The 69059-nt window shown below is 40.6% G+C and overlaps 1 protein-coding gene across 6 annotated transcripts; it reads right to left on the reverse strand.

Moving 5' to 3' along the window:
- Window positions 1–2733: 2733 nt before the first annotated feature.
- Capsl (calcyphosine like) lies at window positions 2734–35682 on the reverse strand. 6 transcript variants are annotated; one of them, XM_005325637.3, is made up of 5 exons: window positions 35561–35682; window positions 18976–19112; window positions 14837–15014; window positions 14361–14570; window positions 10467–10751 (listed from the first exon to the last, which is right to left on the reverse strand). In XM_005325637.3, the coding sequence occupies exons 2-5, from the start codon at window positions 19110–19112 to the stop codon at window positions 10650–10652; spliced, it is 627 nt and encodes a 208-aa protein (XP_005325694.1). In that variant the 5' UTR covers window positions 35561–35682; the 3' UTR covers window positions 10467–10649. The 6 variants fall into 6 exon arrangements, with proteins under 6 accessions (XP_040128646.1, XP_005325694.1, XP_077873547.1 ...); XM_078017421.1 differs by lacking the exon at window positions 35561–35682 and adding an exon at window positions 34932–34953; XM_040272712.2 differs by lacking the exons at window positions 10467–10751; window positions 35561–35682 and adding an exon at window positions 2734–3291 and having other exon boundaries at window positions 18976–19282.
- Between the last annotated feature and the right edge of the window lie 33377 nt (window positions 35683–69059).

Below are 69059 nucleotides of genomic sequence, written 5' to 3' on the forward strand. Positions count from 1 at the left end.
TCTCTCTCTCTCTCTCTCTCTCTCTCTCTCTGCCTTTTGATCACTAGGTGAGTTGCTTTCCTCTGACACACTCTTCCATCATGATGTTCTGCCTTACCTTGAGCCCCAAGGGATGGAGCCAGCTTTCTATGGACCAAGATCTCTGAAACTGTGAGCCTTCAAATAAACTTTTCTTCTTCTACAATTGTTCTAGTCAGATCTTTTAGTCACAGCAGCACAAAAGCTAACTAAGACAGAAGTTGGTATTGAGCAGTGGGGTCATTGCTATAACTAATTTGACCATGGGGTTCAGAATATTTTTGGAGCTTTTGGAATTGGTTGGAGGAATTTTGAGATATATAGCAGCTCAGGCCGGAAGTGCTTTAGATTGTTGTAAGCAGAGATTAATGGCAGATTCTGGTGGGAGCTCAGAAGACCAGAATGCCAATAGGACTGTGGACGATAAGGGGCTCAAGAGTTTTCAGAAAAGGAGGACTGTATTGGAATTTGGAGTAGAGCCCATTCGTATTATGTTCTGGCTGAGAAGTTGTCTGCATTCTGCCCATGTCCTGAGACCTTCTGTGAGGCTGATTTTAAAAGCAATGGACTTCTTAATCTGGTGAAAGAAATGTCTAGGCGGTATAGCATTCAGGTAGTGGCATGGATATTGCTGTGACTTTTAGACAAATTTATTGTGATAATAAGGAGTAGAAAGCAGAGCAGAAAGATTTGAAAAGCTTGGATTTGAAAGTTGGGAGTAAAACTGGACTAAGAAAGTTGCAGTTGTTAAAGACATTACCTCCACTAAAGAAATATTAAAGACTTTGCCAAGAGATAATAAGAAAGATGATTTGAGAGCATCTCAGGCGCTGGCAAGACCACACCCATCTCAAGCTCATGGGAGTAAAAGTAAAAATTCTCTTGATAGGAGACCAGTGGGACACCCTTCTTGCACAAGGGGGCCTGGGAAGTTTTTCAACATGCTCAACTACCCAAGTACTCAGAGGGTGCTGCAACCCAGGGTCCCTGGAGGCTTGGCTACTGTTCAAGATGGCAGCAGACCTCAGCATCAACCCCATGCTGCTGGTTTTACAGGAATGCAGGATGCTGAAGTGAGGAGGCTTATGGAGACTTCCACCAAGATGAAGGCCTTCGAGGCCAGGCAATGTGCAGTGGGGTCAGAGTCCCTGCTGTCACCCCCTGAGAAGGCAAAGTGTGGAAATTTGTGGAGGAAGTTGAAGTTGCAGTGGAGACCCCTGAGATTAAGAGATTTCAGTAACCTGGGACAGCATCCCAGGGAAGCTGCAGCAATGGAGCAGCATCAAGGCAACAGGAAGGCCACTTGGGCTGCACCCAACAATGCCACAGGGGAACAGTGACACAAGCCCTTTGGTGAGAACATCATGATACCATGGGCCCCAGACACCAGACACAGAGCTCCAGGACTTGTTTGCCCAGCTGGACTTCGGTCTTGCTTTGGTCCTGTCCCTTCTTTCTATGCCTCTAGCTTTGTGAATGGAAATACTTACTCTGTGCCATTATATATTGGATACTTGTGAATTGCTTTTAATTTTACAAGATCTCACAATGCGAGATTGCCTTGAGTTTTGGAGTTGAACTCAGAACAATCTTGAAACTGTTGAGACTATGGGGACTTTAGGGAATGGACTGTGTATCTTGCATTGTCAAATGAGTGTGAACTTTGGGGGCCAGGGGCAGAATGATACGGTTTGGGTCTGAGGTGTCTCCCAAAAGCTCACATGAGACAATGCAAGAAGGCTTGGAGAAGAAATGATTGGGTCTTAACCCAACTGGTGAATTAATTCCCTGACAGGGATTATATGGGTGGTAACTGAAGTGGCAGGGTGTGACTGGAGGAGATGGAAATTTGGGGACAGGGCTTTGGGGTATATATTTGTATCTGGCAGGTGGAGACTTCTCTCTCTACTTTCCTATCATCGTGTGAGCTGCTTTCCTCTGACACACTCTTCCACCATGATGTTCTGCCTCACCTTGAGCCCTGAGGAATGGAGCCAGCCCTCTGTGGACCAAGACTCCAAAACTATGATCCCTCAAATAAACTTTTCTTCCTCTATGATTGTTCTGGTCAGATCTTTAGTCACAACAGTGAAAAAATCTGACTAAACCTATCTCCGTCGTTGACATCTAGATCCGAACGAGTATGTTAACTGCATCCCCAGGTGATCTGTGTGCTCAGTAAAGTTTGAGAAGCCAGCTGCAGTCTTCTATCTCCTCTCCCACCTTCACTTATACCCCTTCTCCAAGGTGAAGGGCCTAGGGGTATGTGCAGTCGACTGACAGCTGTTCTAGAGGTCTGATATCAGCAGCTATTAGAGAAAGAGAAATCACTCAGGAACCTGACAGCACATTGTAATATAAAGGAGCTTGAAAGTACCTTCAAAAAATCCCCCAAGTAGGTCCCAAACCCATGTCTCCAGGTCACCCCAAAGCTCCAGAAAGCCTCCATGGCTAACAATCGTCATTTCCTCTCTCCCTTGCCCTCTCCATCACCCTAATAGTCTGACCCAGTAAGTAGCCCTCTCCCTGAAAGCCCAGCCTTCAACCCAGTGAGGCCGCTGGTCTCGCCTTCCTGTCCTCACCAGAAGAACTTATGTCCCCTGCTCATGCAAGTGTGGGTGTTTGCTGAGTTTACATCCCTGTGTTGAAATCCGAACATAGAAAATAAAATCACACATTTCAGGAAAAAAAAAGTGAATTTTCTTTTATTTGTCTTTATGAAGAGAAACATCAAAATAAGTTCAGGAAATGTTACACACTTATATGTTCCTCCTATTCTTTTATTATGCCCCTCTGCTACAGAGTCCCAAGAAAGAAAATGAAGTGAAGGTCTGGAGAAATGTCCACAATTTTCCCTACAGGAGGAACAACTATAAAAAAATGCATCGTTTTTATCTAGGAACCACTTCCCCATCTCAGTTTGTGGTCTCCTTCTTTCCTTCCCTCCCTCCTTCCTTCCTTTGTTTCTGATTTAATCATATCTATCCTCATGTATTTATGGAAATGAACACATTCCAGGTAATTAAGATTACTGAAGATGTATTGCCTCTAAAATCTCAGATCTTTCAGACTTAGTTTGCCTCCCATCAAAATCCATAGAGTTGGACTTCTTTCAAACTCAATCCTCTCTATGAAAGTCCCAGGTTTCCAAAAAGAGTTAGTAGAACAAAGTCATAATCTCCAGGATTTTGTCATCATCAAAATGAAATAGGCATCAGTGTCAATAGAAGCACTAACCCCTGCATAATAGTTCAGAAATTCTTCTTTTGAAACCTGAAGGGAGAAGAAGGCAAGGTGGAAAAGGAAGAAATTTGTATCAGAACACACAAGCTACAGTAGAGCATGTCACGTTCCCCCTGAGATGCTTCCTACTGTGCGTGACTTGCCACTGGTCATCAGGCAGAATGGGGGCAGGCAGGGCTTGGCTTGCCTTCCCCTCTGAGGTGGTGTATCTGAGCTGAAGCAGCCAGAGGCTCACTTGCACAAGGGCAGCCAGAGGCTCACTGGCACCCAGCCCAGCTATGGTTCCCCATAGCCATCATTTTTTTGTGGTAAACTAGGACCTCTAGATCCCTACAATACTATCCAATCAAGTAGTCCTTAGATTTAAATTAACACTAATTAAAATTAAGTATAATAAAAAAAATTTTTTTTCAATGTTTGTACTAAGTGTAACTGCTCATTAACCACCTGGAGCTAGTTGCTGCCATTCTGGAAAGCACAGATAGAGAACATTTCCATCATCACAGCAAGTTCTTCTGGACAGCAATTCCCTAGAGCTTACACTGTTTAACACCCTGAGGCTACTAATTCAGCCATCCTCTGTATCCATGGGTTCCGCATCTGTGCATCTAAGCTCCAATCAAAGATATTCAGAAAAACAAAACTGTCTGTACTGAACATGCACAGATGTTTCTCTTGTCATTATCCCCTAAATAATACAGAATAAAAAGTATTTACACAGCATTTACATTTTTCAAGTACTATATGTATTCTAGAGATAATTAAAATATATGGGAGGATATGCATAGATTATACACAAAAACTATGCCACTTTATACAAAGGACTTGAGCATTAGAGAATTTCATGAATTTTCTTTGGCATCCTCGAACCAATCCTCTGTGGATAAAAAGGGAGCACTATACTTCAGAGTAAAGAAATCATAGCATAAATGAACAGAACTTTAGTTAAAAAGAGCCCAGATCAAACCCGAAGGTAGAGATAGAACTAGAGAAGGGAACATTTCCCAGGATCCTTAGCTTTCTAGGAATACATGATGCCTGATATTCAATGGCAGAGTGTAGAGATTCTAGCCACATGGGGTGGTAGGGGTACTATATCATGGTTAGACCTAGGTTTGCTGTGCTAAGCAATGAAGTCAAGAGCAAAGATGCAAAGAGCAGGAATCAGCCCCTAGGTTTCTCTCTCCTCCCTATTAAACTCCCCTAATTCTTAATGTCAGCAACATTAGTTATACTCCCCCCTCCATGGTCCTAGAAACACCATTTGGAGATGGGCACACTGGAATCTTGGCTGACCTGGTAGGTGGAGGTAGTCCATCCCTGCAGGAAAAGGAATATTAGTATCACATTTTCAAGCTCTTGTTCTCAGCTGTCAAAATAATAGTAATTATACTGTGTCCGTTTGAAAGTATGTGAGCCATATGAACAGGGCTTTATCATTTTCAAAGTAGAAATTCTCCACCTATAACTGAAACATCATACCCATAACATTTTTAAATGATCCAAAAGCACCACTAGGGAAGGAAACTTTCAAAGAAGCAAGATCTATAACATGATAGCTAATAAAAAGAAATGCAAAAGCTAGATATACTCTTTTATTATAAGAGTTGCTCTTTGGAACCTTAAATTGAAGAAATTCTATTAAACCAGAACCATGCTGATGGCAAAGCGCAGTCTGGGAATGTGACAAATGACAAGGTTGGTGTTATAAGTTAAACCATATCTAATTTGATGGCTCCAAAACTTCTCAGTTTCTGATTCCTAAAAAATGATGCCCCAACTCTTCCATTAAGACAAGTTCTTGCTTTCAATGCCTCCATAGCTACCACTAGACATACAGATAACTTTTGAAGTAAAATACTAACTTTGAGATCATATCTATTGTGGAGATTGTTTTTTATCAAGCAGAATGTTACTTAGAAATTGATTTCTCTTCAATTTCTATTTTAAAATACTATCCAGAGCCAGGTACAGTGGAGCACACCTGAAATCCCAGTGACTCGGGAAGCTGAGGCAGGAGGATTGTGAGTTCAAAGCAGCCTCACAAAAGCAAGGCACTAAGCAACTCAGTGAGACTCCGTCTCTAAATAAAATACAAAACAGGGCTGGGGATGTGGCTCAGTAAGCAAGTGCCCCTGAGTTCAATCCTTGGTGGCAAAAAAATACACAAACACACACACACACACACACACACACACACTATCAATATAGGATTTACATATAGGAACACCTCTCTTTGTAGAAAATAGTTCAGCTTAAGCAATGTTATACAATAAAGTATGGTTGACTATTGACCTGTGACTGTTTCAAGATATGCAGGAATTTTTTTTTTGGAGGGGGGTGCTGGCATACTAATTACATTTATATGCAAATAGCATACAGGTCTCCCAGGACCTGTAAAACATATATTATACAAATATAGACAGGAACAGTCTTTTTAATCGTATTTACATTATTGACTTACTTAACAATCTTCCTTTTTGTTTTTAGTTTAGATAAAATAAAAGCACATTTTCACTCAACCCATTTCTAAATGACTTCAATGAGTGGAGCTTGAATTTTTGGTGAGTTATTACACACTCTGCTGCTTCAACAATAATATTAAGTAAACAAACTTTGAACACTAATGCTAAATGAGATTTCAGACATGACTGAGGATGAAACTGGTGGACTGGACCTTATTTCCCAGTTCCCTGGGAATTGAGAGGTATGATCTGAGTTTAGTAGGGTAATGCCTGGCATTTGATAATGCCCTGTGTTTGTGGAGCATCTTCGCCCAACAAGGGGAAGCACTGAGACTCAGAGCCCCGGTAGGAAAATGTCACTCTACCCTCTGTCATTTTCTCTATTTCATGTCCCCATTCTAAGACTCTCTCGGGGTGCTGATTGTCTTCCTTTCCACACATGGCCTGAGCATTTCCAGGAGACCAGGAGTCTGAAAAGATCAAGATCAAGATGTTCCCAAATCAATACCAGTCTCAGAGTACCAAATGTTAAGGCAGTGAATTCTATTATGAAGAATCAGGAAAAGAATCTAATACAAAAGAAAAAGGGCCATTACATTTTCAGAAATTTTCCCCTAAATACGCTATACCTTTCTGAGAGTTGCAAGGTTCCTAGGAAGACCCCAGCTAGAGGTCAGTGACTTGTATTTTTTGTGGGTCTCACTCCTAAGGAACATCTTCCACTACCTTTTGTAAATGGGGGAAAAAATACAAACAAACCTGGCTTTGGTGAAGTAGGTGTGAGAATTGAACAAGAAGGTCATGCTATTCTCAGAGAGGAAGGGCTGTTTCACCACAGCCTCACCACACCAACCGAGACAGCAAAAAGAATTCTTCTCACACAGCAGTATTCTCAGAAGCACTATCAATCATTTGTTTATATTTCTTCTAACAGATTTTACCCATCATCAGTTTTAGAAGAAGTACTTTTAGGCCTTAATAGTGGACTTTTTTTTCTATTAGAATAAAATAACTATTTCTATCAAGAGTATGTAGTTTTCATATAAGTAAGTTGGAGGAGTAAAACCAGGCTGAGAAACACTGACTGTCAAAAGAATCAATTATATGAAAATCAATCACATGATGTGACAATCTCTCTGACCCTTGACAACTTTGATTCTACTCTGAGTCAAGCATTTCTAAGAGTTAAAATTTTGTTGCTTCATTCAACCAGTTCTTAATTCAAAATAACAGTCAACAAGTTTGTTGACCAATTTGGAAAATTGGAAGATGTAAGATTTTGCATTCTACACCCAAAGAGATATACATGAATCCAGAGTGTATACTACTCAGAGGGTGTTAGCAGAATTTCATAAAGCAGGAGTAGAAGGGCACTCACAAACACCACCCAAAAATACATTTGATTAAACTCTCCACTTGATTAAAAATCAACATATCTAACTGCCTCTGTGGGGCAGCTTCGTGAGCGTGGAACTCCTGCTTACCTGTACTGTCTTGGTTCTGTGAGGCAATCTATATTGGCCAAGAGAATTAAGGGGATTAGACAATTATCTGCCTCCAAGAATAGGAGGGGATTATGCCTGCATCATCTTGATAAACTGTGTTCATCAAACTTACTACATAGTTCCCCAACCCAGTACCATGTGAAGAGCCCCAACTTTCCTGGTTTTAGAGGCTGGATGGGACTGTGCAAGGGGCACTTCGGGGCCCATGCTTCATCTTCTCTCTCCTTTCTTTAATCTCTTAGCAACAGTAGGTTGTTAGTTTGGTGTGGAACCATTGGTTTTGCTTGTATTTACTGTAGTCCACTACTCTGTTCTCACAACCTAGGAATGATCACGTGGTACCATAAAATATTTATTGATGGAATATATTTCCGCCCTTAAATCAGGATACATGCCAAGTCAATCTGCAACCTACGTGGAAGGCACCCAACTCTTAGGGTATGAAATATGACTTCATGCCTCTTCAAAACCACACACAGCAAGCGCATCATCCTGTGGAGCGCCATCAGGCCTGGAAGACCCTGTCAAAGTTAATATGGTGGTGAAAACCAGCCCCCCAGAGTCCTGCCTCAGTCTGAAATTCAACACATCTTGGGTTTCTCATCTGCACTTGATATAATGTTCCCCAACTCTTGTGAGGGGCTGGGCCTCTTGCTCTTCTGACATAGGTCAGCCTCTGGAGTTGAATTCCCAGATGCAATTTTATGCTGGGTGGCTTATTTGAGAAATCCAGACTTGAAGAATGATTACGTATCTCAGTCCTGTGTCATAAAAATCTGCTTACCCCATCTTCTAGTCTTTGCTTATTTGTTTAATTCCCTATGTGGGGGTCCTGGCCCAAAAAATGAGGTGCTTCTGAGGGATGTTTTAGAGATATTTTGTGGTGTTTAATCTTCTCACTCAAGCAGTTACTTTTCAATTGCAAATGAAAGAAGTTTTCAAATGTGGAAGTTAAACAGAAAATATATTCAGAAAAATGTTAATAAATATTTTTTAAATAACTCTTTCTCTAGTCCTTGAATGGAATAGAGTAGAGGCTACTGGAATGAGTACAGGTAAACAATGCACTATCCCTGCCTATGCCGGAAATCACAGACTGGATTAAGCATAAGAGTGGGGTGATCCCTGGCCTGATAGGTTCTTAGGAGATGTTGCTTCCAGAGGGAAAGAGAGACTTGGTGGCCCCAGAACCCAAATGACTAGAAGAAAGGCAACTGAATATGGCCAAATACACTGTGAGGCACAAGTTATCTGAAATCAGATAGCTGTGTCCTGTGCCCCCATTAGACAGGAAGCAAAATACCACTGTTGGAGACGAAGCTGATACTACAACCCAAGCCCTGCTCACTCCAGAGCCCCAGTTAAACCTGATGTGACTCATACCCAGAATCAAAACACAAATCTATCTAGAACAGTAGACTTGAAACCCATCATGCCCAGGAAACAGGGGACCTCTCCTTAGCCACATCGGCAGGTACAGGCTACGAGAAACATGGATATATTCTTTCTGTACATGTCTTCACAATTTCTTTTGGATTCCTACATGATTTCTACATATCTCTTCATAACTCTTGGTATTTTTGGCCACCTACCTCTAAATAAATCTAGACAAATACATCCATCGAAAAGTCAGACTTGTGTATTTAATTAATAAAGAAAGCTTCCTACATTTTACCCAACCTCAACACAAAGGTTCTTCTTCTGGTCTGCCAATAGAACAAAGTTGAGCTTTCCAGCGAGAAACAAAGGTGCTCTATTAAATGACTGCTATAGTTCTCATCTAGCAGCACCTGTTTTCACAATTCTCAAATCAACATGTATCCTGAACTCAGCTTCCAAGTCTGTGAAATAAAAAGTAAATATATGAATTAGAACATGGAAAGTGTCCAGACCCTCAACCCAGAGCCACTAAAATACATAAAATATTTTTTTTAATTTTACTTATTTATTACGTGGTGCTGAGGATCCAACCCAGTGCCTCATATATGCGAGGCAAGCACTCTGCCACTGAGCTATATCCCCAGCTCGAAAATATATAAGATCTTAAAGGAGACCATTAACCCAATCTATGTCCCCAGACCAGGAGACGAGTACAGCCAGGCACAGAGGTGGCAAGTTGAGAGGCTCTCCTGAGCAAAAAAGGTAAGGGGTCATTACCTCCAGGACCATGACCTGAGGTCACTTGCTGTTTTATCCCCAGACACAGAACATGCAGAGAAAGAGCTGTGATTTCCATTGTATTTTCCAGCAGCTGGCACTGCCCTTCATGGGAAGATCTCACACATCCACACTATGAAACCAAAGCTCAGAGCTGGGAGGAGGAGGCTCTGAGCAAAGAAGTGCCGTGATGAAAAATCTGCTCTGGATTATGCCAATGATCCCAGACCATGTCACACCCAACCTCTTAGTGTTCAAGGAAGCTTCAACATTAAGCGCCAAGAGCAGGGAGGGGAAAGATAAAGATTGCACCAGGTGAAGGTCAACTGGTATCTCAAGGAAAGATGTTCCACATAAAATCTGAGAGCACAGCCCAGCCTTAAAACAATCACAGTGCCAAATGCACTCACGCACACCTGTAGTCCCAGTAATTTGGGAGGCTGAGGCAGGAGGATCACAAGTTTAAAGCCAGCTTCAGCAATTTGGCAAGTTCAATATAAAAAATAAAAAAGGGCTGGAGATGTGGTCCAGTGGTTAAGCACCCCTGGGTTTAAACCCTGATTACAAAAAAAAAAAAAAAAGAAAGAAAAGAAAAGAAAAAAGAAAGAAAGAAAAGGAAAGAAAGAAAAGAAAAACAACCACAAGAGTATGTTGAACAGTCGTTGTGGGCCTACTGCTCAAAGAAATGGCCTCTGCTCTCACAAAAGTCTTTAAAATGATGGGAAGAAAAGCTGTTTCAATCTATTTGACAAACCAAGTCTCCTCTAAGCCCTGAGTAGGAAACTCAAGATTCAGTTGCAGAACTTGAGGCTAACATGTGGTCAATCTTTCTGGTCCCCAATTGAGACTGAAGCACTGAAGATTTACAGGTCATAAAAATACAAGTATTTCCCCACCTAGAAGTGGTCTATGTAAAAGGAGGTGAAGAAAGAGAGTGGGTAGGAGGTGTGGTTATAGTTAAAGTATTCAAACTTTCATTAATAGCCAAGAAAGAAAAGCAATGTTAATTAGTTGCACACGTTGTGATTCTATTTGATCCCTATTTTAGAGCTAAGGAAATAGATTCAGAGGAGGCAAGTTCACAGTTAACTACTGAGACTCTTTATTTCTGCCCTTTTCTTACTCCTAGGAAATGCAGTGTGTTGACAAGGAAGAAGCACTGGAAGGAACATGAAATCAAAAATGATCCACATTTTTGAGCTGAGGTTAATCATTTAGAGTCACGTGGCTGTCCCCAAGGCCTGGTCCCCAAATCATGCACTTAGAGCTTCCAGGCGGTTCTCATCATGACGATGAAGTACACATCAGTGTCAATGGATGCGCTCACACCTGCATAATAATTCATGAACTCCTCTGGGGTCACCTGTAGTGAAAAAGTTAAACACCAAAACAAACTTTGTTTCCGTCCCTTTTAATGAAGGTCCATCTTCTGTCCCTGCGAAAAGAAGGAAAACTTAGGTCAAGGAGGCTGTGTGTGTATGTGTGTGTGTGTGTGTGTGTGTGTGTGTGTGTGTGTGTATGAGTGATCACCACCAAATAACAGATCTAAAGCAAAAGTGAAGGCAAAGCCAAGCTGGGGGTGACTGCAAGAGAGGCTCAGGGCAGGAGAGGAAGGAAGTCTAGAAAATGTCCAGATCAGCCTAAATGGAAAGTGAGACACGGCGTCATCTTTTCTTTATGAGCAGCAGCCCAGGGGTTTGAATACATAAGACTGAAATTCCCAATAAGAAACAAGTGGTCTTTAATACTGTCTTCCTGTGGCCCATCCAAAACATGCCAGGTCCTGTGTCAAGATAAGGCAAGTTTCATCTTTCAGAACCTGGAGTCGTCCTGTGGGCAAAGAAACAGATGTCTAGTCAACTGGCCTGGCTTTCATGCATTTCCAAGATAAAAACTACTCATCCAAGGCACAGAGTGAGCAAACCATTGCTTCTTGTCCCCACTGCCCACCCTACCAGGTTCTCTCTCCATTCTATGCCTAGGACTGTCTCTCTGGAATCCCCCAGTGATGATGGTGAACTCTGGGTTGGCTATGACTACAAGGTCTGTGATATTCAGGTGGCATCAAATGCTGTAACTGCAAAAAAAAAAAAAAAAAAAAAAAAAAAAAACCAATAACCTTTGAGAGTATTTGAGAGATTAATGTGGCTGATTAAGATAATGTCATAGTGTATTTATCCATACTAGGATTTTATAGTACTTTCTTTTTGGAAAGAAAGAAAAACACCTGTCAGTCTTTTGTGCTCATGAGAGTGGGTAATGTGTGCACTCCAATCGTGTTGGCTGATATGATGTGCTGAGTCAGGAAAGATGTGTCCTGCTGGACCTTGAAGGTGCTCATTTATCCCAAAACACAGATCTTCATATATTCCAAATGCAGGCACAATATTGATGGCTGATTGGGAAATTCATTGTTCTCTAATTAACCCGCAATTTTCAGCACTCATTAGGAACTGAAAACATCACAAAGAGGGAAATCCATAAAGAACCAAAAACCTCTGTCCATAACAGCACGCTCTTCCCGAGCCACATTTTTGGTAGCATGCCTATCTCTTCCAAGGATCATAGGAGTTCATTGACCCACTTGCCTTTTTTTTTCTTTTTTTGCCAAAATTTTAAATAAACAGAAAGAAAAAAAAAGTCACAGAACCCACAGTTTATCTTCCTTGTCTTACCCTCTACCCTCACCCCTAATCCCACAAAAAAAAAGGGGGGCTTAGGACAAAAGGCTGAACCAATAGTGGAACTGTGGTCTACAAATACAAATAAATAGTATATGCACAAAAGCAACTTATTTTCTTTATTAAAAAAAAATTCACTATAAAGTTTCTCTGTATCAACAATTCCTATGCATTTAAAATATGATTCAAAGTACAAAAGTTTGAATCATTTCTCCTGAACATTTTTATCATGCCTATTAAATGAGAAACCCCTGTAAGCCCTTTAGGGGTTAAGCCCCTGTAAGCATAATGCCCAGTTAATAAGTGCTCAATAAATGTTGCCCAGATTTATCATTATGCTAATTGAGGTTCATGTGCATATTGATGGGCATTTACTAATTAAAAACAGGAATGTCTGATTTGTGAGAGCTAAGGATCTCAAATTTGAATGTACATAGGAGACAACTGGCACATTTATTAAATATGTAAATCCTAGGGCTTCACCAAAAAAAAAAAAAGAAAAAAGTTGGGCTCTGTTGTTCTGCAGGGCAGCCAGCAGCATACATTCTTAATAAAACATCCCCCAGTGATGATGGGGAACTCTGGGTTGGCTATGACTACAAGGTCTGTGATATTCAGGTGGCATCAAATGCTGTAACTGCAAAAAAAAAAAAAAAAACCAATAACCTTTGAGAGTATTTGAGAGATTAATGTGGCTGATTAAGATAAATGTCAAAAGGGGCAGGAGGAAGGACTTTAAATCATCTGAATCACAACAACTGGCTCTTCTGTGTGAGTTGGAGAAAAGGGCAGCTGAGGTTTCCCCTGGCAGTGAGGAGGAACCACCTGCAGAAGGAGGCAAGAGGCACCCGGGGTCTGCCCGGAGTTGGGCCAATGAGGGGAAATGGCAGTTGGCTATTTTTCCACTGACATCTCCGAGATCAAAAGCCAGTCGTACTGGAAGAAAACGCACGGTTCCGTTGTTTCTGTCCTAAGCATCGGGCTGCTCTGCAAAATCTAGACCCCTTTTTTATGTACCTCTACAATCCCTTGACCTAGAATAGAGGGAACTTCTCTATCCTTGACAAGAAAACATCAGTATTTCCTGTCCCCCACCCCTTGACACTACAACTCACGATAAAGTTTCATGGCAAAAGCTTGGGGAAATTCCCTTCAGAGGCCAAGGCTTATTTCTTTCCTCCCGTAAACACCACCTCTTCTTCCTGTCCAGTGCCCCACTTACCTTTTCTGGTGTTGCAAGGGGTTAAGAGGCAACCTTAGGTTCTACTGCTGTTGACCGAGGCCAATGAGAGAATCCCCTTTCCACAACCACGACCCTTAGGTCACCCAAGAAAACTGGCTTTGGGTTTTGCCATTGTTGTTGCTTTTAAGTTCATTTGCTGGGCACACACCTATACTCCTGCAGCTAAGGAGGCTGAGGCACAAGGACCACAAGTTCAAAGCCAACCTCATCAACTCAGCGAGGCCCTAAGCAACTTAGTGAGACCCTGTCACTAAATAAAAAGTACAAAAGGGCTGGGGATGTGGCTCAGTGGTTCAGCATTTGGGGTTCAATCCCCAGTGCAAATAGATAAATAAATAATCAATCTATTTATGGCTATTGATAAAACACAGATGACATCTTCCTCTCATCTCAGATACAATGATTTGAATATAATCCCTTACCCTAGTATGCTGTGCTTTTGTAACTTAAAGATAACAGCTAATGGAGACGAGGTGGTTGCTTTGTTTTCAAGTTCATTTTAATTTAGAAATGCAAGTAAATCTCAAAGCATGCAAAAGAGAAGAACCAGGGGAAATTCTCTTATCTGAAATTCCCTTTATCAAAAGTTGCTTTTTGATAAGCCATTTCCACGTAGCAAAGGGTGATGACTAGTGATGCCCATAAGGATAAATGTAAAAGCCACCAAAACGTCATGAAAAGCCTTGTGAATTTGTAGCAGAAAACTGAATCGTGGTCTCATTTTGAAGTTATATATGTTTTATTGCAGCCTATCTCATAGGAATGTGCCTAGCTACATATGAAGAGTACAGTAGGATCCCCTACTGGTGTGTGTGTGTGTGTGTGTGTCTATGTGTGTGTGTGTGTGTGTGACAGAGAGAGAGAGAGAGAGAGAGAGAGAGAGAGAGAGAGAGATCTATTTTATTACTTTGTTTTTCAACTTTCCAGATGACCTCTATACACACAGTACCAATGTGTTAAAATTTCTAAGCCTTTGGGCCTATTTCCTATTAAAATTTTTCAAATCAAATAGGAGAAATTTCATTTAGATCAAAATTTTTTTACTTACCAGTCCATCTTTGTCATAGGGTGAGTCAAAGTTATCCAGAAATTTCCGGAAGACCTGTTCCTCTGTCCACTCTCCATTTTGGTACTTGGGATGGTGTTTTGCATTGTACAACTCGCGAAGGTCTTCGATTGTGATGACGCCATCTCCAGTCTTGTCTAACTTTCTGAAAGCTTGCATGATTACCTCTTTTCTGGCTCTGGACATGGGAGGCTAGATGAACAGACACGTATACACATATGCCAATGAGCCTTTCCTGTATTACACATGATGAAATATCTTACTCCCTCCATAACGTGGACCAGCTTGTGTACCGCTACACGAGATGCACTATGATTGCCCACAACAGGCTCTCAGCCCATTTGCAGTCTCCTGCCCACAGTGTACAAACAACTTGTGAAAACCAAACCTCAAAGTAGCCAAACCAAACCACGTGAAAGCCAAACTTGGCAGATCACCCTGATTCACAGCCTACTTACTCTTAAAGTGAGAAGAAATTCATTGAAGTCTATTGTTCCATTTCCATCTTTATCAAATCTCCGGAAAAGCTCTTCAGCCTCTTCCTTTTCCATGACCACAGCATAATCATTTAACCCCTTTACAAATTCTTTGAAATCAAGGGTTCGGTTGTTATTGTCATCCATAATTCGAAACACTCTGAAGAAAACACACGCACACATCAAGTAAAAAACAAAAGCAAAAAAATCCCCACAAAGAACAAGGTATAAGTGTAAAGATTTAAAAAAGAAAATGACTCAAGGTTTTTCAAAGTGAAATACAGAAGTCTGAGATTCTTCTCTGTGCCCTGCCAAAATTGGAAAGCCTCTTCTCAGCTTCTCAAAAAGAAAAATAAACCCTAAACCACACACATGCACATTATCACACACACACACACACACACACACACACACACACGCACACACACTCACACACACACATACACATACACATGCACAATTGCACTGTGGGATTCTAATTATATGACATGTTCCAGAAAGGCCCATGTTAAAGGCTTAGTCAAGAGCCGATGGCACTATTAGGAGATGGAGAAACTTCTAGGAGGTATGTCCCATTGGAAGGAAGTTAGCTTATCAGGGGTGCCCTTTAAGGGGACATTGGGATCACAGCCTCTTCCAGTTTTTTTTTTTCTCTTTGCTTCCCAGCTGCCATGAGGTGACTAGCTTTGCTCCACGATGCACTCCTCACCAGGATGTGCCACCTCACCATAGGCCCAAAAGCAACAGAGTGGTCATGGAAATAACGAGCCAAGATAAACCTTTCCTTCCTGGTAACTTGTTTCTCCCAGGTATTTTGTTACAGTAATGGAGAACTCCCACCATATGTAACATTTTTTTAGGCATCCGAACTTTGCTTATTGACTCAAAAAGACCCAAACCCTTTCCATCTTTCAATTAAAGGAAAGCAAAAAAATATAAGTAAGTACATCAAAAATCCTATTTTAAGCTATGTTTCTTGATAAGGTCCCCAGAACCTATCATAGAGTATAAATGTTGGTTTTCATTTCCCCAACATAATCCACTGACCATTTAAAACATATAAATACTGTGTTAGTTACAGAAAGACTGCACCTAGAAACATGCCTCATTATATCCAGCTATGTTGGATCACCTCCACCCACAAGGTACTCACGTCCTTCTCATGAAAGAAATAACATAGCTTCTAATTTTGTTTAATTATAATGCTTCAGGTCTTCCATCCATCTCATCACACCCTATTACATGATCTTCCTCCTTCACACATTCCCCTTTCTCCTCTATCATCTGCCACTACCTTCAGAACAGCTCTGGGCATTTTCTGTCTTGCTAGTATTCTGACAGGTAGAGAGAGTTCTCTGTTAGGATCTCAAAAACCTGAGCTTGATTTTCAGTTCTACTGGTTAACTGGCTTTGTGACTTTAGGCATACCTTGTAACTTTTCTGGGTCTCACTTTGCTGTAAGAGACTCAGTCAGTTAATCTTTAGTTCCACATGAATGCTAAAATATTGTACAATTTTCAAGTCACAACTTACGCTTTTGTCTATGTTATTTGTAACAATAATATAGATTCTTACTCCTCTGAAGTTCACACTTTATGTAAAAATCAAAAAGAACACTTTGCATGAGAGCATCACATAGATTCCAGAGGGAGGAGACCTGACTATTTTTATTTACTTATTTATTTTACTGTTACATGTTTACAATGTTATGATCATTCTGTCAAAATTCACTTTCTGGATGAACAAATGATAAATTAACAAACAAATCACACGGATACAGGAAATGGATTGATCTATTTTCTTTGTAAAATATATGTAAACTTATAAAATATAGGTAAATTCAAAATAAATAATGTGTCATTTAAGCATCTTATGTTATTCAATAAAATTTAATATTGATTAGGTACATATAAGGTACCAAACTTTGCACTAAGCCCTGTGAGGAGGAATACAAAGATAATGAGACTTCCATCTCTGTCCTTTTAAGGAGTTTATTGAGAGAGAGAAAAACTCAGAAGAACAGTCATTATTCAGTAGTTTTCATGAGAAGTGACATCATAAAAATAAAAGTTAAGAGAACTCTAACAATAGCGATTGAATGATTGGAAGACAAAAGCCTGAGAGCAAAGAAAGCCGTAAGAAAATCTTAGGAAAGATGCTCAGTGCCTGCACATAGGCAATTGAGATAAAGATAAGAAAAGAGATCACAAGATGTTGTAGAAGTAGAGTCATCAATGTGGTGGTCAATGAAGGTACTTCCTGAGTTTCCAACCCAAGGAACTGATAGAGTGCCTTGAAAGGGTCAGAGCTGCACGGGAAGCTCTGTTTGCAAGAAGGGATGATTAATTTCATTTTATTTTGGACAGTAAGACAACTATTAAAGATACTCAGTAGGTAACTGGCTAGTGAACAAGTCACCAGGTATTGAAGAAGGAGGAGGAGGAGGAGGAGGAGGAGGAGGAGGAGGAGGAGGAGGAGGAGGAGGAGGAGGAGGAGGAGAAGGGGATATAAATTACGTGATGAGTTTGGAGCCCAGGAGAAGACTTGATGCTGAGAATGTGGAAGGAGCCAGAGTAAAGATGAGCTCAACTCCGGAGTGGGTGAGATGTATAGTGAATTAAAGATGCTGGCAAAAGAATCTTGGGAAACATCTACATTTGTGCCATAATTGGGAATGACTGAGAAGGAAAACTGTTGGAAACCATCAGACTTTGAAGTCAAAAAAGCAAAGGTGCCAAAGTCATGATAGACTCATTCTGGTCTTAGTCAGAAGAAAGACTCCAGACCGAGTGGAAAGACTGTTCCAGGAGCCAACCCTTCACAGAAGAACGTGTCCTGGAGTTGGCAAATAGTAGAGCTTACCCTGAGGACATGCCCTTCAAAGGCAGGCTGGGGGGTGGGGGTGGGGAAATGAGCCAAGGGAGGGAATATTTCCTGGGATCTGGGATCAGAGTGAAGGAGGGTGTCTACCTGTCAATAGACCCTAGTGCAGGGTGGAGGGAAGGAGCTGCCTCCATTGAGTTGAGGAGAGACTTAGAGAAGGCAGAGGCCAGTAAGAGAGGCCAGGGATGAGGTAACATCTGCTCACAGTGAGGGCTGAAGAAAGTGCAGGGTGTAATGGCACCAACAAGTGGAGAGGGCACCATCGGCAGGAAGGAGTAGACTGAACGGACCAGGAAGTAAAGGGAAAAGCAGGGTCCCTAAGGGGACTGCTCTGAGAAAGAGGAAGAGGTTGAAGAGACACGGTACTGAAGGAAGAGGACTTGCCTTTGGACTGTGACCCTGTGGTCACCAGGCTTCACATACCTGTAGCCTGGGCCTCTGACAGAGCTCCAAGTCTGAGACTTGGGATGGTTTAAGGTGATACCAGATGGACCTAAAGCCTTCCACAACCTCTGGATGCAGAGCTGGGTGTCTCTCCCACTGACTTTCTGTACTTCTCCAACATACAACTGCTCCCACCAAGGGCCCCATTTACATGCCTCCATGGGAACTGGAGAAGCCTAGTTCACCGGGAATCCTCCAAGGTGTGCTCCACGTCTGGCCCACAGCAGACCCTCAGTGTAGTTTGTTATAATGCACAGGGTCTGCCCTGAGGGGCTCACAGTCTCCTTTTGCCCTTGGGTTTCTCAGCCCTGAGGGTGACACACTACCAGAGAGTGTGAGGACTGGCTTTGTCAAGACAGAGACACCCCTGGCAGTGACCTGTCAGTTATCCCACAGGCAATCCCAGTGCCACTAGAGCTGAGAAAGACAAGACTGCCTGAGAACAGAACCCCAAATTCTATAATCACTGCCAAGCCACTGTCCTTTCCTCCCCCTTCCAACCCAGCCGGTACTATCCCAGCTTCGGGGAGCTCCTGTCTCATTGTCCTGCTGGGAGTCTGTGCTACCTGGCTGTGCCTCTCCCCTCACCTCGGCAGCCCTGCCGCAGCTCTTTCAGCCGCACCTGGGCCTTGCTGAATCTGGGATTAAGAACTAAAAAATGGTCACAAGAGACCTGAGAGATCAACTCTTCCAAACTCTGCATTTCACAAGTAAGGGAATGACTCGGCCCAAGATCACGAAGCCACTTCTAGCCTCACCTGGATCCCCCCAGCCTCTCTACTCCTGCATCCTACCTGCCAAGTCCTTTGATACCTGCAGAGCCCCTGGCCAGGCACTGCAGTCGGAGTCTCTCAATGGGATCCGTGGCCGTGGTGAGTTTCTTCTTGGACTGGATGGCCATCTCTCGGTCATGGCGTGCTGTCCCTGCCATCTGAGAGGAGAGTTCACAGCACATTAGCAGAGCTCCGGCCGCACCCCCTGCCTCTGGCTGAACAGGAGATAGCAATCTTGCTGAGAAGGAAATTTACAGCTCAGTTTGCCATCCGATCTCCCAGGAATAGTCTCAAACCTCCTCCCAGAATTTCCAATTTTTAACCAAGCTGACTGTGTGCCTGGCATATTTATTACTTACTGACCGTGTCCCGAGGCCATCTGCTTTCCCCCAGCTCAACAATGAATACAAAGCCATTTTCTCATTCTGAAGCCCTCCTCCCTCCATTGAAAGTCCAAGTTCTCCACCCTCTTTTAGAAACAACCACGAATCCTACGTCGTTTAATTTAGATTTCTCCATATTCCCTCACTCCACGTTTAATTAAGAGTCTCCTCTTTGGTCTAAACACTGATTTCCATTGCTTCTGTCTTCCCTGAGATTCTCGAAACTAGGGTCCTGATGATTCTTACCAGCAATCAGTGTGTTCTCCTTGATTGGCAGGTATGTGTCCATTAACAAGGTTCTTTTGTGGGGGGAGGGGGTCCCAGGGAGTAAACTCAGGGCCACATCCCCAGCCCTATTTTTGTATTTTATTTAGAGACAGGGTCTCACTAAGCTGCTTAGCATCTTGCTTTTGTTGAGGATGGCTTTGAACTCACAATCGTCCTTTCTCAGCCTCCCAAGCTGCTGGGATTACGGGGCAGGCACCACCACACCCAGCAACAGGGTTCTTAAGACAGAAATATTTTAAACAGGGTTGGGGCTGGGGCTCAGAGGTAGCGCACTTGCCTGGCATGTGTGAAGCACTGAGTTTAATTCTCAACACCGCATATAAATAAATAAATAAAAGGTCTATCAACAACTAAAAAAAAAAAATCTATATTTACTGTCTCTCAGCTGACACACATACAAAAAGATATCGTTTTCTCCAGCTTGGCTTTTGGGATTTGAGTTTTCAGAATTGGAGAGAAGGGTGGTGTGGTGAACTGATTCCTGCTTCAGTTCTCAGAACTTCCACAGTGGTGGAAAGAGCACTGGGCACCGGGAGCCTGGGGACTCAGGTTCCAGTCCCACCTCTTCACTGCCATCCCGACCCACCCCATGACATCAGAGCCCGTCTCAAAGCTCCCACTGTCTCCTTCTCTGTTGGCTTAGACGATCTTTAAATTTCATTCCGACTCCCAAAACCAGTAATCTCCATGAGTCCACTAACCCAGTGGATGCAAGATTCTAGAAGCTACCTTACGTTGAGCTCCAAATAAAAAGAGCAAGAGGGTAGGAAGAATGGCATTCAGTGCACACCAGACAATAAATGGTGCTCGATGGGTTCTACCCTTGACTTAAGGGCTCCCTGGCTGTCCAAATTCTGGCACTTCCCTTGAGGACCGCGTAAGGACAGAATTATTTTTATCAAAGATGGCCGCCCTGGGAATTGTGCCCTCCCCTGTACCAACTGTTTTCCTATCACACCCTGAAAGGTTTCCCTATAAAGTATTCAGTATTTAACTTTCAGGAAAGGGAATCTCAAACCGAAAACTGAGGCTCGACTAGACAACACAGAGGAGCACACTCTGAACTCACCCCAGCTCCAGGAGCCTCCTTCCAGCTGATGAACAGGATCCCTTCTTCTTGCCCTCCCTCCTGATTTCCATCATGTAGCTCAAGATGGGAGTGCTCCGCTCAGTTTTCTTGGACTCTGGGCCAACCCACAGGAGTTCCAGCTGCTTTACTCCATATTTGTAAGAAATTGTTCCCCCTAAGGCTATGCAGGGTCTCCCTTTGCTTGGTGCCACACGGAAGCAGAGATTCCCCGGAATTCCAGATGGTGGCACCCACTGCCCCCACAGACCCCATCGCCATCCACTGCAGGTGAACGTTCCTGTCCCACCTGGACACCTGCTGCCCCTTCACCTTGTCCCACGGGCTGCCCCAGCCCCTACTCCCCTCCTCCTGTCCTCCGACCTCTCCTCCCCCTTCTCCACTCTCCTTGCTGTCCTACTTCCACACCGTCCATGACAGCAAGCGAGGAACAAAGAGAGACCTCAACTGAAAGCCACAGTGGGGAGACAGGAAGATCTGGTGTTTAAGGGATTTTGCAAGTGGAGTGCTCCTTGCAAACCTTTGGGAAAATATTAAAAGCATCAAATTCTAACAGTTCTTGTGCCTCCATTGGATGATAAGCATGTATTCATTCCTCACACAAAACCCATGAACTGATCTGAAAACAGGGATACCCAAGTCTGTGGCAACATTATTCGCAAGAGCCAGAAGGTAAAAACAATCCAAGTGTCCACCTATGGATGGACAAACTGTGGCATATCCACACAATCGAATATCATTCAGCCATTGAAAAGGAATGAGGTCTTGATATATACCACAATGTGTATGAGTCTTGACTACATTACACCAACTGAAAAAAGCTGTACCAAAAAAAGTGTCACATATTATATGATTCCACTTATGTGAAATATCCAGAAAAGGCAAATTCAGAAGACAGAAAGCAAATTAGTGATTACCAGGAGCTGATACCGGGAGGGCAATGGGAAGTGCCTGCTTAATAAGCATGGGATTTCCTTTGGGGTGATGCAGATATTTGGGAACTTCATATAGGTGGGTGATTACACAACACTAGGATGCTGCTGAATATTTTAAGATGGCTAACTTTATGTTAAGTGAATTTCATATCAACTTTAAAAACCCATGATCATTTGTTAATTAGCTAGATTTAGTCATTTCACAATCTATACATACTTCAATACACGATGCTGTACCTGGTAAACACATACAGCTGCATCCGTCAATTTAGAAGTAAGTAAATAAAAAGTGTGCCTGGTACATACACATCTTGGCAAAAGAGCAGAGAAATCAGGCACTTGCACAGGGCAGATAGCACTATGGATCACAGTGATTCATATAGTGTCAGGATTGTAAGATTTTACAGATTATCTACGGCCACCTCCTTATTTTACAAAGTTGGAAGGTATGTTAAGAGCATTTTCTGTTGTTTTGCCAAAAGATCTGAAACCAGATCATTTATTTAAAAAAAAATTGAGGTTTATTTGGCTCACAGTTCTGAGGCTGGGAATTCCAGGGGACGGAACTGCTGACATCTAGTGAGGGCCCTCCTGCTGCATCATAACATGGCTGAGGGCATCAGGAGCAGCCACAGAGCAAGTTCCTCTTCTTACAAAGCCACACTTGCCATCATGGAGGTCCCGCCCCATGACCTCATCTAATCTTATATAGCAACAGCCCCATCTGCAAATTCCATTAACAACATATGAAATTGAGGGGACACATTGAAACCAAGGTTGGAACCACATTGGAACCAAGAATTGGATTGGTAAATTGACTTGCCCCAAAGTCCTGGCCAACATCAAAATACCGAGCTTGATTCTCAAGCAGTGCTCTTTCTACTGCACCATGTTTGTGAAATAATATATACGAGGGTCAGAGTACAAGCAGATGGCCCTCTCTCAGAGCAAAGCAAGAACATCCAAGATCACCAGCCTCTCAGAGTCCAAACTGTCCTGTCATCGGAGGCTGATCCTACCCGGTGACGACACAGGCTTTCACCTCTGGAATCCAATTTGGCAAGCTCAGGGAAAAAACTGCGTGTTTGGTACTTGATGGTGCTTGAACTACCCACATCAGCTACCCCCGTTAATCACTTAGTCACCCAGTCCATCAACAAACAGCTAATATTTATTGTCTACTCTCTTCAAGGCACAGTACGGGGCCAGAAGGTAGGAGGTAAGGAATTACTCAAAGCTCTAAAATAGCTTAGACTCTTAATAAGTTGGAATTCTGAAGTCCTTATATTTACACAGAAAAAAAAAAAAAAGTTTGTAAGAAGTGGATCTTTAAAGGAAGGCAGGATTGGGTAAGGTCCTGGGCAACACTCAACAACTTTCAAAGTTTGTATGAACGCACCAGGTGACAGGGCAAAAATCTGTCCTCAAACATAATATCAAGATGTCCCTGATTTCCCAGTGCTGCTCAAAGTGTTCCTGACTCCTGGAGGCTCTTTCTGACTCACGTGGTGAGTTCCCCAGCCAGGCCCCAGCAAAGTGGAGAAGGAGGTACACGTGGCCACAGCGCCACCGCGTGTTGGCTCATGGTCTGCGCAGCTCCCCCACCAGAAGCAGGTTTCAGCCTATTTCAACAAATGTCTACCGTGCGCACTGTGCGGGGAGAAAAGGGAATACACAGTATTGAAGGCCTTAGGGGGAAGGGTGCAACCCCACTTCTAAGCTATAACAAATCACAAGAAGGTGGCTAACCCAGCTTTGGAGCAGAGCTTTATGAAGACATTTCAAAGTGGATAATGCCTAAGTATTATGGGAGGGGATGGTTATGGGAGCTGTGAGGGTTAATATGGGTATCTCAGGTACCACAGCAGGAACACCACGTGCTTAGGTCAGAGTGAAGGAGAAAATGGTGTAACTTGAGAAATGTGGTTTAGTGTGGTTTGGAAAGAGGGTCGTGGGGGAGGGAGATGAGAGTTGTAGAGGCTGAGAGGGGCTGTTGGCAGGGAAATGTCGGGGAGGATGAAAGTGAGCAAGGAAGCAGGAACCAGATCACAAGAGTGGGGCGGGGTGGAGTGGGGGTGCTGGGTGCACAAAGGATTCTAAAAAACAGGAATGGCTTGCATTGTAAGAGCCCCCTCCACTGGCTAGGAGGCGACTGATGTATCGAATATGCTGCCTGGACGGTGTGCACTGAGAGGGCTGGCACCTTGGGCTCTTGCTTGTGACTCCCCGTCCCCACCCACAATAGCACGTGGGGGGGTGACATTCATGCAGCCACAAAATGCACAGGCCTGGAGGTTTGGGGCGGAGGCTAGTGGAGCCACCAGCAGCACAGGCAAAGGAGACTGGCAGGGATCCCCACCAAGTCTGTCTCCTTCCACCGTCCTGGTGCTCAGCTGATGCCACTGTCAAAGCTCTCTATCTGGAATTCCAGTGTCCTTGTGGAAGGGGATGTGGAGAAAGCTGAAAATCTATGGAGGTCTGTCTCTTCATGGTTCTCACGAGGGTTCTGAAACAGATTTTTTAAACCCTTAGGAGAAGAAAAGGGAACTGGTCAGCCCAGCCTGCACTTTATTGGGTTGTCTTTGGTGCCCCCTGATGGCAGTAAAATGAATTACATCTCTGTTGAATTACACCCCCTACTCTCTTTTTCTCTCTCTCTCTCTCTCTCTCTCTCTCTCTCTCTCTCTCTCTCTCTTTCTCTCTCTTCTTCTTTCTCTCTTTCTCATGTAAGACTCTACAGCCAACAACCTATGAACACAAAAGTGAATCTTGTTGCCACAGAGGCCACCTGGGAATCACTGATCCACATATCCCAGAGTACCAAAATCTTCCACGTCCTTTTTATTGAAAAATCCCAAGGAAAAGGCTCGCCCCCACTCCTTGTCTCAAAACCCTGCCCCTTTGGTTTCTCTGAGTTTATACGACTGATTTTCCTCTTTCAGGAAAAGGACAGTCGCTTGAAAGAGTTGAGGGAACTAAAACAAGTTTAGTCCACCCAGACAAACTCCAGAGAAAAGAACTAACCTGAGATGAGGTGGAGAAGGAAGGACAGAACCAGCCAAACAGGAGGCGGTGCAGAGGCCATGCAGGGGACAGAGGGAGCTGTGCTGAGGGAGGAGGGCAACATGGCCAGCTGTCAAGGCTGTGCACCACGATAGCTGGACCAGGTTCAGGGGTTGCCTGTCCATGTTTTTGCTTTTGTCTTTGCACCCCCTCTGCTTGGGCTGCTGAGTTGCAGGAACAGCATGTACTGTGAGGAAACAATCCTATTCAGAAAGCCACCCGAGCCCTGCCCCAGGAGCACTGCAAGTACCTGCAGAGCCCTGCGATTTTTCCAAAGGCCCATCCCACCTCCCGAGGCCATCAAGCCCATTTCCTGGAGCTAGAAAGTGCAATGATTTTTGCCTTCAGAACATTCTTAGGCATATCTGTAATGCTAATAATACCTGTGACATGACAGTGGCCACTGTCAATAACTAGGGGTTGCTATAACGGCCCCTCATGATTTTAAAACATTCTGCTATAAGAAAAAAAAAAAAGAACAAAAGAGAAAGGCAGTGTGGATAGAAGGAAGCTATAGATGAAACTAGGAGGGCTTCAAGCTGGTTCTGAGGAGATAAAAAACACTTTCCCCTCCAAGTCGTACCTGTGCTAGCTCAGGCTGGAAGGTGAGCACTGTGGCTACCCCCACGGGGATGGAGGATGACAACCAACTCTCAGCATTTGACGTTACCTCAGCCTCCATTCAGAACGCAAGTTTAACTTTTTCATACTAGAATTAAGGCTAGGTCACCCCTGCCACGCTGTCCAGCTGTATATCACACTCAAATGACTCAGGCAGGGCCCAGAGTTAAGAACTTGCAGGCATCGTCCCTCTAGAAGACTGCACTTCCACTGCTGCTTCCTTTAAGGGGGCCATCTGCCTGTGGACTTAAGGTGACCCACACCTATTCCCTTAGCGCCTTGTATATATTGCCAACTTGCTCTATTCCCCCACCCCAACCTCTCTCTCGGCTCCCTGATTCTTCCTTTCTGCTTCTTATGACTCTCTGGAGATTGCTCTCCTGGCTCATTATGCTCCCTTGCCCAGGATCTGTAAATAATAGACTGTTGAACCTGTTCCCTAGTGTGGTGGTGATGTGTTGAGTTGGTCCCTTCCATCCCTGGGAAGAACCAGGGGCTGCTCTGACCCAGGCTTGACTCTTCCCAGGATGCAGAGTGGTGGCCAGGCAGACATAAACAGGACACAGGTCAGACAGGAACCCAAGGGCATCGGCCACTATAAACATGTTTCCCGCGTGAGAGAGCCCCTGGCCGTGCGTCAGACGACCAGGCATCAGGCCACCCACCAGGTAAAGGATGCATTCCATGAAAGGCACACTGTGCACACCCACGTCCAGACGCCCTTCATCTCCTACTGGAGCAGGGTGGCCTGCATGGTCTGGTACTAAGACCCAAATTTGGCTCTTAAAGCAGGAACATAATGTGGTTTTAACTATTTCTGTTTCCGGGAACTGAACGTAAAACTGCAGGGAAATGTCATCCACAGAGGGGAGAAGGATACAACAGACCATTTTTGAAGGCAGTGACTAGAAAAAAAAATTAAACTCTGCACTAACTCATGTCCAATTAATAAGCTAGCTCTTATCACTAGTAAATGGCAAAAACCTGTGGCTCCTCCAGTAGTGTCCCCTTAGAAAGTATCCCTCTGGAACACATACTGGATTCTACTCATGCTGCCAGAACAAAGTACCACACGCTGGGTAACTTGTAAAGAGGAGAAACTTGTTTCTCACATGCTGGAGGCTGGAAATCCAAGACTAAGGCACTAGGAGGTTCTCAGTCTGAAAGCTTCTCTCTCTGCTGCCAGGATGGTGCTTTGAGAGTCGTGTCCTCCAGAGGGGACAAATACTGTGTCCTCATGTGACCATGTGTCCTCATGCAGTGGGAGAGACAGGAGGTCAACAGGGCTGAACTCTTATTGACGCGCCTGTCATAGGTGCCCCAATTTCATTATTGGGGGAGGAGCCCTCATCACCTATCTAATCACCTTGTAAAGGCTCCATTTCTTAAATATGTTTCATTAGGGATTCAGTCTCCACATGAATTTTGGAGGGACACAGACATTCATAGCACCCGATGTTGAGAACAGCCCAGCCGGTAGCTAGGAAGTGAATAATTACTATGACTAAAATTAAAGACCCAACTCAGAAACCCCAGCAAAGCTGTGTGTCCGTGCGGGGTTGATCGGGTGAGAATCACTTCTCCAAACCCATTGGAGCTCGATGCAATTAAACATGCCCTGAACGCCACCTCTAGTTATGCAAAATACTGCTAATTCTTCAGGTGAGGGTATAGTGCGGTGGCTCCCCCCACCCCCTACTGTGATTTTACCCCTAGGAGATATTCAAAGATGTCTGGAGATATTTGGGGGTGTTACAGTGGAGGTGGAAGAGAGTGTTATGGGCATCTGGTGGGTTAGAGTGACGAATGCTACTATTCCTACAATACACAAGACAGCCCCTGACAACAGAATTGTCCAGTCCCCCAAACCAAGAGCACTGAGGTTAAAAAGCTCTGCTCTAGGGAAAGCCAGGAAACACCCAGGGTGAGGATAAAAAAGAACAGACCCACACCCCTCACCAAACACAGTCAATTAGACTCTCTAGATGTAGATGCTTAATGTTTCCAGATGGGTTTAATGCCTACCTAAGTTCAAAACCCAAGCTTTAGGAGATCCAAAGTCGCCTTCTGGTAAAAGGGATAAGATCTTATGAGGAAAGGCTAAAACACAACCCAGGGCAAGATAAATCCATGAAGAGAAACGGTAGCAAGAACAATTACAAGTGCACATGGGCCTAGCCCTTGACTAAGTGCATTACAATCAGCACATTACCAACGTCACGGGTCCTATGAAACATTACTGCCCCCGTTACAGGAAGTCAACAGAGACCAGAAATGCAGTTCACTTGCCTGGGAATGTGTCATTAGGGAGTGGCAGCCAGGACTAAAACAGCTATGCCAAGATGCTGATGAACTGCTTTGGGAATTCAGGGTAGATCCATGAAATAAGGAAGGAAAAGCTTCAGGGAACAGATTGCCTTGGATCAGTAATGGCATTCCACCCCAGCAGAGAGTGGGGGGCAGCTAGGCATGGGTTCCCCCCACACACACACCCATCAGGTCCAGGCTTGGCCTTTCAAAACTTTAAGGCTATATGTCAACTTACGATTGAGGTGAGCCATATTACTGAGTCTCTTCCTCTTGCACCATTTTTTAAGGTATGTGTGAATTTTTTTACATCGCATTATCTTCTATGCACTTTATCATTTACTAGTTTTCCACAGCTTCCTTTTAAAATTACTTCTGCAATGCATGAATATATATGAAACATCCATTTTCTGTTTGGATTACCAACTCTCAGGTACTGCTCAAAGAATGACAGTATCCAATCTACTCTTCAGTGGCTGACGTCAGCACACTGTGGAAATTAAACATCATTTAAGCCTGGCACCAAATTCTCTCTGCTCCACAATGTATCTTCTCAAATTTTTGGAATTCATGTTGCAGGTACTGTCAATAAGCAGGTTTCCTTTGAATCCACTTCTGCTAAATCACAATCTTTTATTCTTTCTGATGATTGTTAGGATATGAATTGAATCCTCAGCTTAATATATATAAAGCGGCACATTTAAAAAATAATATTTTATAAGTGTGATTGCTATCAAGTGCTTGCTTCATAGCATAATCTTTTTTGATTCTTCCTTTAATTCATTTAAACAGGGGTTGGGACCACTACTAAGGAAGCAGTGTTTAAGGGGCACTAGGGCCTAGGATACAATGCTTAAGGAAGTACTCAATCTCAGGACATGCAAACGTCAACCCTACCCTTGCCCATGTCTGAGAATGAATATCTCCTTCAACTTTGTACTTAAGCACGTACCTATTCTCACCCTAGTCTTGGTCTACCTTCAACATGTTAAACACTTACTATGTGTTACATAATATAAATGGATGAGACAACCTATGTTCCAACTCTCAGAAATTTCCATTCTTAGCGATGGTTTTAACTGTGTTGAATTTGAATTGTAGCTGATTTTTTTTACCTTTATTATTTTATTTATTTGTATGTGGTGCCAAGATTCAAATCCAGTGCCTCATGCTTACCAGGCAAGTGCGCTACTACTTAGCCATAACCCTAGCCCCTGTAGCTGATTTTTTAGAAAATGAAAACTGATTCAAAGGTCATTCCACTTCCCTTTTTCTCTGCTGTATTCCACTTTGAGCTGGTTAGCTATGAGAAGAAGTTCTGGCCAAAGAGAATCAAATGCAAGTGCTGAGAACTCTGGAACAGCTCTTCTATCTCTGTTGCCTGATTTGAGATAAGATGTGATGTATGGAGCTGTGACAGACTTTCTGCATTATGAGGCAAGGGACAAGAGAATCACAACCATATCCAATGAAAGCTCTAGCATCATCAAGGAGATGCCAAACCAACGCCAGTAACTGCCTGATCACACTCCTGTCATGTGAGAAACGTAATCCCTTTGTATTATTGGTTTAATCTGTTGTCAGTCTGGTTTCTGATACTTGCAGCCAAAACTATTCCTGATAGAGTAAAAAAAAAAAAAAAAAAGAAAGAAAAAGAAAAAGCTTATTCTTGCAGCAATCCTAATTGGATTGAACATAATATTGACTCTTACCTGGGAAAAATAACTAGCAATCTGATGTGAGGAGAAACTCAGCTTCTCCCATGAATCAGGAGACAGAAAGGCATTATCTTCATTAATACCTTTCCTTTCAAGAAGATTTTATTGTGAATTATCAGCTCCCCTACCACTTTTGACTATGAAATCAAATGAGGAAAGTGTTTAGTATACATGATACTCATGGGCTCATATAACTAGCACAATATGGTGAAAATCTAGGTTTAATAAAACACAGAGGCTCCAAGGTTACAGGGTCCTTGTATGATGAGCATCCACTGGAACTGGCCCATGCAAAAGTTGTCTTGATAGCCTCTCTTGTTGCTCCTCCTCTGACTTACTGTTCCCTGGGCTGTCTCTTGAATCTCTGGGGTTTTTACCAGAAAATGACTTGCAATCTATTCTGAGTCAGGTCAGCCTGCCAGATGCGAGATCTTAAAGAGACAGAGTAAAGAGATATCTCAACTACACAAAAGGTAAGCAAAGGTTTGGCTGGATTTGTGTACAAAACACCAAATAAATTAACTAATTAAACCAAGACAAAGATAAATAAAACTTGTTTCCAAAGTTCCTGGCTTCAATGACTATGCTTGTAGAAATAACCAAGTAACTTCTGTTTTTCAAGTGCCTTATAGATTTAGTCAGACGGTGATTCCAAACCCTGTCCTTACAAGGACAAGGCCATATCTCTGGCCAACAGTTGTCCTAATGCAGCCATTAGCACCAAAATCCCTTACTTAGTAACTGTTGTGCCATCACTTAGAATGTTTCCTCTGGGTCATCTGTCTATTTAATGTCTATTTTATAAAATAGACTATTTTATAGCCACTTAGAAACTCAGATGATTATTTGCATTCTAAGTACTCTTAACCAGTATTTCCAGAAGACTCTGAGAAGTGCAAGTGTATAGAAATGCAATGTTATAGAACCAACATAGTCTGCCATATCAGCTATGAAGCATTGGCACACCAGCCACTCACAACAGAAACAGACCATCATCTCTGAAAGTGATATTTATCTTCTCTCCTGTAAAAATCTGGAGGCAGTCCATTTCTGAATCTCTGGAATTATAAATGTGCACCATTGAGCTGGGCTTTGTTAAGTTTATTTATTTTTTATTAAACTTATTTAATACTTATCAGGGGTAGAGGCATGGGTTGAACCCAGGGCACTTAATCACTGAGCCACATCCTCAGCCCTTTTTATTTTATATTTTTTTTGAGAAAGGGAGTCATTAAATTGCTTATCCAAGTAGTCATCAGTGTCCCAAGATGCTAATATCTGTGCCTACCACGATTTTTATCTTTAAAGTTGCCTGAAGGTACTCAAAGCAGCTCCAACCATTACATCTGCACTCCAAATAGCAAAAGAGAAAAAGGTACAAAAAGCAGGAAGAATACACTTCCCACTTCAATCTGCCCCCTACTAAGCGGTTCCCAAAAGCTTCATTCAATGATTTAAATATCATTTTTGCCACTCCTGCAAAGGAGGCTGGGAATCCTAATTTGGGGCTAGGAACTTTGCACCCTGCACCCACCAGGTTCTTATTATAAAGAAGAGGAAACTGGCTGTTGAATTAGCAACTTGCAGTTTCCACCCTGACTGGGCGAAAGGAGAGCCATTTCCAAAAGCAGGAATCTGAGCACACCCCCAACAGCTTAACCCAGGACACTACCTGGAGCTGACACAGAGCAGCCAGATCACCCTGGTGGGGAAGACCAAGGAGCAGAAGTTAGCACATCAATGATTTCTCACTTCTCAACCTCTGTTCCCCCAAAGCAAAGAAGGTTCAACTTTCCACCCGTGGGTATGAAGGATACCCTGAGTTCAGGAAAACATTATCTGAAATGATGTAGACTTGAAGCATCGAACAAACGAGTGGGCTACATTTGACCCTCCATAAGTAAAGTTTCATAAATAATGTTTTATTGAAAAACAACCAGATTTGTTTATGTTTTGTCTAATGGACTTTTTCATACAACCGTCGCAAAGTTGAATGGTTGCATCAAAGACCTTCTAGCTCACAAAACCTAAAATATTTATCATCATATCAGGGCAATTTCCAACCCTGAAACTATGAAAAAGATAAGAACAATAGCAACATTATTGAATATGTACCCTGAGTCGGGGTCCTGGCCTGTGTTTTGAAGACTCTTCACAATTGGTTTGTTTAGAATGGGATCTCTTTCTGGTGTAAAGTAAGTTTTTAAAAATGTATTTTGACATATGGAGTTCAACTTCTGATTCTTCTGATTATACATGATGTGGGATTACTTTGGTCATGTATTTATATGTGAACATAAGAAAGTAATGTCTGATTGATTCTACTACCATAAAGTAAGTGGGGCTGGGGTTGTAGCTCGGTGGTAGAGCACTTGTCCAGCATGTGTGAGGCCCTGGGTTCAATTCTAGCAACACATAAAAATAAACAAAATAAATTGACAAATAAAATATTACAATGTACTTTTTTTTTTTTTTTTCATGGGAACACCGTTAAACCTTTGTTACAAAATAGGAAAATGGGCTACAGAGAGATTTAGGTGTTGTGCCAGTTCATAACTAAGTAGCAAACCAAGATTCTGAGCAGGGTCATTTGTAAATCACCCACAACATTTCAGAAAATATTCATTCTGTAAATGAGGAGCCCCTAGTCACCACAGTGTCTTATGTAAAAACAGGGACAAGCTCATGAATGATCTGAGTTCATATGATGCTGGTCATTGTTCCTCCACTCTTCTCAGAGGCTAATTCAAATCTCTGCCACTTTCCTGCACACTTGCCTTGAAAGTGACAGGGGAAAAAAATGATGTCATCAGAAGGGAAACTCGCACTCTCTTCCAGTCTATAAAAGTTCAGATTCCTGAGACCACTCTGACTGCACTCCCCCTCCCCCTGGTGGAGTGCTGACCTTCCACCTGAGGATTACCTCCCCCCCTGCAATAGAGACCCCAGCCCCTCCTGGACCCTCCTCCATGAGTCATGCCCTTTCCCTCCTTCTACCATGAGTCTTAGTCCATGAATCCATGTGGTCCCTCAGTCCTGGACCTCCTTGGGCCATCACCCTTCAAATCCAATGACTCGAAAAAGTCCCCCGTTTCCCCACTTCCTCACGCCCCATCCATACCACAGTCTACTGCAGCGTGGTCCCCACTGTCACTCCAGTGAACATGTCTCAGTAAGTCATGTCCTCAGTAAGTCTGCTCACCAACTTCAGTCGTCATTTTCAGTCTCCACTTCTCTTCTTCCAACAGTTGACTCTATGAATCATTCTTCCATTTTGAAACTTTTTTCTCAATATCCATGAATTTAACTTCCTCTGTCTCTCCTCTGTCCTCTTGGGTGGATCCTTTTACATTTCTTCCCTCTCTTCTGCCTGCTTCTTAAATACTCTTGCTTCTCAGCCTTCAGTTATGAACCCTCTTCTCCTTCTCCCTTCTCTGTAGCAATCTCAGCCAGAGCCACTGAGGCAACAGTGACTCCTCAGTCTTTACTCTAACCCTAACCCTCCTGAGCTGCAGAGATACAGATTTCTAATTCCCCCTCACAAAATGTGTGCACTTGCATGACTCACAGAGACTTCAGGTTTCATGTTCCAGAATGAAATTCACCCTAAGTGGTTGTGATGCAAAAATACGTAAGCAGAAGAATAACTACCTTCTCTTTACTCATTGCCTCAGGAACAGCTACACCATTTACCTAGACCATTAACTGAATGTCGTCTCAGACTCCACCTCACCCTCTACATCCACTCAGCAGCTGAGTCCTGCTTCACTACCCACCTCTCCGCTCCCTCACCCTCATTGCTCTCTCCTGGACCTGGGTACCCCGCAAGCAATTGTCTCCTAGCTGACTTCCTGCCTCTAGCCTTGCCCCCTCCAATTCATCCTTCAGACAACTATCAGAGGAATCTTCGAAAGCCTGAGATTCACACTCTTATTTAAAACACTTTGGTTCTAGTCAGAATGGCAATTATCAAGAATACAAGCAATAATAATTGTTGGCAAGGATGTGGGGGGGGAAGGTACACTCATATTGTGCTGGTGGGACTGCAAATTGATACCACCACTATAAAAATCAGTATGGAGATACCTCAGAAAACTTGGAATGGAACCACCATTTGACCCAGCTATCCCACTCCTCATTTTATACCCCAAAGACTTAAAATCAGCATACTACGGTGACCCAGCCACATGGATGTTTATAGCAGCACAGGAACCAATCTAGATGCATTTCAACACATGATGGATAAAGGAAATGAGGTATATGTACATAATAGAATATTACTCAGCCTTAAAGAAGAAATTATAGCTTTTGCAGGTAAATGGATAGAACTAAAAAACATCATGCTAAGTGAAATAAGCCAAATCCAAAAAACCAAGAGCTGAATGTTTTCTCTGATTAGTGGATGCTGTTCATAGTAGGGCAGGGGGACAGAGAAGAATAAAGGAACTTTGGTTTGTGTAGAGGGGTGTGAGGGAAGGGGTGGAGTTGTGGGGATGGGAAAGATGGTAGAATGTGACAGACATTATTACCCTATTACATGTTATGATTACACTACTGGAGTGACTGCACCATGTATAGCCAGAGGAATTAGAAGTTGTGATCCATTTGTATACAGTGTGTCAAAATGCATTCTTACTGTCATGTATAACTAATAAGAACAAATAAAAATAATAAAAGAGAAATGTTTTTTAAAAAAAAGAAAAACATAAAACCCTTTGGTGACTAAATAATGTACAAGTAAAGTGAAAAAATTTAGCACTGGATTCGTGCATTGGACAATCCTGTGTCTCATCCCACCTTTTTTCATTTTTTATTGGATTGATTGATTGATTGATTAAATTGGTACAGGGATTGAACTCAGGAACACTCGACTACTGAGCCACATCCCCAGCCCTATTTTGTATTTTGTTTAGAGACAGGGTCTCACTGAGTTGCTTAGTGCTTCACCATTGCTGAGGCTGGTTTGAACTCACGATCCTCCTGTCTCCGCCTCCCAAACTGCTGGGTGTTTTATTCCTTCTTTCTAGTAATTTTCACCCCTTTCAAAATTGGTCCTGCATCTCTACTTCCTCACATTCCCCAGAATATCAAGGTATTTGAGATCTCGTGTCTTTATGCACATAGACATGCTGTCACCTTGGAGAACTCCTGCCCATCTTTGGATAATCACTGTGGTGAAGGCACAATCACTCCCCAGACAGAAATATCTTTGTGTATCCTTGTGCAAAACCCAAGTAGCATCCACAAACTGAACCATAATGTCATTCTTCATTTTTTTAGAACCTCCTGCCCTGCTAGACTCTCAGGACCCCAAGAGCAAGGGCTGTGTCATTTGCATTTCCTGTCATCATCCTGTCATCAGCACTTCACATAGTGCTCTTAGAAGACTATTAGAATTGATCATTGCTGTTGTTATCAGATAATTTTCATCAGAATACAAATACAAATAAATGCCTGCAATTTAAATCTCAACATTTAAAATTTATAATAACCAAATAAGGAAACTTTTGTGGTTGTAGGATTTTTGAGGGGGAAAAAAATAAGAACTCTTAAAACAGGAAAGCATTTCACTTACCTAGTATGGTTTACTTATGCTCCAGACTGCAGGCAAAAGGAATGTGCACCTGAGCAAATGATGTGCCATTTGTCAAGATCCTTCCCAAATAATGATTAATCAAGTCAACTCTCTAGTATAAATTCCAAACAGGTCATATCAGTAGTCTTTAATAAGAATTCTGATTCTTATTCTGATTCTGTCATCAATTCAGAAAGGTATGAAGTAGTACAGACTTATCAGATGAAATAAGGTTTGTGAAAGCACAATCTTGGCATTGCTTTGAGATTTAGGAATGTAGAAACTTCCCTCCTCCACAATTCAGTGTAATAAATGGCCATAGTTATAATAAACCACCCAAACACCACACACTTGGGCACCCAGTACAGAATGACTCCATATTTATTTCCTTTCCTTTTCTGCACGAAATGTATTTTTGTACATTTTTACCTGAGCATCTCTTTGCAATGATTGCATAAAGGTTCTCCCAATGCCAAGCTGTAACCTCCATGGACTGACAGCCTAGCAATTGCTAAGAACTCACATCAACTTTTGACTCTCTAAAAGGAAAACCTTTTCTACTATTTTCCATTCCTAGTTTAAATGAAACAAAAGTTACCAAACCAATGGAACAAGTGAAACATTGTTACCTTAAATGTTAAAGTGTTGCCACCAGTTGCTTCCTTCCAACTGAAACTATGGATGACGATGCCGTTTCCCCCATTTGGGAAATCTGGTCCCCTCCCAAGCCCCTTTGCCTCCTCCCTCTTACCTGTCTTCCTCCCGAAGTGTCAGTCCTCCCTCTTGGTGCTAATTGGATGGCCTAGGAGCCCTGCTACAGACTCATGGCCTGATTGGCTTGGCTCAGTGTCACTCTCTATTCTGGTCCTGCCTTTGCTCAAGTTTACACTCCTGTTGCCTGGGAAATCCCTATGACTGTGAAAAACCAAGCTTTGCTCTGGGAGAGAAGCCAGCAGGAAGTTTTGCTAGCAATTGTTTGGTTTCCAGAACAGCATCAAAACTTGCCTCCCATGTTTTACAAGATAATGTTCAGCAAGCTGTCTTACTTCTTCCAGGCAGTCCCTTCCTAGCCTTCTGTGGTCTCCAGAGGCTCGCTGCTAGGCTACTACCAGGCAAAACATTAAACCACAGCTCTCAGGAGCAGGCAGGTGTAATCACAGGTGATGAAGAGCCCTCCCTTTTTCTCCACATTCATGCACCGATGAGAGGACTTTTCTGCTGTTTCCATTCTTGGTTTCTTCTCTGTTCTCTCTGTTATTTGGTTTTCTCTTCTCTTCTCTCTTTACCTCTGTTCCTTGGCAATACATTTGCCAGACAAAATTGTCCGGGGTAGGGGAAATTATCTAAATAATGGTCTCTTTTGCTAGCTATCTCTGCTATGCATGCCCCCCATCCTTCACACCCCCATGCTCCTTTCCATGGTGGGGTGATGCAAAAAATTCAGGACCAGAATATGGAGACTTGCATCCCACTTCCTGTTCTACATCTCACCTGATGCATATTCTCAGAAACATGGTGATCGATTTCTAAGATCTCTAAAATGAATAGTACATCTTCTTGTCAACTTCTCAGAATTGCCCTAGAGGTCAAAGGGGTGAGATAACACACTGGAATTGGTTGAGGGTATTTCTGACAGAGTTATGATAAGAGGGCAATAAAAATCCACTTACTAAAACTACCTTTTTTGTCTCTCTTTAAAAGTCGGATGCTATTTCCAGAAACCCCTACCTTTGGCACATGATATAAAGCAATGAGAAGATGTGGACACTGCGGGGATTCCATGTCCTCCCACCTCCACCCCAGGGTGTTCTGAGTGTCTTCTTCACACACCATGAGCCATTTTATCCAAAAGTCCCCCTCCTGGCTAAAGCTCACCTAGTGGTATTGAGCTGTGTCATTTCACTTTCACTAAGTGAAATTATGAAGCCGAACTAATTAGCTATTAAGGAGCAACCACTTAGGAAGACCATCAACGACAGATAAATCTGCTTCCTAATTAACCAGTAAGACAGTGAAAGTCAAGTGAGGGCTTAGACTCTAGGAGGAAGAAATCTTTCTAAGTGCCCATCACAGGACCTTGCACAACCTTGAAATCAATAAACATTGGTTGAATCAAATTGTTGAACTGAGTAAAATGCATTCCTATTAAAGACTTTGACAATAAAAGATCCACTTTTTGGTACTATTTGGAATAAAAACCAATAGTCTTTATAAGACTTTAGGTTATCCTTTTGCATGATCAGTTGATGACAAATAAAAAATGTAACTATCTCACAATAGGCTGTACCTAGGATGTGATAAATGAGACAAAAGAAGACTGACATGGAGGGAAATCCATCCACAGAGCATTTACTGAAGATGGGCACACAAAGAACCTTTATGTGGTTGTGATGCAAAAATACATAAGGAAAAACACAAATAACATATTTGAACTTCATTTTGGGATCTTAAAATATACCACTTAATACAGATAGTCCCCAACTTACAATGGTTGAACAATATTTCTTTGACTTTATAATGGTGCAAAAGTGATATGCATTCCACAAACACCACACTTCAAGTTTTGAATTTTGATCACTTCCCAGGCTAGAGATATGTAGTACAAAACTCAGAAACAACTAACATCATGCCTCTCCCCATCAGCCATCCCAAGGGAAAACAACAAATACTCTACCGCGGCTGTGCTGCTAAGTCATCACGTTTGGAAGGTCAGGTTATTAAAAGCATGCTTTGCTTACAATGTTTTCTATTTATGATTAGTTAAGACATAACTCCACTGTAAGCTGAAGAGCATATCTATATTTTTTTTACATGTAAATTTGTGTCATGTTTCATAAGCACCCATTTAAAACCCAACACATTAAATATTTTACCTTCACTTAGAATTTATCAATCGAAAGCAAAATGTATTTTTTGTGGTTATGAAAAGACCCCAGGTCTCACTCACAAAACCTTAGATTAGGTCTGAATATATGTTATAGTTTAGAGAGGTACCCCTCAGCAATCCCCAGTGCAGGAATGTTTAGAGGTGAAATGACTGGGTTGAGATGAGAGCTGTAACCTAGTTTGGACGGGCAGAATGAGTGGTAACTGTGACAGATGGGGCATGGCAGGAGGAGGTGGGCACTGGGGAGTATCCTCCAGGGGCTCACCTTCTATGTGACCCCTTTGCTTCTCTCAGCTTCTGGGCCACCAGGAATGGAGCAGCGCTCTCTCACCACCCTCTTCCACCATGATGCCTCATCTTGAACCCAAAGCAAAGGAGTTGGTCCACCATGCACTAAGTCTCTGAAGTAATTAACCAAAGTAAACTTTTCCTCCTCTAAGTTGTTCTTGTCAGTCATTTTGGTCACAGTGACAAAAAGCTGACAAATACAGTATATGAACTTAGTCCCTAAGATTAGCCTATTTCCCATGTGTCCTCTGGTGCCCAGGAAATGGCTCTTTTTCTTACACACAAGTACCTTTTCTCACTTCCAAATTGCACCAACTCTATTTTGGACACTATTAAAATGCATTCACATTTTCAGTTATATTCAAATGCAACAGTAACTCACAAATACTAAACTTTAAGATATCAACCTGGAAAGACATTAACAAACACATCTCACCCATTATAGATATTTATATAAATTTTAAAGTATATTTTGTATACAACAAACCACATGCATTTAAAGTATGCAATATGAGTTTTGATAGATGTGAACATCTATGAAAACACTAACAAAATCAAGACATATTACACTTACATTATGCCATTTATAGTCCGCCTTCCAGCAACCCACAGCCCATGCAACAGTTAGTCTGTTCTCTCTCTCTCTCTCTCTCTCTCTCTCTCTCTCTCTCTCTCTCTCTCTCTCTCCCTCCCTCCCTCCCTGTGTGTGTGTGTGTGTGTGTGTGTGTGTGTGTGTGTGTACATGTGTATGTTGCTGGGGATTTAACCTAGAGGTGCTTTACCACTGAACTACACTCCCAGTTCTTTTTTAAAAATCGTTTTTATTTTGAGACAAGGCCTAAGTTGTCCATGTGGCCTTGAACTTGTGATCCTTGTGTCTCAGCCTCTTGAGTCACCAGGATCAAAGTCCTGCACCACCACACTGGACTAGTCTGCTTTTCATCACCATAGAGGAGTTTAAATTTTTTCAAATTCCACATAAATGGAATCATCTATGACATACTCTTTTGTGTCTGGTTTGTATTCCATGCAATCAGTGGGAGTCGCTAATGGATTTAAGCAGGAGAATGATAGAATCAGATGGTCAAGATCATGCTCACAGCCCCGTGGAGAAGGCTTGGAGGTATCTGCATGGCTCCCCAGCTGATACTGATCAGATTTCAGGGATTGGGATGCAGCTGGCACAGAGATGCACCAGGTGTCAGTAGAGGACAATATGCTGTGAGTGGGAGAAAGGGAGTTACTGGCCAAGCTCCTCAAGTTCCCTCATCTCTGGATCCCAGATCATGAGGGGAATGAAACATGAGCTTCTTCTTCTGCAAAGAGGGCCTCTCATCTATGCCTCAGGGATGATTGCCAAAACTATTTCAAGAAGGTGCATAAGAACAGCTTAAATAAAACCTTTTATCACACACACACACACACACACACATTCACACACACACACACACACTCACACACACACTTTTGTATGTGACATGATCCTAGTCGTGTGCATCATCCTTGTACCATGAGAACCCACAGAAATGGGTAGATATTTTGCACCCAGGTCTGCAGATGTCCAGGTGTGTGTGGATGCTTCAGTCCAACACAAAATTAAGCCACACCAGAGAGTAGTGTTTCTCCAAATAATCAATAACAACACGGTGAGTGTTGCCTGGAATGGAGTAACACTAGGTAAGGGAGTCAAATATGGTGGCAGTATGACATGTGGAAGCTGAGTCTACTGAACTTAGCAGTTAACATAAGCCCACACAATCATGTAGTTTTTTTGGGGGGATGGGGGTACTGGGGATTAAACTTAGGGGCACTCAATCACTGAGTCACATCCCCAGCCCTGTTTTGTATTTTACTTAGAGACAGGGTCTCACTAAGTTGCTTAGCACCTTGCTTTTGCTGAGGCTGGCTTTGAACTCTCTCAATCCTCCTGCTTCAGCCTCCTAAGCCACTAGAATCAGTCTTGTATATTTTTAAAAAATCTTTTTCTCCATTATAATATCTTGACATCTGCCTTTCTGGCTGAAGAAAGACTGTCTCCATTCAGAATACCTCCTTCTTATAAATGACAAATGGCCCAGTTGGTGACATACTTTTGGCTATGCACACTGAACAATCCAGAAGTGTGCCTCCTCTTTCTGGCTCATGTGCCCCCAAAAGCTACATATCTTTGCTTTACTCATCCCAGGGCCAGGTACCAGACAGAGACCGCCCCTAGAACCCAAAGTCCACTTAAAGTATTCAAACCAGCCAATCCTGGACCACTCACCCAACCTTGCCTTTCCCTTAGGAACACCAGTAAAGGTTCTAATTTAATGCTTTCCTCTGAGTCCTGTGTTCTGCCTTGGGATCACTCTGGTGACATTCCATGGTGGCCATGAATGGCATACCTTCTGTCTTTCAGACCTGCAACTCTAATGTTTTCCTGAGCCTTTCTTTTATCTCCTTCTTTTAGTGAGCTTTCTTGCTGCTGGGACATAAAGGACCCAACCATCACAATTGTAAAGGAGAAAGGTTTATTTGAGGGCTCACGGTTTCAGAGGTCTCAGTCCATAGAAGACCGACTCCATTTCTCAGTGGTCAAGAGGAGGCTGAACATGGTGGCCAAGTGTGTGGTGGAGAAAAGCAGCTCACATCATGGTGATCAAGAAGCAGAGAGACTCCACTAGCCAGACACAAATATATACTCAAAGCCACACCCCAATTCCCACCTCCTCCAGCCATACTCTACCACTTCAGTTACCACTTAGTTAATCCCTATCAGGGGATTAATTCACTGATTGGGTTAAAAATCTCACAGCCCAATCATTTCTTCTCTGAACCCTCTGGTATTGTCTCACATGTGAGCTTTCGGGAGATTCCTCACATCCAAACCATAATACTCTGCTATAGCCATGCCATAAAAGATACAATAAACACACACGCACACAAACACATACACTAACACACACTTTTATCATTCTTTCAATAAATTAGATCTTAAAAAAAGTTTGATAATGAATTTCATACAAAACAGTATTTTTGTATGAATAGAAAAATTCAATAATTAGTAAACAAAAAAAAATAATACCCAAGATTCAAAAAATTCCTCCTAGCCCCTGCATGTATAGCCAACTGGTTGTCTACAAAGGTTCAAAGAACAGACATGGAGAGAAAAAATTCTTTGATAAGTAGTGCTGGGGAAATCGGATATCCACATGCAGAAGAATGAAACTAAACCTTTAAAAATATTAATTCACAATGGATTAAACAATAAAAAGTAAGACTTTATACTATGAAGCTACTGAAAGGAAACATAGGAAACACACTTCAGGATGTTGTAATACACAGGAAAACACACAGGAAGCGTAAGAAAACTAGGTAAATGGGGTTCCATCAAACTAAAAAGCCTTTTCACAGCAAAGGAAGCAACAGAGTGAAGAAATGACATATAGAATGGAAGAATATTTGCAAACTATACATCTGACCAAGGATTGAGGTCAAAAATACATAATCAACTCCAAAGAATCAATAGAAAAAAAATAACTCAATTTAAAATGTTCTATAGGCCTAAATAGATGTTAGCCAGTTTTTCATTTCTGTGACAAAATACCAGAGAAAAATGACTTACAGGAGGAAGGTTTATTCTGGCTCATGGTTTAAGAGGTTTCATCAGTCCATGGTCCGCTCATTAAGAAATATTGTGGTGGAAAAGCTTGGGAGAGCAATGTTGTTCACCTCGAGGAAGCCTGGGAGAGACAGAGAGACCAGGAATTAGATACAGTCCCCAAGGGCACACTCCCAAGGACCCTCTCCCTCCAGCAAGTGCCCACCTCCTGCAGTTTCCACCTTTCCCAATAATGTCATCAGATTTTGAATCCAGCAATGGACTGACCCAGGAGATCAGAGCCCTCATGATCACTTCTCCCAAAACTCCCACCTGGGACCATTGGAGACCAAAGCTTTAACACATGAGCCTTCAGGAAACATTCCAAAACCAAAGCACAACAGTGAAAATTTCTCAAAAGAAAAAAGACAGAAGGTGCAAAGGAATACAAAAAAAGAAATATGCCAATCTCTAACTCATCAGGGAAACACAAATCAAAGGCGTGAGATTCACCTCACCCCAGTAAGAATGGCTATTATCAAACAGACTGAGGTTACCAAGTTCTGGCAAGGGTGTGGAGGAAAGGGAGCCCTTGCATGTTGGAGGTGGGAATGTATAAATTAGGACCACTATTATAGAAAACAGTGTGGAGTCTCCTCAAAAAAAAAATTTAAAGTAAAATTACCACATGATCCATCCATCCCATTATGGCTATATATCCAAAGGAAATGAACTAAGATGTTGAAGAGATATGCCCCCATGTTCATGGCAGCACTATTCACAACAGCCAAACAGTGGAAACAATCTAAGCATCCACCAACTGATGACTGGATAAGGGAAATGTGCACATATTCCATTGTATACTATTCATCCATAAAAGGAATGAAATTCTGCCATTTCCAACAACAGGATGAAACCGGATATAATTTTGTCAAGTGAAATAAGCCAGGCACAGAAATACAAGTACTGCATGATCTCACTCATATCTGGAACTGAAAAAAAAAAAGTTAATCTCATACAAATAGAGACTAGAACTACTAGAACTAGAACTAGAATTACTAACTAGTAGTTACTAGAAGCAGAGGAGAAAAGAAGGCAGGAGAGATGGGGAAATGTGGGTCAGTGGGTACTAAGTTATGGTTACATAGAAGAAAGAATGTTTGGTGTGCTATAGCACCATGGGGTGGTTATAGATAACAATATTTCAAAATCTAGAAGAAAGGATTTTGAGAAGCCCTCAAGAGAGGCTTGAATCTTGTACAAGATTAAATATAGACTTTCTGGACAACATGGAGGAGGTGGGCTGTAGGATCCCAATTGCTTGAGAGACTGGAACAGCACACATCTTGGTACCCTAAGGGAAAGAGAAGCTTGGATCTCAGGATAGGTACAAGTCCAACATCTTGTCCTTAACCACATTCCAACATGGGGCATTTTCTTAAATCTAAGAGTGTCAGCACCAGAAAGGCAGATCAGGAGAGAAGGGATGGCAATCGCCAAAAATTAGAAGGAGGTGTTATTTAGAAACTGAAATTATGATAATGATTAGATTTAGGGTGGGGCTATCTATGGGAGTGACTTTTTTAACACGAATTCTGGTGTGGTCTGAGATAACAAGGGATATAAAAGTGAGCCTTTTTCTAGACTTTAGACTGCTGCTCTGGCTCACATTTTATCTATGTAAGTGGGGAAGTCTATTTTTATGAGATAAGGAAGCTCTTTCCCTTCATTTCTACTAGCATTGGGGCGGGAGGGAATGGCTGGTGTCTTAGCCAGCTTTTTTGCTGCTGTGACTTAAAGACCCGACCAGAACAATTACAGAGGAGGAAACGTTTACTTGAGGGCTGATGTTTCAGAGGTCTCTATCTATAGACAGCAGGCTCCATTCCTTGGGGCTTGAGGTGAGGCCGGACATCATGGTGAAAGAGTGTGGCATTGGGAAGTAGTTCATAGGAGAAAAGTTCATATTGGCACATGGTTTTAGAGGTTCCAGTCCACAGCCAATTGGCCTCCTTGCTTTGGGGCCTGTGGCAAGTCAGTACCTCATGGAAAAGGTGTATAAAAGCTGCTCAGTTCACAGAAGCCAGGAGAAGAGACAGAGAGACAAGGAGAGGCCAGCCAGCATCCTAATATCCCCTTCAAGGACGTGCCCCCAGTTACTTAGCTTCCTTCCACGAGGCACTGCCTCTTAATCATTTTCTACCACCTTCCAGAAAGCACCGAGCTGAGGACCAAGCCTTTGTCACGTGAACCTTTAGGGAACATTCAAGATCCAAACTGCAGAAGCCAGGAATGGTAAGGACCTTAGGGAGTCAAACCAGGGCCAGCTCCAGCTTTTGCAGTGTCCTGGGGCATCTGCCTTTCCTTATCTGTTCCCTGAGTTTCTAGTGCCCTACTCCTTTCCAACTCAATCCCTAACTGGTGTCCCAAGCTCAAGACCTCCAGAAGCCAGTCCCCAAAGAAAAACAACATGTAACTACTGCCCAGAGACTTCTGTTGAAGGCAGCATATTCTTGGAAAGGTGCCGGTGTCCTACCCAAGTGCTTCTTGAGGTCCTGACCTTTGTGGGGAGAACTGAGTCTCTAAAGCTAATGACGATTCTAAATGAGCATCAGAAATAGGATTGGGACTCTTTCTATATTCTCTCTCATAAGCTGAGGATGGCTGACCCCCTGGTACCTTTGGCCTGAGGAAGGGAGGACACTGTCTTAAAAATCATCTTCACACCCTCTGTCCCCAAAATAAGATTGGTTTTGGTAAGATTGGCCAGTGCAATGCTAAAACAGGCAGAGAAGGTCCTTTACTGAACATCATGATGGTAGATTGCAGTGAGCAATTGAATTCTGCTTTGCAGTATTATGTGCCTTTTATCTATAGATCTTTTTTATAAGTCGGAATTTAAATCATTGCCTTCTCATATGCTTGTGTATCCTTTACAAAGCCAAACTCACTGAAGTGAGAAAGAGAGACAGAGGGCACATTTACCAAGTATCCCTAGGCTCCAGCTCATCTCTTATCTTTGTACCTGTTATCTAATTCCAAACTTATTCATATACCCAACCATTATCCTGATTGTCGTGCTCATCATGCACCACACTCTGTCTTTGCTGATGATGAGCAGAGAAAAAAATTAAAAACCTGCCCTCCCAGAATTTCTATCCTCAGGAGGGAGTCAGTAGAATGCATTTGAATACGTAATGTATTCGTGATCAATACTACAAAAGAGAAAAAGACAGGGAAGGAGGTGGGAAGGGTCAGAGATCAGGAGAGAATGATTTCAACCAAACTCTTATAAATTTTACATTCCTATCAGAGAGCTCTGAGCATAGATGTGTCAATCAGAGAAATGAGAAGAGTAAATATTTGATGATACTAAGCAGTTGCTGTTGGGGATGTGTTCTCATGTTACTTTGCTGTGTCAAAAGAGTCTCTCTTAGATGTGCATTCTGAAACACGTACAAAAGAAGTGCTATGACATCTGGGGCTTGATTTGAAATCATTTGGATATCAAGGGATGCAAAGTGGAAGGGATCCTGGGAGTACAAATAAAAAAAAGTTAGGAGTTAGTAATCCTTGTAGCTGGGTGGGCCACCAAGAAGTTCTACCTTATAAATATTTGAAATTTTCAGTAGAATATTATTAAAATCCTCCCAATATTATTCCATTTTTTTCTTCTAGTTCTCTTCCTTCTTGTACTATGCACAAGGACATATTATCACATGTATACATCTTGATAATTATTATCTTTCCAGATATTGTATCTTCCTAGTGAAACAATTCATCTTTATTATAAAGGTTCTATTTAATATTGACACAATAGCATTACCTCTAACTGTATTCAAGCCTCACCCAGCATTCCAATAATATCCTATGTAGTAATATTATTTTTTTGGTGCAGAAGCCAATCCAGCATCATACAAGGTATTTAAATAACCTGACTACTTTATCTTCTTCAGTCAGGACAGTCTTTCCTTGACTTTCATGTCACTCCTATTTTGAAGTACACAGTCCATTTAATTTATGGAATTGCTCTTGATTTGAATTTATCAATTTGGATTTGTTTTCTTCATTATACTTGTGGAGTTGTGTCAGGAATATCATGAAAGTGGTGTCACTTCCATGTCAGTGAATCTCAGAAGGAGGCACATGATATAAGATTGTCTCATTATTAGTGATATCAAGTTTGATTTGTTGGTAAGAGTTGTATCCGCTATTATTCTCAACTCTAAAGTTGCTAGATTTCCTCTATACTTAGTAAATAATTGGGGTGGAGATATTTTGAAACTGTATAAGTATCCTATTCCTTATCAAGCTTCCACTCACATCTTATCAACATCTATGATTCGTGACTGAATCAATTATTACTGTGATGGAGGCAAATTTCTAATTTTTAACTCTAATATTCTTCCTACATTTCATATGACATTCTATTTTCACATTTCCCTCTCCACCTCCCTATGAACCTACCTATTTGTCATGTCTATTTATTTATTGTCAACATTAATGCCTGGATTCTTACTCAGTGAGACAGAATTTTTTTTAAAAAAATTTTTGGTTGTTATTGGACCTCTATTTTATTTATTTATATGTGGTATTGAGAATCAAACCCAGTGCCTCACACATGCTAGGCAAGTGCTCTACCACTGAGCTACAACCCACAGAATCTGTATTGACCATTATTTGTGGTTGTGCTCCTGTGGAAGCCCCTTTATTCTGGAATTTTTTCTTTCTTCCTTTCACATTACATTCTAGGCTCATTTTGTACTCTTCCTGTTCCTATTTTAAAATCTACAATTGCTCAAGAAACACTGTTAGTAAGGAATGGTATTTAGAAATCAGGATACAGTTGTCATAGTGTTCATTGCTAATAAAGTGTCATCATTTGTAATCTCTTCAGAGAACAGAGCTGGGAAATAAATAGGTGGATGTGGATATAAAGAATACATATCTGTTTCTCACCATATACCTGCATTTATATTTAAATAAGTTATGAATAACTGCTGATAAATTTAATTTTAATATGAAGCCATAAGGATTATTCTAATCTTCTCATTTTCCGTATTTCTAATTCCCTTTTCCAAAAATAAAAATACTGACTCAACTTCAGTCAAGGGTGGTGGTGCATGCTTTTAATCCCAGCAACATGGGAGGCTTAGGCAGTAACACTGCAAGTTCAAGTCAGCCTTAGGACCTTAGGGAGATCCTCAGCAAATCATCAAGACCCTGTGTCAAAATAAAAAAACAAATAAAAGGAAAGAACTGGGGATGTAGCTCAGTGGTAAAGTGTCCCTAGGTTCAATCCCCAGAACAAAAAGAAGGAAGCCAGGCGCAATGGCTCACGCCTATAATCCCAGCAGCTCAGGCAGCTGAGGCAGGAGGACTGCAAGTTCAAAGCCAGCCTCAGCAAAAGCGAGATGCTAAGCAACTCAGCAAGACCATATCTCTAAATAAAATACAAAATAGGACTGGAGATGTGGCTCAGTGATCATGTGCCCCTGAGTTCAATCCCCAGTAGAAGAAGAAGAAGAAGAAGAAGAAGAAGAAGAAGAAGAAGAAGAAGAAGAAGAAGAAGAGGAAAGGGGCGGGGGAAGGAGAAGAGAAGGAGAAGAAGAAGAAAAGAAACCTGACTCTCAATACTACCAATGTATTCACTTGTTCAATCACACTATGCACAGAAATTAGGTTAAAATATTCAAATCTTCTAACTGTGAACAATCCCATTCAACAGACTACAATATTGATTTTGAGGGGTTTTGTGTGTGTGTGTGTGTGTTTAGATTAACTCTACATAGCCACAGCACTGTGTTCATGTGGTTACATTTTCATTTGAACAAAATGGAGTTCATAAGTCTTCATCTCTATATTCCAGTTTATGGTTTCTCTTCCAAGATTGTTTACTGAATCATATAGATGTCACATACAACTTTAATATATCTTCAAAACTCAAACCATGCAAAAACAAACCATGGACCAGTCACTCACATCTCTATCCCTCACACCCTAGTCTTATAGATTATCTATCATATTATTCTCTGGTTATTATCCCTACTCTTTTTTTGCACAGTTAAGATTATTCAGTATCATAAAAGTCCAGAGGTCCACAGAGGCTGATGGCACGTGCCTGAACAAGGCATACATAGGGCAGGGGTTATGCTAAGACAACAATAAACAAGATAAAGCATTACTTTTTGTGAACAATTATCACAAAAGCAATTAGTATTTCAGTCACTCTGACAACTGTGAAGATGGTAACTCATAATAATATTAGTGAAAAACAGATTGAGTTTATCAATGTAGGAGGTTTCTAGGAGATCAGGCTGAATTAACTTAGGGCAAACTTACAACTGTAGAGTCCTTTGTGATCATTATTACTGGGCACTCCCACAGAAGAACCCTTCTTGATAGTCTCCAGCTTCGCTTACTTTTGGTAGGACTTACGCAAGTGTACATTTTAAGTTACAGTTTAAAAAAATTGTTTTTCCTTTTAAATGTCCATGTAGGACTGTGCTTAGGCTATACTCTCCTGCAGGTGTTTAAGACCAAGTTGGTCAAAAGCTACCTTGTTCCTATCTACTCATAACAGTTAGCTGAGCAGTAAGAAATCACCTTCTTTATCTCTTTTGATTAACTGTAGCTTGAAATCTACATTATTTGATATGAGGATGAAAACCCCTGCTTGTTTCCGCAGTCAATGTGACTGATATGATTTTTTCCAACCTGTCACCTTCAGTCTGTGACTGTTTTTTCCTATGAGATGAGTCTCTTGGAGGCAGCATATTGTTTGTTGTTGTTGTTGTTGCTGTTGTTATTGTGGCTGTTGTTTTTTTATCCAATCTGCTAGTTTATGTCTTTTGATTGGTGAGGTTTCTGCCATTAACATTCAGGGTCATTATTGAGACATAATTTGTATTCCCAGCCATTTTTGTTTATTTTTGGTATCTAACTTGACTTAGTTTCTCCTTTGATTAGTTTTTTCTTTAGTGTAATACCACCCTCTGCTGATTTTCATTGTTGTTTTTCATTTCCTCTTCATGGAATATTTTGCTGAGGATGTTCTGTAGTGAGGGCTTTCTAGTTGTAAATTCTTTTAATTTTTGTTTATCATGGAAGGTTTTTATTTCATCATCAAATCTAAGGCTTAATTTTTCTGGATATAAGATTCTTGGTTGGCATCCATCTTCTTTCATAGCTGGGTATGTGGTGTTCCAGGATCTTCTAGTTTTCAGGGTCTGGGTTGAAAAATCTCCTCACATAACCTAATTAGTTTCCCCCATATATAATCTGATTCCTCTCTCTTGTGGCTTTTAAAATTCTTTCATTATTCTATATGCTAAGCTTTTTCATTATAATGTGCCTTGGTGGAATCTGTTGTGATTTTGTACACTTGGTGTCTTGTAAGCCTCTTGTATTTGGTTTTCCAATTCATTCTTCATGTTTGGGAAATTTTCTGATATTATTTTGTTGAATAGATTGTTCATTCCTTTGGTTTGGAACTCTATGCCTTCCTCTACCCCAATAACTCTTAAATTTGGTCTTTTTATGCTATCCCATATTTCTTGAAAGTTCTGCACATGGTTTCTTACCATCTTCACTATGTGGTCTACATTCTTTTCAAGATATATATATTTTGTCTTCATTGTCTGAAGTCCTGTCTTCCAAGTGGTCTAATCTGTCAGTGTTGCTTTCCATTGAACTTTTAATTTGGTTTATTGTTTCTTTCATTTCAAGAATTTCTGTTTGTTTGGGTTTTTTTAGAACCTCTAAGTTCCTATTGAAGTAATCTCTTATTTCCTGTATTTAACCCCATATCTCTCACCATGCACAAACTCAATTCAAAGTGGATCAAAAACCTAAGAATTAAACCAGAGACCCTGCATCTAATAGAAGAAAAAGTAGGCCCAAATCTCCATCATGTCAGATTAGGCCCAACTTCCTTAATAAGACTCCTATATAGCACAAGAATTAAAATCATGAACCAATAAATGAGATGGATTCAAACTAAAATGCTTCTTCTCAGCAAAAGAAACAATTGATTTGGTGAATATAGAGCCTACATTTTGGGAGAAAATTTTTACTGCATGCACATCAGATAGAGTACTAATGTCTAGGATAAATAAAGAACTCAGAAATCTTAATACCAAAAAAACAAATAACCAATCAATAAATGGGCCAAGGAACTGAACAGACACTTCTCAGAAGATGGTATAATCAATCAACAAATATATGAAAAAATATACAATTGTAATATGTTCTGCTGTCATGTTACACATCTCTAGAAGTAGAGAAATTCAAATCAAAACTACTCTAAGATTTCATTTCACTCCTGTCAGAATAGCAGCTATTAAGAATAAAAACAACAACAAGTGTTGGCGAGGATGTGGGGGAAAAGGCACACTCATACATTGCTGGTGGGACTGTAAATTGGTGCAGCCAATACGGAAAGCAGTATGGAGAATCCTTGGAAGACTGAGAATGGAACCATCATTTGACCCAGCTATCCCACTTCTTGGTCTATACTCAAAGGACTTTCAAATAGCATATTACAAGACGTCACCATCCCTGTTTTCGACTGATCGCAGCTCATTCAGCTATAGAACAGGTAATTTCAGGCTGCGATTCGCCTGTGTCTTGCAGACAAATTACTCAGGCTCACTGCTAAAGAACCCGCGGAAACTGCTTCTTGGAGCCTGCTCCTATCAGAACATACACCGAGCCCGGAGCAGCCGAATTCTGGCTCCCGGAACTGCTCTGGCCCAGGGTTAAAGAACCCACAGAAACTGCTTCTCCGTCCGGGTCCTGCTGAATACTGTGGAGATAAATACCAACTGAGCCTTCATAGGCAGTGGCAACAGGATTGAGACGGGGCTTGTGAGGGCCGGTCAGGACTCACCCGTTGCTTTGGTCAGTGGCAAAGGGAAAGAAATGCTGCCATTTGCATGGGATACCAACATGGCAGAGATCTGATGGCATCAGAAAGCGGCGGAGGAGATAACTTCATTCATACCAGCGGCGACAGAAACAGTTGGACTTCTGGTAAAGAAAGTGAGTCACATACACCCAAGTCTCTCTCACTTTGTCATCAAGCAAGAGGGGCAGAGCAGAGCCGCTGCCCGCACCCGGAAAAGGCCCAGCGACCTGCTGGCGTGGTAGTCACGTCACCCCAATTGGAGTAGGGGCAGAGCAGAGCCACGGCCCACGCCGAGAACAGGCCCAGCGACCTGCCAGCATGGAAGTCACGTCACCCCAATTGGAGTAGGAGCAGAGCAGAGCTGCCGCCAGTGCCTGCAAGGTAGGCAGACCTGTGACCGACCGGCAGAACAGGCCCAGGGGCCCGTCAGCATGGTAGACAGATCACCCCAATTGGAGGAGGAGCACAGCCGCCGCCCGTCCCTGCAAGGAAGACTTTTCAACTATACAAGAGCAATATAAATATATAGGGGGAAAATTTCAAAAACACAACAGTTTCACCAAGCAGAAAGAAACTCGAGCAGTATGAAAAGACAAGAAAAGAAAGGACCACAAGCAATGCAGGTCAATTCAACTTTAGAAGAGGTAATAGCTTCAGCAGATGGAATGTCAGATAAAGAATTCAGGATATACATGCTTCAGATGATCTGGAGTCTCAAGGAAGACATTAGACAGCAAAATCAGACAATGAAAGATCACTTCGACAATGAATTACATAAAGAAAACCAAGAAGCAAAAGATCAACTATACAGGGAGATAGAGGTTATAAAAAGCAAACAAACAGAAATCCTAGAAATGCAGGAAGCAATAAACCAACTTAAAAACTCAATTGAGAATACTACCAGCAGAGTAGAACACTTAGAAGACAGAACATCAGACAATGAAGACAAAGTATTTCAACTTGAAAAGAACATAGACAGCTCAGCAAGACTGTTAAGAAACCATGAGCAGAACATCCAAGAAATATGGGATAACATAAAGAGACCAAACTTAAGAGTCATTGGGATACAGGAAGGTATAGAGGGCCAAACCAAAGGAATGAGCATTCTATTCAATGAAATAACACGAGAAAACTTCCCAGACTTGAAGAATGAGACAGAATCCCAAATCCTAGAAGCCTACAGGATGCCGAATGTGCAAAATCATAAGAGATTCACACCTAGACACATTATAATGAAGATGCCCAACGTACAGAATAAGGAGAGAATTTTAAAAGCTACAAGAGACAGGAAGCGGAATACATTTAGGGGTAAACCAATCAGGATAACAGCTGATCTTTCAACACAGACTCTGAAAGCTAGAAGATCCTGGAATAACATATTTCAAACACTGAAAGAAAATGAGTTCCAACCAAGAATCGTGTATCCAGCAAAATTAAGCTTCAGGATGGAAGATGAAATTAAAATCTTCCACGATAAACAAAAGTTAAAAGAATTTGCAGCTAGAAAACCATCTCTTCAAAACATCCTCGGCAAAACATAACAGGAAGAGGAAATGGAAAATAACAATGAAAACCAACAGTGGGAGGTAGTACAGTAAAGGGGGGAAAAATAATCAAAGAGGAAAACAAACAATGTTTAGTAACATAAATAAACAAATATGGCTGGAAGAACAACCCATATCTCAATAATAACCCTAAATGTTAATGGCTTACACTCACCAATTAAGAGACACAGGCTAGTAGAATGGATCACAAAACAAGACCCAACAATATGCTGCCTAGAGGAGACGCATTTGATAGGAAAAGACATACATAGACTGAAGGTGAAAGGTTGGGAAAAATCATATCACTCATATGGACTTCGGAAACAAGCAGGAGTGTCCAAACTCATATCAAATAAAATAGATTTCAAGCCAAAGTTAATCAAAAGGGATAAAGAGGGACACTACATACTGCTCAAGGGAACTATACACCAACAAGACATAACAATCATAAATATATATGCCCCAAACAATGGTGCAGCTATGTTCATCAAATAAACTCTTCTCAAGTTCAAGAGTCTAATAGACCACCATACAATAATCATCGGAGATTTCAACACACCTCTCTCACCACTGGACAGATCTTCCAAACAAAAGTTGAATAAGGAAACTATACAACTCAATAACACAATTAATAACCTAGACTTAATTGACATATATAGAATATACCACCCAACATCAAGCAGTTACACTTTTTTTCTCAGCAGCACATGGATCCTTCTCAAAAATAGATTATATATTATGTCACAGGGCAACTCTTAGACAATATAAAGGAGTAGAGATAATACCATGCATCTTATCTGATCATAATGGAATGAAACTAAAAATCAACAATAAAAGAAGGAAGGAAAAATCATGCATCACTTGGAGAATAAACAATAGGTTACTGAATGATCAATGGGTTTTAGAAGACATCAAGGAGGAAATTAAAAAATTCTTAGAGTTAAATGAAAACACCGACACAACATATCGGAATCTATGGGACACATTGAAAGCAGTTCTAAGAGGAAAATTCATTGCTTGGAGTTCATACCTTAAAAAAAGAAAAAAAAAACAACAAATAAATGATCTCATACTTCATCTCAAAATCCTAGAAAAAGAAAAGCAAAACAACAACAAAAGAAGTAGAAGGCAAGAAATAATTAAAATCAGAGCTGAAATTAATGAAATCGAAACAAAAGAATTGAAAAAATTGACAAAACTAAAAATTGGTTCTTTGAAAAAATAAATAAAATCGACAGACCCTTAGCCATGCTAACGAAGAGAAGAAGAGAGAGAACTCAAATTACTAGCATACGGGATGAAAAAGGCAATATCACAACAGACATTTCAGAAATAAAGAAGATAATCAGAAATTATTTTGAATCCTTATACTCCAATAAAATAGAAGATAGTGAAGACATCAATAAATTTCTTAAGTCATATGATCTGCCCAGATTGAGTCAGGAGGATATAGACAACCTAAACAGACCAATATCAATTGAGGAAATAGAAGAAACCATCAAAAGACTACCAACTAAGAAAAGCCCAGGACCGGATGGGTATACAGCAGAGTTTTACAAAACCTTTAAAGAGGAACTAATACCAATACTTTTCAAGCTATTTCAGGAAACAGAAAAAGAGGGAGAACTTCCAAATTCATTCTATGAGGCCAACATCAGCCTGATTCCTAAACCAGACAAAGACACTTCAAAGAAAGAAAACTACAGACCAATATCTCTAATGAAACTAGAAGCAAAAATCCTCAATAAAATTCTGGCAAATTGGATTCAAAAACATATCAAAAAAATTGTGCACCATGATCAAGTAGGATTCATCCCTGGTATGCAAGGCTGGTTCAATATACGGAAATCAATAAATGTTATTCACCACATCAATAGACTTAAAAATAAGAACCATATGATCATCTCGATAGATGCGGAAAAAGCATTCGACAAAGTTCAGCATCCCTTTATGTTCAAAACTCTAGAAAAACTAGGGATAACAGGAACATACCTCAACATTGTAAAAGCAATCTATGCTAAGCCTCAGGCAAGCATCATTCTGAATGGAGAAAAATTGAAGGCATTCCCTCTAAAATCTGGAACAAGACAGGGATGCCCTCTCTCACCACTTCTGTTCAACATAGTTTTCGAAACACTGGCCAGAGCAATTAGACAGACGAAAGAAATTAAAGGCATAAAAATAGGAAAAGAAGAACTTAAATTATCACTATTTGCAGTTGACATGATTCTATACCTACCAGACCCAAAAGGGTCTACAAAGAAACTATTAGAGCTAATAAATGAATTCAGCAAAGTGGCAGGATATAAAATCAACACGCATAAATCAAAGGCATTCCTGTATATCAGTGACAAATCCTCTGAAATGGAAATGAGGACAACCACTCCATTCACAATATCCTCAAAAAAAATAAAATACTTGGGAATCAACCTAACAAAAGAGGTGAAAGACTTATACAATGAAAACTACAGAACCCTAAAGAGAGAAATAGAAGAAGATCTTAGAAGATGGAAAAATATACCCTGTTCATGGATAGGCAGAACTAATGTCATCAAAATGGCAATATTACCAAAAGTTCTCTATAGGTTTAATGTAATGCCAATCAAAATCCCAATGGCATTTCTTGTAGAAATAGATAAAGCAATCATGAAATTCATATGGAAAAATAAAAGACCCAGAATAGCAAAAACAATGCTAAGCAGGAAGTGTGAATCAGGCGGTATAGCGATACCAGACTTCAAACTATACTACAGAGCAATAGTAACAAAAACAGCATGGTACTGGTACCAAAACAGGCAGGTGGACCAATGGTACAGAATAGAGGACACAGAAACCAATCCACAAAACTACAACTTTCTTATATTTGATAAAGGGGCTAAAAGCATGCAATGGAGGAAGGATAGCATCTTCAAAAATGGTGCTGGGAAAGCTGGAAATCCATATGCAACAAAATGAAACTGAATCCCTTTCTCTCGCCATGCACAAAAGTTAACTCAAAATGGATCAAGGAGCTTGATATCAAATCAGAGACTCTACGTCTGATACAAGAAAAAGTTGGCTACGATCTACAAACTGTGGGGTCGGGCTCCAAATTCCTCAGTAGGACACCAATAGCATAAGAGTTAATAACTAGAATCAACAAATGGGACTTATTCAAACTAAAAAGTTTTTTCTCAGCAAAAGAAACAATAAGAGAGGTAAATAGGGAGCCTACATCCTGGGAACAAATCTTTACTCCTCACACTTCAGATAGAGCCCTAATATCCAGAGTATACAAAGAACTCAAAAAATTAGACAATAAGATAACAAATAACCCAATCAACAAATGGGCCAAGGACCTGAACAGACACTTCTCAGAGGAGGACATACAATCAACCAACAAGTACATGAAAAAATGCTCACCATCGCTAGCAGTCAGAGAAATGCAAATCAAAACCACCCTAAGATACCATCTCACTCCAGTAAGATTGGCAGCCATTATGAAGTCAAATAACAACAAGTGCTGGTGAGGATGTGGAGAAAAGGGTACACTGGTTCATTGCTGGTGGGACTGCAAATTGGTGCAGCCAATTTGGAAAGCAGTATGGAGATTTCTTGGAATGCTGGGAATGGAACCACCATTTGACCCAGCTATTCCCCTTCTCGGTCTATTCCCTAAAGACCTAAAAAGAGTATGCTACAGGGACACTGCTACATCGATGTTCATAGCAGCACAATTCACAATAGCAAGACTGTGGAACCAACCTAGATTCCCTTCAATAGACGAATGGATGAAAAAAAATGTGGCATTTATACACAATGGAGTATTACTCTGCATTAAAAAATGACAAAATCATAGAATTTGCAGGGAAATGCATGGCATTAGAGCAGATTATGCTAAGTGAAGCTAGCCAGTCCCTAAAAATCAAATGCCAAATGTCTTCTTTGATATAAGGAGAGTAACTAAGAACAGAATAGGGACGAAGAGCATGAGAAGAAGATTAACATTAAACAGGGATGAGAGGTGGAAGGGAAAGGGAGAGAGAAGGGAAATTGCATGGAAATGGAAGGAGACCCTCAGGGATATACAAAATTACATACAAGAGGAAATGAGGGGAAAGGGAAAAATAATACAAGGGGGAGGAATGAATTACAGTAGAGGGGGTAGCGAGAGAAGAGGGGAGGGGAGGGGAGGAGAAGGGGGATAGTAGAGGATAGGAAAGGCAGCAGAATGCAACAGATTCCAGTATGGCAATATGTAAATCAATGGAAGTGTAACTGATGTGATTCTGCAATCTGTATACAGGGTAAAAATGGTAGTTCATAACCCACTTGAATCAAAGTGTGAAATATGATATATCAAGAACTATGTAATGTTTTGAACAACCAACAATTAAAAAAATAGCATATTACAGGGACACAGCCACATCAATGTTTGTAGCAGCATAATTCACAATAGCTAAACTGTGGAACTAAGCTAGATGCCCTTCAGTAGATGAATGGATGAAGAAAATGTGGTATATATACACAGTGGAATATTGCTCAGCATTAAAAAAAGAATAAAATCATGGCATTTGCAGGTAAATGGATGGAGTTGGAGAATATAATGCTAAGTGAAGTTAGCTAATCCCAAAAATACAAATGCCAAATGTTTTCTCTGATATAAGGATGTTGATTCATGATGGGGTTTGAGGGGGAACATTGGAGGATTAGACAAACACTAGATAGGGCAAAGGGGTGGGAGGGGAAATAAGAGAAAATGGAAATAGAAAAGACAGTGGAATGAGATGGACATCATTATCCTAAGTATATATATGAAGACACAAATGATGTGGCTCTACTTTGTGTAAAACCAGAAATATGAAAAATTGTGCTCTACTTATACAGTATGAATTGTAATGTGTTCTGCTGTTGTGTATAAGAAATCAGAATTTTAAAAAAAAAAGAGTCAGCTGAGATTCCTCAGAGCTCACTCTTGGGGACATACGTAAAGCCTCTTGGCTTTTTTAGCTTTCTTCTAACAGTTGTGCTATCTGCCAGAATGGGTCAGTCTCACAGACTATACATGACTTCTCTTGGAAGCATCAGAAATATTTATATCTCCAATGACCCTCCTCTTTGCAGAATGTGCACTGGTTGGCTTTCTGTTCTCTAGGGTCCTCTCTATCTCTCTGACTGGCAGATTGGGTGACTCACCAGAGTTGCAGGGATCAAAAAGTGGTTCCATCATTCTCTGGGTCCTGGCTGACCTTAGAGGGTAAGGGCCAAAAAATTGGCTGTATTTTACTTGGCCCTTTTACTTCCTTGACTCTGGCATTAAAGTTTTTGGTTTTAAACAACAAGCAGGCCAGTTTCACCAATATTAAAGTGGGAGTAACAGGTTGTAACTCAGTATCTATAATTTTCAGATACCTCTTTCATTTAACTGGGGTCACTATTAATACTGTAAGTCAACATTATATCCTATTTGTCCATTAGGTGATGATTTATTATCTCAAATTAACTCAGGGGTTTTTTTAATGAGAAGCAATACCTCTGCAAAACATTAATAGCCAACAGTTACAAAGTTTAAAAAGAAAATACAAAATGAAGTTAATAGAGCAAAACATTCAGTTTCTGTAATAGCTATAGCCAAGTAAAATTATTTTTATAAACTTAAACCTTTACTTAGTTTTGTTTTATGCCCTGTTTGAGATTACAGTAAAGTTTACAACAAAATTCAATCATTTGAACACAACTCTAAATGAGCTCAAGTATAACTATTTTGTAGCCATTCTAACATGGAGTAAGGTGGGAGGCAGAGTCTTATCTTAGGTTACCAGTTACAAAGTAATCATGTAAGACTTTAAGACTTTAGATGCAATGTTGTATTGTGTCTTGACAAACAACACAATACAACATTGCATCTAAAACATGAATCAAACAAAGGCCAAGAGGGATTTTAACTTTCTTTTTGTGGAAAAAGTGGCAAAATGTTTTCATGTTTTACAACCACCTTTAATTAGATCATACTCTCCTTATTACCTTCCAAAAACACATTTAAATTCCTATTCCAGATTTCATTTATAGATTGGAAAAGTAACATAAAGTTTTATATATAACTTATTGATAAGAAATTACTTTATCTAGATATAAAACATCAAATTACATGAATTAATACCAACCAAATTTGTTATTTCTATACAAATCCAAGACTATTACTAAAGATAATTTTAGTACAGAGAACACCAGCTTGGTAGGGTACTCTCCTAAGCTTTACATTTAACTAAGTTTAACTTTTAAGTACAATTTAGAACCCATAGCATTCATAAGTACGATTTTAGAATTTGAATTTCAGAAATGGTCTAAAACTAAAAAATAAATAAATAAAGGGAAGTTATAGGTATGGAAATATATTTTACTATGGAAAATTAGAAGGTTAAAGAAATGTTTCTGGATGAGAAAGTAGTTTGTCTGGTAAAGTAATATTCTTGTGCTAAAGTCCAAGAAGAAAATGAGGACAAAATTAAGGTTATAACAAGTTGGGAATGTCTTAAATAAGTCACAGAAGGTTTTCAGAAGCTAAATCTCATAAATTTTGTGTTTGTGATTAATTTGGCTATAATTAGCATAGCCAGTCAAAACTATTTGAACTTTAATGTACTGATATAAAGCAAAGTCTGAAACACTGATATGCTCTTATCTATCAAGATAATTTTATCTTTTAGGTTTTATTATTTAGGGAAAATAAGTCTTGAAGAATTAGGGTTTGTACCTGCTTTAAAGTCTTAAGTGATTATTTTGTAACTGGTTAAATAAACAACCTATTTTAAGTTATAATGTTATAGTTGACAACCCTAAAGATATGTGACTTCACACACACACACACACACACACACACACACACACACACACACACACATACACACACACACATATATATATGAGAACTGCATCCCTCTATAAGCCTTATCTAAGTGTTATGTAAAAGTTCATAAAATGAAAGTTTACGCAAGTTTACCAGCAAGATAACCAATAAGTGTTCTCTTTTATACATGGTATCTGACATGGAAGGGCCACACTGTCATTTGAAGACCTGTCTTATATCTGTTTGCTTTGACTAAATCCATTTCTGATCTTAAAAAAAATACTTTTAGACCTTGCACATCACTGAACACCATTTATTACTGGCTGGAGAAAGTTTTCAGAATAAAGCTCACTGAGGAGGTATTCACATCTGGTCAGGCATTCTTCCTGAGAAGAGGAGACTGAATCCAGATTTCAGGGAGAAGGCAGTTACAGCTCACAAAATAGAATGTCAAAAAGGAGAGTGCTACATGGGAGAAAGCCTGCAGCAAGAGTCTTCCTGGGAACTCATCAGTCCCCAGTGACCACCAGAAATGACCAGGTTAAACAATACCCCGAGGTCATGCATTGCCTCTGTGTAAGACTTTTTTTTTTTTAATTAGAGATTGAACCCAGGGGTGTTCAACCACTGAGCCATATTCCCAGCCCTTCATCCATTCATTCATTCATTTTGAAACAGGGTCTCGCTAAGTAGCTTAGGGCCTCCCTAAGTTGCTGAGGCTGGCTTTGAACTTGCAATCCTTCCGTCTCAGCCTTCTGACACATGGGATTACAGTTGTGCACCACCATACCTGGTCACCTTTACCTTTTTGATTCAACTCTTAATACTTAAATATATCTCAAGATAAGTTTTCCAATTGGCTTGAAAAAAAGTGACTGACAGTTTGATCATTATCTTTTCTGACTCCCGTGACTCTCTGTGGGTTCTGATATTTGGAAGAAAATTAATTGTATTTTATTAAGTTCTATAACCCCACCACCACCACCACTAAATGGAATTGGCTTACCTTGTGCAGCAGAGGAAGATGCCATACATTTTACTGCCCTGGACCCTATCTTATACTTGCGATTTTCATTTATAGATTGGAAAATATAGCTGGTGAGCACTAAAAATGTTTGTTCCTTCAGTATCCCTGAAGTCATTTATTTATTAAATTGTAAATAATTTATTGATATAGGGAAGTGAACCAAACAGGTAGTTCAAACTTTTGACATTTCACCACACTGTATTGGGTATCAGGTCAGCAAAAAATAACCCAATCATGTGTTTTCCCTACTTCAGACTTCTATCCAAGTTCCACTGCAGAAGAAAAGAAAGAATATTCTGTTGCAACCTCAGAAATGTCCACCAGTCAGAGAAGATTGAAAGAAACTCTGGAATATCAATACTTGGTTCCAAAGACAGAACAGTTCCATGAATGCAAAGAATTATTTGTACATTTTGTGTGCACAGTTTGTTGAAACAGAGAAAGAGGGTGTCTTTGTTTTGTTCCTGCTTTTAGAGGTTCCTACTCAGTGTTGAACTTTTCACCACTGAGTAAAATAGTACCTGTAGGATTGCCATATATGGCCTTATGTTGAGGTAGTTTCTTTTGTGTCTAATTTATTGAGAGCTTTTTAATTTATAAAAGGATGTTGAGTTTTTTCAAGTTATTCTCTTGCATATGCTAAAATGATCAGGTAGTTTTGTCCTTCATTCTGTCAATGTAATATATCGCATTTACAGATGTGCTTGCATCAAACCACCATGTATTCCAGGAATAAATTCTAGTTGATCATGTTGAATGATCCTTTTACTATATTATTGAACTTGGTTTGCAAGTATTATATTAAGGATTTTGGCACCTCTGTTTGTCAGGGATATTAGCCTCCATCTTCCTTGTCTTGTAGGATTCTTCTCTGGCTTTAGTATCAGTGTAATACTGGTCTTACAAAAATGGGTTTAGTATTTTCTCTTCAATTTTTTTTTTTGAAAAGTTGGAGAAGGACTGGGATTAGTTCTTTAAATGCTTGGTAAACCTTTTCAGTGATGACAATATTTTATCATTATATGCTGACCTTGTTTATTTCGTTGAATAACTTTTGACTTAAAATTTCTTTTACCTGATATAAGTATAGCTTCGTTGCTCTCTTTGTTTGCATTTGCATGGAATATCCCCGTAGATCAAAAGTGACTATCCCTTCATGATTAAGGACTTACTACTGCCATTTTGTTAATTGTTTTCTGATTGTTTTGTAGGTTCTTTGCTCCTTTCTTCTTCTCTTGATAACTTCCTCTGTGACTAGGTGCTTTTCTCCAGTTAAATGTTGATTAGTTAATTTTTATTTTTTTGTATACTCTATAGGCTTGCAGGAAACATCCTATAACAAGCTCTCTTAAGCTGGTGACAACTTTATTCACTGAAAGACAGAACGAACGAACAAACAAAAGAAAGAAACTACACTTTTAGCCACTCCCTTCATTTTGGGTATTTTTGGTTTCTTGATTTATGTCTTATTGCATTATGTGTCCCTTAACAAATATTATTTTCATATTTTTATATTTTAACTTTCATACTAAAGATATAAATCATTTCTGCATCACAGCATTAAAGTAATATGAATCTATCTGTGTATTTACTTCTACCAATAAGATTTACACTTTCGCATGTTTTCATTCTTTGACTTCAGCTTGATGAACTCTTTTAGCATCTCTTGTAAGTCAGATCTGAGGTGACAAACTCCCTCAGCTTTTGTTTGTCTGGGAAAGTCTGCTTGTGACGTCGGAGGAGACAGCTTTGCCATCAGTCGTCTTGGTATTCATCATCTTAGTTGCCAGTTTTAGTCTTTCAGCGCATTAAAGGTATCATCACAGATGCACTCTCCAGTATCAGGTGGTATAATTTAATGTATGTTCATAAACTCTGCCCTGTGGACTATCATATATAGGTGCTTTAGTGACATCACTGTGAGCAAAATGGCTGACAAGAACAACTTAGAGGAGAAAAAAAAATAATTTTGGCTCATGGTTTCAGAGGTCTCAGTATATAAATGACTCCATTGCTCAGGGCCCAAGGTGAGGCAGCACATCATGGCAGAAGGGTGTGGCAGAGGGAAACTGTTCCTTTCGTGGAAGCCAGGAAGCATAGGAGATGGGGAAGGACCACCAGAAAGATGCTCCCTTCCAGAGCACACTTCCAGTCACCCACCTGCTCCCGTCATGCCACCGGCTTACAGTTACCCCCCAATCAGTCTATGCAAACGAGCTTGGACTGCACAGTCAGCGCTCTCCATCCCACATTTCACCCCTGAATATCCCCACATTATCAGGAGCTTTGGGGAAACACTTCATAACCAAACCACAACAAGAGGACCTACATTTTACTTATTTTATTGTTCTCTTGGCCTCTCTTTTACTAAAGATGATTTATTAATGTCCTCTATTACTATTATGTTTCTTTTAATTCTCTTTTTCTCTCCATATCTTATATCATTGGTTTTCTACTCACGGGGATGGTTGTTTTGTTGTTTGATACACTACTCCTTGGTATCACATATCCATTGTAAACTGTGGCTTTCAGCAATAAATGTATATTTCCTAGTCATCTATAAGGGTTTAGGGTTTAAATCCAAACCCTCTTTCTTTTTGTTCCATTTGCATATCCTGTCTTTGTCCTTCCATTTATTTTGATCTACCTGAATTTCCTGTTGGACGCATATCTCTTGCATAAAAGTTAAAGAGGCATTTTGCTTTTTGAAAACTTTTTAATTCTAATAGTCAGGTTAAGCCCATTCACATTTATTTATGACTGATCTTTTGCTTTCAGCTTTTTCATATTAGAATTATTGTTTTTATTCAGTGATGCAGTATTATTTGTTTTATTGCTTATTACTGTATTTTATTTTTAAATTTACCGCCTTTTTATAATGTTCCCAGTGTCATATCTTCTTACTTGACCTTATGTCATCGTAAGCTGTTTTGTTTTGTTTTGTTTTCAGTGCTGGGGATCAAACTCGGGGATTCGTGCATGTGCAAGCATCATCTGTAAGTTTTTCTACCTTCTATATAAACTACTTTGTCTTATTGTATTTGGGGGGATATAGTTTTTACCTCTTCTGGTGTTACTATCTAAAAAATTTGTTGGACCCTATTTTCTCTTACATATCTTGCAATTTGCTCTTTATGGTTGAGACTTATGTTCCTTTTCCTTCTGTTTCTTTCTTAATTTAAACCAACTTTCATTTTATTTTTTAAAATTTTATTTAGTTCTTTATTTTTAGTTCTGTTTGTTTTTTATATCTGCCCCTTTGGTCTTAGGCATTTTAATTCAGTTTAGAATGTTTTCATAATTTTCTTTCAAACCATGATTGGGTTGTGCAGGAAAATTTCCATCAGTTTAAAAATTTTGGTTGTCATTTTCTGTATTCCTCTCAGGTTAGCATGGAACTTTCTGGATGTAAACAAACTTGATTATTTTTGAACAAAATTGGGAACTGGAATAGTTCACAAGAATTCTTACTGAATAACTTCCTCTTCTTTCAGGGACATAGTAGAGCTTTGCTTGCTTTTGTTTATTTTTCCGTGTCATCAAGTAAGCTTGTATGTCCTGAATTTTTTGTTGTTTTTGTTGTTGCCGGTGTTATATGACATCTACAGGAGCTGAAATAGCCTTCTTCTCAGCTATGGTGAACATCTCTGGCCTCTCTCTACTGGCTCAAGGTGAACCTCATCAGTTATGTTCTATTGTAGACCAATGGTACAGAATAGAGGACACAGAGACTAACCCACAAAATTACAACTACCTTATATTAGACAAAGGTGTCCAAGATCAGCACCAAAAAAACAAATAATCCAATTAATAAATGGGCCAAGGACCTGAACAGACACCTCTCAGAAGAGGATATACAATCAATCAACAAATATACAAAAAAAATGCTCATCATCTCTAGCAATCAAAGAAATGCAAATTAAAACTACTCTAAGATATCTTCTTACTCCAGTAAGAGTGGCAGCCATTATGAAGAAAAACAACAAGAAGTGCTGGTGAGGATGCGGGGGAAAAGGTACACTCACACACTGCTGGTGGGACTGCAAATTGGTGCAGCCAATTTGGAAAGCAGTATGGAGATTCCTTGGAAAACTGGGAATGGAACCACCATTTGACCCAGCTATTCCTCTTCTCGAACTATACCCAAAGGACCTAAAAACAGCATATTACAGGAACACAGCCACATCAATATTTATAGCAGCACAATTCACAATAGCTAAACTGTGGAGCCAACCTAGATGCCCTTCAGTGGATGAATGGATTTTTAAAATGTGGCATTTATACACAATGGAATATTACTTAGCAATAAAAAAGAATAAGATCATGGCACTTGCAGGGAAATGGAAGCATTAGAAAAGATTATGCCAAGTGAAATTAGCCAATCCCAAAAAACAAATGCCAAATGTCTTCTCTGATATAAGGGGGTTGACTCAAAATGGGGTTGGGAGGGAGAGCAAGGGAGGAATATTACCTCTAGATAGGGAATAGGGGTGGGAATAAAGGGAGGGAGAAAGGGAATAGCATGGATGGTGGAAGGAGACCCTCATCATTATACAAAATACATGTATAAAGATGTGAATTTGGTGTCAACATGCCTTATGTTGTTTATCATATCAGAGATATGATAAACTATTGTTTAATAGTGTATTAAGAATTGTAATGAATGAATGAATGAATGAATGAATGAATGAATAAATAAATAAATAAATAAATAGTGTACCAGTTGCTAAGTTTGGTGAGATCTGCAGAATTGTGATATCTGGTACAACAATTAATTTTAGAACATTCCATCTTCTTCAAGAGAAATTCCAAATGTACTAGCAGTCACTGTCATTGTTCTTATACTTTCATTTAGCTCTTTCAATACAACTTCCTTTAGGTTTTTTTTGAACGTATTATAAAAGTTGACTTGAAATTTTTGTCTTAGAAATCTAATACCGTCTTCCTCAAGGAGTTTTTATCAATTGCTTTTGGCTGACATGCTTTCCTATTTATTTGTATGTCTCATAATTTTTTGTTGAAACATAGACATTTTGAATAAGATTGTGGAAATAAGAGTTCCCCCATCCCCACATCTTCTAACTCTTACTGTTCATTACTGTTGTTGCTATTTGTTTTGTGACTTTCTTGAACTAATTCTACAAAACCTATTTTGTTCTTGTTGTTAGCCTTGAAAGTCTTTGATCAATGTGTGTGTGTGTGTGTGTGTGTGTGTGTGTGTGTGTGTGTGTGTTTTCAGCAGACTTTCACTTCTCTTCAGTTTCCATCACTGCCTCAGTCCTCACTTCCTGATTCTGCAAAGGCTCAAGGTTAGCCACAAGTAAGACCTTCTCAGAACTTTTCCAAGCCTGTGCACAGCCCTGCATATAAACATGGCCATATATATTCTTAGGAAAATGTCAGACTTTTTCAAAGCCAAGAAAACTTCCAAATTGCAGAAATTACCTCACAGAAATTGCAGAAATATTGAGTTATATAAACATTTAAACATTGGGTTTGTGTTATTATAATCATGTATTAATTGTTCATTCTTATTTATTATTTGATTTCCAATTATGCAGTTTTCTCCCCCTCTGGAGTTAATAATTGCATTTAAAAAAAATCGGGTTAGGTAATGGATTCCACCTCTTGGGTCCCCTTCTTCCTCCTGGAGAAGTCTTTTCTGCTGTCCTTTAATAAACTTCTAATTTCTACTCTGACCTTGCCTCAGCGTGTGCTTTTCTGGTGTTATTCTTCCACATCAGGGAAGCAAGGACTCATCACTGGCCAACATCGGTAACAGCAGGAGGAGCGAAAGTTCAAGGCCAACCCCGTGGCAACTTAGTGAGACCCCATGTCAAAAAACATAAAAAGGTCCAGTGATATCATTCAGTGGTAGAATATCACTTGATTCAACCCCCAGTATGGGTTGGGGGTGGGAGGATGGAAATAAAGTAGTCTTTGTTAAAACTGAAAAAAAAAAAAAAAAAAAACAGGTTAGGTTTGTATTTTGATTTTCTTGTGTCTTTTGGTCAGTCCTAAATCCCTCAAATATTCTCAATTTTCAATATATACAATACAATATAATTTTCAATAAAGTCCACTTATTAAATAAGTTTTCTTCTAGTGGTGATATTCCTTCTGAATTCTTCCATTGATCCACTCTGAACTGCCCACGCTCTAGGGTACTTACACAGTCGTTATCTTAGGACAAATCTTTAAAATGCTCTGTTTGGGACAATTTTATTTTCTGACTCTTAGCCCTTCTCTTTTCTGGATAATTCATTGTTCTGGGGGAGCTAACCCTGCAGTGACTTCTTGATAAATGGTAGATGAAGGGAAAATCTTTGAGAGTGTTTTACCCTTACATCTTGTTGGTTTTCTGTGTTTGCTATCGCGATCCCAATGCTGAAAAGCTTAATGTCATCCTGAGTCCTATTCACCACTGAAATAGATGAAAACCTTTAGGTTGACTTTTACTAATAACTGGTATCATGAATTTTCATGATGACGTGTCTTGTGTGGGTTTTTTGTTGTTATTGTTGTTGAATTCTTTGATTTTAGTGTTAGGCATGGAAACTTCTAACATGAAGACATATGTACAGTAATTTAGCTTGGGAAATTTTCCGTTAATTTAAAAAGAAAAGCTAGTTTTTGAATCATTTTCTCCCACAATATTACTCTATTTATATGAGTTCCTCTAAATATCTTTTCTTTCTTCCTGTATCTTTTCCTTTTGTTCTACTTTCAGAAATAATTCTTCAACTTTAGCTTTCAATTTCTTTATTTTTCTTTCCAAGAACTCTTTTTTATTGGTACATTATAATTATGCGTAACAGTGGGATTCCTTAGGCCATACCGCACATATACATAACATAATCAATCTCATTCTCCAGATACCTTCCCCTTGCTCTACTCTGCTGGTTTCTCTTCCAAAAACTACTCCTTTGATGCCTGATTGTTTCTGCAAATGGCAACCTCCCAGTTTTGTTTGTTTGTTTGTTTTTATGTTCATGCATGGTTTGTCTTTCCTTTTCTTCCTAAAAATATTTCAGGTGATAAATAAAACTAAATTTCCCTGAAAAAGCTTCTTCACTTACATACTTGAACACACACACACACACACACACACACACACACACACACACACACAGTAGGGGAGGATCCCTGAAAACTAACTTGTGTACATAAGTAAACTGAAAAGCTCACTTAGGAGTCTGTCTTTGTAATGAGTAGCTGAGTCCAGCCAATCAAAGCAGCTAAGCTCTGGTCAGTCTCAGGCCTCCAGTTATTGAAATCAGATCCAAAAGAGGCAAGTGCTAAGCTGGAACCAATCAAGCTTCCCTCTTCTTTCCTTCTCTTCTCTGTCATTCGCTCCCTTTTTCTGTCCATAAATGGTTTTCAGACCATGTTTCAAGTGGGAGTCCTCCTCAATCAGCTCTGCTTCTGAGGCCTACCAGGTGGGTGACTCTTCCTTTGCTCCGTTAGACGCTGTTTCCTTGGTCTGAAGCTTTTCCTTTAACATAGGGTTTTCCGTGTACTTGTGAAGCTTGCTGTGGTCTTGCATTATCATTCTGCCATTTTCTTTATCCCTATATGTTATGATCTCGATGTTGAATGTCCCCCAAGGACCATGTGTAAAGGCTCTGTTCTCCTGGGTAGCCCTGTTGGGAAGTGTTATGGGCCTTTGGAGGGTGGGAATCTCGTGGGAGATCATTTGGTCACTGGGGGCAGACTCTCAAAGGGGACTAGGGACTCTGGCCCATCCTTTCTCTCACCTTTGCTTCAGGGATGATGAAGTGAGCAGTTTTGCTCTGCTACAGACTCCTCCCAGGGTGTACTGCCTCACCAGAGGCCTAAGCAATAGGGCCACTCCTGTCAGTCTCAGACAGGACTGGAACCTCCAAAACTGTGAGCCCAAATAATTTTCTCTTCATAAGTTAATTATCCCAGGTATTTTGTTACAGTGAAATAAAACTGACTAATACACGGTGTTAGTTGATTTTATGTTGGAGTCTTCCCTCAAATGCCTGTTGATCCTAGGTGTTCATTTACATTTAAATGCACGGCTCTGTGGCTCTATAAAGCTGATTGTCAGATCTGTGTATGGGATAGGGTTTATGAAAAGGTGAGCTTCTCAGCCAGAAGACCAAGCAAAAAACTGGCTTTCTCAGGAGACCCCTGAATAACGACATCTAAGGTCTTCACCCTAGGATATTCAGTTCTTCCAGGAAAGGTTTCTACCACCTTCTGGTTGGAGTGTATTGGCCTTGCTAACAAATAATTTTGAAGCTTAGCAGAGTTAGGGTGTAAAACCCCTGATTTGAGTATTCCTTTCTTGCCTACCACTTGGAATCCTTGCGGGAGTTTGGTTTCTCTAATAAATAAAATCTCTGGCTCACGTGAGGAAAAGGGAGTGAGAAAGCAACTATCTTCAAGGGACCAGGGTAGTTCAGCTGCCCCCAGGACTCGGGAACACACCTGTCTAATTCAGTGGGAGAAGATCACAAAACCAGGCCACTGCAGATCTAAAACCAAGCTCTGTACTTTGTCCCCCACTTACCTTACTCATGCATCTGTCTCTCAGCTGTGTCTTCTCAGGAGAAAAAAAAAGAAATTATGAGGGACAGGGAAGGAGTTGAGAATTCTACGCTGGCAACTATTTTAGGATACTTTTTTTGAACTTGTAGTATTTCTCCCTGAGGTCAGGTAAGCTCTATAAATCTCTGATCTCTTGCCATCCATTGTTATTAAGATTTAGGTAAGCATTAAGATAAGCAATGGATCCAAATGAGTTAATAAACAGACAAAATATACAGAGAGAATAAAATAAGAGTTACTAGGGACAAAGCGAGGAGGAGGGAATTAGAAGATGTCAGTGGAAGAATGGAAAGTAGCACATCAGTGGAATGAAAAAGTGTATGGATTTCATGTGTACTATCAGGAGTGTATTACTGATAGTCAGTAATATTGTATTATATTCAGAATTTTTGCTAAAGAATATTTTGTAGCTACTATATACACACAAATATACACACATATATACTCCTATGTGAGATAGGAGTTATGTTAATTTGCTACACTAC

Source organism: Ictidomys tridecemlineatus, chromosome 1 (genome assembly GCF_052094955.1).
Source record: "Ictidomys tridecemlineatus isolate mIctTri1 chromosome 1, mIctTri1.hap1, whole genome shotgun sequence".
Classification (NCBI taxonomy): domain Eukaryota; kingdom Metazoa; phylum Chordata; class Mammalia; order Rodentia; family Sciuridae; genus Ictidomys; species Ictidomys tridecemlineatus.

Coding starts and splice junctions, on each gene's coding strand:
- Capsl (XM_040272712.2), bottom strand. CDS start 19,136: ATGTGCTGTGAACTCTCCTCTCAGATGGCAGGGACAGCACGCCATGAC. Junction 14,571..14,836: donor AATTTCTTCTCACTTTAAGA/GTAAGTAGGCTG, acceptor CTGTTCATCTAG/CCTCCCATGTCCAGAGCCAG. Junction 3,292..14,360: donor CCTATGACAAAGATGGACTG/GTAAGTAAAAAA, acceptor TTCTCCCTTCAG/GTTTCAAAAGAAGAATTTCT.